Source organism: Apium graveolens, chromosome 1 (assembly GCF_009905375.1).
Source record: "Apium graveolens cultivar Ventura chromosome 1, ASM990537v1, whole genome shotgun sequence".
Taxonomy (NCBI): domain Eukaryota; kingdom Viridiplantae; phylum Streptophyta; class Magnoliopsida; order Apiales; family Apiaceae; genus Apium; species Apium graveolens.
In genome coordinates, this window is record NC_133647.1 from 110,186,142 (window position 1) to 110,258,230 (window position 72,089).

Here is a 72,089-nt window from a genome sequence, read left to right on the forward strand (position 1 = left end):
ATTGGAGTATGACACAATTATGTAAAGTGGATTAGGCAGTTGGTAGAGTACTCGCGAAAGAATCGTCTTAAAATTCTTAATGGTTAATTTATTAAAAATGGTGGAGCCGAGGGTACTCGAATGACTTATGTGATTCGTTAAGCGTATAAGTTACCAGAAGTGAACGTTAGGGTTCAATTGGTTAAAGTCAAGTTTCTTAAGCGACCGGGGTTTAATTCCGACTTATGTTGTTGTTCATAGGTTATCGGACCCACTCTAAGATTAAGTCTACCCCGGAACACTCAGGCATGTTTTCTACCCGTTATACTGTTGTTGTGATGTATACATATGTATATGCATTATCTTGTGATAGATGCATGATGGTTAATTAGCAAATCTTGCGATATATTGGAGCATGTGATATGGTATATATGCATGTCTGTTTCGTAATCTTGATATATATCTGTTGATTCAATTGTTTATAAGCTGCATAATACCTATGCTAGAGATAAGCAGTAGTTGCGTATACCCTTAGTATAGGGGACCCAAAGGTGAACATTTTCTAAAACCGGGAGTCGATGTTCCCGAGTATATTATACATATATATTTATATATATATATATTGATATAGTTTTTAAAACTATTAATCGAATAAGTTTTATTCGATAACTTTATTTTATTTAATGAATATTAGTTGAATTTTCATTCGAGGACTTATGACTCCGTTTATTTTATTTAATGAATATCATTTTGAATATTCATTCGAGGACTTATGACTCTGTTTATTTTATTTAATGAATATTATTTTGAATATTCATTCGAGGACTTAAGACTCTGTTTATTTTAATTAATGAATATTATTTTGAATATTCATTCGAGGACTTGTGACTCCGCTTATTTACTAAATAATATTCTTTATTTTATTAAAGAATAATGTTTCGATAATCAAACTTATTTTCGATTATTCAAATAAAAATCATACTTTCGTATAAGTATATCTTTGGTTATTAATATTCATTTCAAGTATGAGTTTTAAAACTTTTACTTCAATTATTTTTATAAGGATTATTCTTTGTGGGAATATTATTTAAATAATAATATTCAGATATTTTTTAATATATTGGGACTGATTTATTTTATTAAATCAGCATTACTCCAAACATTCTTAAAAATGTTTTCGAGTCTTCAAAATGATTTTAAAAGTTAGAGCGGATCCCAAAACTCATTTTCAGATTTAAGCTTTTCCTTTCAAAGGGGACTTGAATACTCGCTCAAAAATCTAAGGGATCCGGCTCTGTGGTTTATTTTATATTCGCAACATGGTTGCTGTTTTGAGAAAACAATTTGATTACTTGCCCAGTGTTCGGGAAGTAAGTCCATCTGATTGAGTCGGCATAAGCGACAGGTCGGGGTACGGTCTATGAAGGTGTAAGAGGCTGGGTGACAGTCCATCCACGCGTGAGTGGCCGGGTAACGGTCTATGTGGCGCCCTCCAAACCCGGGTCAGAAGTTTGGGGTCCACAACACATACTCAATGTATAAACCTGTATAAATAAAATATTATTTGCAATGACCCTGCTTTACATAACCACGGATCGCAACAGGTTAAAGTATGAGAACAAGCCACAACCTTGATTTCTATTACAACTTACCAAATCTCAACTAATTTAATTTACAACTGATATGAAATTATTCTTACAACCTTACTATCACACTGCTACAATAAGCTCCTGCTAGCTCGATCAATCATAATCTGGAATCCTAGCCCGAGCATTGAACTGGGAAACCTCGCTATCAACCGTATCATTCTTAACTGTAGAATACATAAAAAGATTCGCAAGAGTGAGCTAACTAGCTCAGCAAGTCATATTATCAACAACTGAGGTTAAACAATAATAAATGAGATGATTCAAAGGAATCAAGTTTCTTGCTAAACAACCAATAGAATTGGATATTCATTTTAAGTTTTTAAAACCAATATTAGGCTGCTGATCAGTCACGCACTAACCCCGAGCAGAGCACACAACACTGCTCTAACTACTGGATCTAAGGCACACATTGGCCTAACTTGACCATCGATATGGTCTGACCACGAATCTGGTCCATACAAAGAAAACTATCCAATTCTAAAGTATTTCGATATGATAAACAAGAGAGTTAAATAAACTGGATCATAATCAATAACAATAAAACATTTGTATAAGAGCATAATAAAAATTCATGGTTACTGAAAGGGTATGTCAAAGTACATAAAAGAAGTGGCCTCCAGCCGGTAGGATAATCGGGTATTAGATGAACAGTATTTTTACAAGGTTTTAGTACTTTGATATCACACGGTATGGTTGAGTATAAAAGTTTCTGTATGTGTAAACAATGCTGTTCCAATGTTTGGCATATGATGGATATATATTTGTGGAGTAGTATCGTATTTGTGTGGTTTAGTATCTAGTAAATCAACAAGAAATGGTTTACAAAGAATAAGGCTTATGGCTCAAAGATCAAATGATGTGGCTCAAGTTCAAGGTTGAAGGATTCAAAGTATTTCCAATGTAAAACAGAGCTATTTTGAATATTAACAATAGGTCACAAGAGAATTTAGAAATATTTGCAATAAATCTCGAGAAAGGTTTAGAAGTACTTGCCTTATCATAATCGATTCCAACTTCACTTGTACTCGTCTACGATTCTATTTTAACAACCATTCATTTGTTTCTCCTATGCCTCGCTTCTAATCTCTGATCACTTGCTGTATTTTTTTTCATGTCAACTCTATTTTCTGATCACCTGCTTCCCTTTCTTATGCCTTGCTTATTCTGCTAGGCATTATAAAAATCTATCAATATTTAACTCATACGATTCTATTCGATATACATTTCTATCCACCCTTCGTTTCACCCAAATCCGATTAACGGATCAAAAGTTATGCTATAAACAAGTAATCACCGAATATATAAATCGACAATCAACCAACAAGTCACATATAACACATAACACGTCAAATAATCAATGGTATATCGTTTATAAAGAAGTCTCGGGTCATAAACAGGCTTTCAGGTAATTAAAATGATTTTTAAAACATTTTTCGGAATTAAAACGGGTCGTTGGATCAATTCCGGAGTAATAAACAGGGTTTGGTTGGCCAATTCTGGCTTCAAAACAATTTTATATTAATTATCGAGTCTTGAAAATAATTTAAAATAATATTTTAAAACTCGAAATTATTTTTCAGAATTTTTAAATCATTTATAAATAATTAAATCCAATTAAATAATCAATTAAAATAAATTAATAAATAATTAAACTAATTAATCAATTAATATTTTAATTAATTGATCAGTTAATTAATTAATTATTAATTAAAATTAATTAATTAAGTAATTTAGATTTATTTTTAAATTAAAAACAAATTTTAGAAATAAAAATAAATGATTTTTGGAATTTAACATAATTAAAACTATTTTTAAAATCATTTTATAAAAAGAAATCTTGTTTTTGAAAATAAATAAAACTGAAATCAAATTTTTATAAGCTTTTAAATCACCAGGGACTGAAGTGTAAGTACCACAAACTCAGGGGGGTCAAATGGCAATTTTGTCATCGTCCCCGCCCTGTCGCCGGCGACCTGGACGGACGCCATTAACGGCGATCCAAGCTTTCCGGCCAACTGGGAGGACAACCCAGAAACGTACAAAATTCATAGGAATTATTCTCCTTGAACCCAGAAACACATCTGCAACGTCAAAACTGTCAAACAACCACCGAATCGACCGGAAAATTCACTGGAACTTTCCGCCGCCACCACGGTCGATTTTCTGACCAAGGCTTTTCCGGTATTGTCCACTCATGCCACTAGTACCAATCGACTACCATTTCAACGATCTATCTATTGGTACAAACAATTTATTCTAATAACCCCTGGGGAAAAACCCCCCAAATTATAATCAAGAACAATCAAGAACATTCAAACCCTAATTTCAATAATCCGAGTATCAAACCTAAAATTAAACATGTTATTGAACTCCAAATTTGAAGTATAATATACCAAAATGATCAATATCAAAAAATCTACAACATGCAAGCATCAAATCATCCAAACAATCATCCAAACAAAAATTCCTAATTTAAATCATTAATAATTGGAATTAAAAATAGTTTGTAGAGAATTACCACTTGATTCTGTAGTGGTTTTGATGAAAGATTCTGAAAGTACAAATCAACAACTTCGTTTTGAGTATAAGCATGCCAAAATCCGATATCGATAACGCCTCCGAATTTGTGTTTGATTAAAAAGAACAGTTTATAATTATAGTATTTTCTCTGTAAAACTCCGTAAATACTGTTTGCAAATGATTTCCGGTATAAAATTAAATACGGTAGAGGCTATTTATAATTACGGAAAATTAGTATCCCGTTGGATCATTCCGGATATAAAACGGTACGTTTATTTATAAAAACTGATCCAAACGGTACCGATTTTCGAGATAATTATCCAAATCAGTATAATTTGTACTGCGGTCTTGGTCTCAGCGCCTGGTTACACGTACTACGAGGTGATAATTGTAATAGTTTAATAAAAGCTCTCGTTTATCAAAAATACGAGTTTTATTGATTTACCGAAATAAATATTGTATCGAAAATGTTGCGCCGGGACCCGCGCAGGACAAACCGTACGCCGGATCGAAAAAGTCGAAATATGGAAAATGCTCGGAATATTGCAATTAGGTTAGGAAGGAGTTCTCGGAAGAGTTTCGGGTTCTTAAAACGTAAAAACGAATGACGTCGGTTGGTTCCCGTTTTTATAAAATAGGTTTTAAATACCCGGAAAAAGATTTTATAAAATCCATATCATTCCTATAAATTCATAAATGAGCATAAAAATAATTAGAAAGATATGACAATTATCTATATTTTATTTTGAACATACAAAAATTAAAATACTCAATTAATAATATTTTTAAACATCCAAACACATTTAACACTTAACAAATAATTCACAAAATAGATACTGAACACATATAATAATTATTTATTAGCAAAAAAATAATTACACAATATATCCCGGATATTACATCCTTCCCCCCCTTAAAAGGATTCTGTCCTCAGAATCTTCTAAGAAAATAAATGAGGACACTTTGCTCTCCTATCACTTTCTAACTCCGAGGTTGACTCTTCAACCTTTGGGTTTTCCACAATACTCTTACTAATTTTATCACTTTATTTCTCAATACCTTATTTCTCTTTCTTCTAGAATCTCTATCGGACTCTCTACATATGGCAAATCTTTCTAGAGCTCTATTGGCTCCTATTCTATTACATGCTTGGAGTCTGGATTATACTTCCTAATCATCGATATGTGAAAAACATTGTGAATGTGCTCCATGTGCGGAGGTAACGACAACTCGTAAGCTACTTTGCCAACGTGCTTTAAAATTTCAAAAGGTCCGACATATCTTGGGCTCGGTTTTCCTTTCTTTCCAAACCTCATTAATCCATTCCACGGTGATACTTTTAGTAATACCAAATTTCCTTCTTCGAATTTCATATCTTTCCTTGATTAATCTGCATATTTCCTTTGCCGATCTTGTGCTGCTATCAATCTTTTCTGGATAACTTTAATAGCTTCCTTTATCTGCTACACCAATTTCGGTTCAAGTATTTTGCGTTCTCCTACTTCATCCCAATACACTGGAGATCTGAATTTGCGTCTCTAAAGGGCTTCATAGGGTGGCATCCCAATACTGGCGTGATAACTGTTGCTGTAAGCAAATTCTACCAAAGGTAAATGCTCGTCCCAATTTCCTTTAAAATCAATAGTACACAAGTGTAACATGTCCTCGATTGTCTGGATCGTTCCTTCACTCTGGCCGTCCGTCTGCGGGTGATAAGCCGTACTCATATTTAGTCTCGTTCCCAAACATTCTTGAAAACTCTCCCAAAAGCTTGAATTAAATCGTGGATCTCGATCGGATATAATGGACACGTGAATTCCATGACGAACTACAATTTCTTTTAAGTACATATGAACTGACTTGTCCAGTGAAAATCTTCCATTTATAGACAGAAAATGAGCTGACTTGGTAAATCTATCCATTATAATCCAAATGGTATCATGATTAGCTTTTGTACTTAGTAACCCAACTATAAAATTCATGGCGATATGCTCCCACTTCCACTTCCACTCTGGAACCTCCAATAGTTGTAGCAATCCACTTGGTCTCTGATGTTCTACTTTAACTCTTTGACATATGTAACATCTGCTAATCCTTTCCGCAATTCCCCTCTTCATATTTGGCCACCAATAATTTTCCCTTAAATCTCTATACATCTTGGTACTCCCTGAATGGATTGAATACCTTGAATTATGAGCTTTCTGTAAAATTTCATTCTTCAATTTCATCACTGGTGGAATCCAAATTCTAGAAGAAAACCTAAGAATACCTGGATCGTCCTTTTTGCGTGCACAATTCTTCACCTACTAAATGATTTATATCCTGATCCATTACCTCTTCCTGATACTTCTTTATCTTCTCTAACAATTTCGACTGAAAAGTTATACTTATACATTCTTACTCCTTTTTGGATCATGAACCCCGACTTCCAATTCCAACTTCAAAAATTCCATAGATAATTCTTCTGGTATAGTCTCTATGTTCATTCTCTTTCCTTCATTTCTTACTCATCTCTTGCTACTACATTTGCTTTTTCTCGGGAGTTCATACTTCAAACTCTTATGGTCCGTATATATCTCACATCTTTCTTTAAACTTACAATATTTCCCACTCTTTCAAAACGAATATTATTGTTGCTTTTAATTCCCAGTTATGAGTAGGGTACTTCTGCTCATAAGGTTTTGGTTGTCTGGATGCATATGCAATAACTTTATTGTTTTGCGTCAACGCACATCCTATTCCCTTACGAGAAGTATCACTATAAACTACCAAATCTCCCTGATACTTTCAAAGTGATAAAATAGGTGTTGTAACCATTCTTTCATTTAACTCCGCAAAACTTTCTTCACCCTTCTCCATTTCATATAACCATCTTGCTTTTCCTGGTTAGCTTCATCCAAAATATTGCAACTTTCAAGAAATCTTGCGCAAATTTCCGATAATAACCGGCTAACAATAAAACTTCTTACTTTTGATGGTGCTTTTGGTCTTTCTTCATTCATATTATCCTTAAAAAAAATTCTGCTGAATCCCCTTTTTGTTTCCTCCTTACTGACTGCCTATGCTAAGAATTATACATCCTACCATTAAAGTTTTCACCTGGTAGACTTTTTTTTTATACCGCTTCTTTCTTCTTTGACTCCTCAGCTATCATTGTATAGGTTGCATGGTTCTTTTTAAGTAACACAAGTACATCTTATCCAGATTCCTCCTTCAAGATTCTACTCATCAAATTTAAATATCACTGGTATATCAGTTCATCCAACTAACATTTTCTAGAATTTTATAACAACAGTACTGAGTTCTGAAAATTATCTTTGATATGTCCATAAGTTCAATCTTCACTTGGTAATAGACCCACTCTTAAATGAATCTTATAAAAATACCTTGCTTCGTTCATTTAATTTAACAAATCATTGGTTCGAGGTAACAGATATCTGCTCTTGAGAGTAAACTTATTGAGCTTTCGCTAACACATAATCTCACACTTCCATCTTTCTTATTAACACATCGTGCCGGTGCACTTTAGGGGGTACGCTAGGTCCAGTTGCTTTTTCTCTAATTATCTCCTGCGTTTACTCTGGTAACTCTTTTATTTTATCTGGTGCCATTCTGTGCGGGGCTTTGGACACTGGCTTCATTTCAGGTGCTAAATCAATCATAAACGCATTTTATTTATCTAAAGGAAATATTGGTAACTCATCTGGAAACATATCTTGAGACTGTAAAATCTTCAAGTTCGGTTTTCTCCGCACTCTTAGTTATAATCTCCATAGCACTTATATTTTGGTCACTGTAATCTTAAATCATTCTTAACAAGTTCTTTACTTTCCTTGGTCCTTTAAACTTCTTCATGTTCTCATTTGGCGTCTTCAGAACTATCTTCCATCACGACGGTCTACCTGGGCATCACACTTGAATAGTTAATCCACTCCTTAGAATATTGTCAAATCCTCTTATCTCAAATGATATCAATTCTTCGCAACTTATTGCCAGAAATATCGATTCCACCATTGGTGCTTACTTATTCAATAACTGCACGTTCTTAACTTGCTAGTCCTTTAGTCATAAACTTATTGATTCGACAAGATAATTCATCTTATCAATAAAACCTTGAGAGATATACGATCAAGTTGCTCCCATATCTTTTAATACTTTAACGCATAAGGTATCCGCCATAATCTTCCAAGTCATCACATCCATAATCTAAATAACATATCGCAAATTCTCATTCTCGGAGACGTATCCCTTATTGAAGTAGATTCCCTTGACTGTTAATGCATCCCTGGCTAGGGCCAGTGATTTGCAATTCTCACCATATGCCCTTGTTTCCTTTTCATGCATGCGAGGTAGATGAGACTTTGCCCGCTGAGTGTATAATACATTGACTTTTGTTTGAAAAACTCTCGCAAGGAACAACGGTACAACGAAACAAATAGAAGGATTCATAATTTTAATAAACTTAGAGTTGTAGAGAAAGAAGAAGTAATGATTTGAATATGAATGAGACAACCACATTGGTACTTAAGATGGCCAGTCTTTCATACCGTATGGCATACAGCACATGATTAGGTGGCGTCCCACCCGACTCTTTGTCATTCCGACAAAGTGTCTCATCATAACACTGTTTGTCCCAATCAGAAAGCAAAACCTGAGGGGAACAATTAAATTTGAAAGTAATGCAAAATCCTCCATTTTGATATCATCGGAAAGAATTTATTAAGAAAAGGAGTTCATACATTTTTAGGAATTAAAAAGGAATATACGCTGTAATGTTGAGGACAAGAATGATACCATTGGTCACCATCCATATTTCACTTGTATTCATCTTTCGAGTTTGATCGATCATATCCCAATTGGATCATATAACAACTTTAGAAGTATGCTAGAATGCCTTTGCAACTAAGCATTATGGTAGATTCTTACTTGTTAAGTCTTGCGTCTGTAACGTCGCACCTACACGTATAATACTTTAACAATTCGATTATAATGGCGTTCTTATCAAATAAACTTGAGTTTCCTCTTTTTAATTTGGAATAACCATGAATCATTCAACATATCGATCTTTTTATTAATAATATTCTTCTTTTATAAAAGTCTGGAAATCTTCCCAATCTTCTTCGGTTGTGCTCAGGCCTCCATTAAATACATGAATTCCTTGAACTCTGATAATCCCAGTAATTGGATGAATAGTTATTCCATACGATGGTTTTGTTGTTAATCTTATCAAACAATATTTGTACCTTCTTGTTAGGAATAACCAACTTCCTCATAATCGCGGATTACTTCGTCCTCTGAATTAACAATACTAAATCTAAAACAATATCCTTCCAGCTAATCCGAGTCTTTTGACAAACAAGAAACTCAAGTAGTAACTTGACAACTGATGTTTAAAACTTATTTTATTCGAAAAGGCTTTTAGAATTTTTGTAAGGAAAATCTTTTTCGAAAACTTGTTAAAAATTTTGAAAATTTTAAAAATCACACCTCCGGTTGTCCTTACTGTATGAGTTGGTTGTTGTCCTTCTTATGACCAGATACCAAGTTAAAGAAATGATCACTCAAGGGTCCATTCACTTCCATTTATCTCCTCTCCTTCATTGGGTCTATTACTTTCCTTAATCAATAAAAACTTCCGCTGTCGTTGCACGTTATCTTATTCGTAGCTTCACATTAAGGCTCTCATACTGGTAGTACTCCCGTTAACCACTTTGCAATCATTAAGTGAAACAAACTATCCAATAGTCAACAAGTCAGCTAATGTCACATCATCTTGTTAAAATATATATCACATCATTACAACACCATTTTCTAATTTCAAGAAATCTTCATATCCCTAATCTCCTCTAACTCTCTCTCTTCAATTCTTATCTACTCCATTCCACAAGCTAGTCATGAGTGGCCTAATTACTAATAGCTTCTTGTAACCTGATAACAGCAATCCTCCGGAACACTTGAATCTTCTTTCTAAACTCCTTTACATTCATCATTTACTGCAGCTCCCGAATCCATCCTCATAAATACAATTGTTTCATAGAACAGATTTTAAATTGGGGTATAGAATAGGGTGTAGGGTAAATTGAAAGGACACACTCACATCCAATGTCTAGTAAAACAAAGATAAACATATGGATGTTTCTTAAATAGGTCGTCTCATATTAAGAGGTAATAGAATAGCGTTAAATAACTTGGAGAGGCGCAACTGTCATAATAAAAGGTAATACCATTAATACTGATGGAGGAACAAGGCGCAAATCGAATCTGGGAGAAGATGACGATCCTTAAACGGAAAGCTCCAAATGATCAGTTGATGCAGGGAAATCCGAATCTGCCATTGCCATTGCCTGGATATCACGTCGCTAGTTAAGAATCCCAAATCGCAACACGAACCGTGCCGGAGACCTATTATACAGTTGCACTCAACCTCACGATGACTTATCTTTCTATTTCCTATTCCTAATCCTAACCCTCTACCCAATCCTGATAATCTAGGCTTGTTTCAGTGACTTATAACATGTAGCTCTGATACCAACCTGTGGCGCCCTCCAAACCCGGGTCAGAAGTTTGGGGTCCACAACACATACTCAATGTATAAACCTATATAAATAAAATATTATTTGCAATGACCCTGCTTTACATAACCACGGATCGCAACAGGTTAAAGTATGAGAACAAGCCACAACCTTGATTTCTATTACAACGTACCAAATCCCAACTAATTTAATTTACAACTGATATGAAATTATTCTTACAACCTTACTATATCACTGCTATAATAAGCTCCTGCTAGCTCGATCAATCATAATCTGGAATCCTAGCCCGAGCATTGAACTGGGAAACCTCGCTATCAATCGTATCCTTCTTAACTGTAGAATACATAAAAAGATTCGCAAGAGTGAGCTAACTAGCTCACAAAGTCATATTATCAATAACTGAGATAAAACAATAATAAACGAGATGATTCAAAGGAATCAAGTTTCTTGCAAAACAAACAATAGAATTGGATATTCATTTTAAGTTTTTAAAACCAAGGTTAGGCTGCTGATCAGTCACGCACTAACCCCGAGTAGAGCACACCGCACTGCTCTAACTACTGGATCCAAGGCACACATTGGCCTAACTTGACCATCGATATGGTCTGACCACGAATCTGGTCCATACAAAGAAAACTATCCAATTCTAAACCATTTCAATATGGTAAACAAGAGAGTTAAAAAAAACGGATCATAATCAATAACAATAAAACATTTGTATAAGAGCATAATAAAAATTCATGGTTACTAAAAGGGTATGTCAAAGTACATAAAAGAAGTGACCTCCAGCCAGTAGGATAATCGGGTATTAGATGAACAGTATTTTTACAAGGTTTTAGTACTTTGATATCACAGGGTATGGTTGAATATAAAAGTTTCTGTATCTGTAAACAATTTCGTTCCAATGTTTGGCATATGATGGATATATATTTGTGGAGGAGTATCGTATTTGTGTGGTTTAGTTTCTGGTAAATCAACAAGAAATGTTTTACAAAGAATAAGGCTTATGGTTCAAAGATCAAATGATGTGGCTCAGGTTCAAGGTTGAAGGATTCAAAGTATTTCCAATGTAAAACAGAGCTATTTTGAATATTAACAATAGGTCATAAGAGAATTTAGAAATATTTGCAATAAATCTCGAGAAAGGTTTAGAAGTACTTGCCTTATCATAATCGATTCCAGCTTCACTTGTACTCGTGTACGATTCTATTTCAACAACCATTCATCTGTTTCTCCTATGCCTCGCTTCTAATCTCTGATCACTTGCTGTATTTTTTTACATGTCAACTCTATTTTCTGATCACCTGCTTCCCTTTCTTACGCCTTGCTTATTCTGCTAGGCATTATAAATATCTATCAATATTTAACTCAGGAAATTCTATTCGATATACATTTCTATCTACCCTTCATTTCACCCAAATTCGATTAACGGATCAAAAGTTATGCTATAAACAAGTAATCACCGAATATATAGACCGACAATCAACCAACAAGTCACATATAACACATAACACGTCAAATAATCAATGGTATATCGTTTATAAAGATGTCTCGGGTCATAAACAGGCTTTCAGGTAATTAAAATGATTTTTAAAACCTTTTTCGGAATTAAAACAGGTCGTTGGATCAATTCCGGAGTAATAAACAGGGTTCGGTTTTCCAATTCTGGCTTCAAAACAATTTTATAATAATTATCGTGCCTTGAAAATAATTTAAAATAATATTTTAAAGCTCGAAACTATTTTCCGGATTTTTAAATCATTTATAAATAATTAAATCCAATTAAATAATCAATTAAAATCAATTAATAAATAATTAAACTAACTAATCAATTAATAGTTAAATTAATTGATCAATTAATTAATTAATTATTAATTAAAATTAATTAATTAAGTAATTTAGATTTATTTTTAAATTAAAAACAAATTTTAGAAATAAAAATAAATGATTTTTGGAATTTAACATAATTAAAACTATTTTTAAAATCATTTTATAAAAAGAAATCTTGTTTTTGAAAATAAATAAAACTGAAATCAAATTTTTATAAGCTTTTAAATCACCAGGGACTGAAGTGTAAGTACCACAAACTCAGGGGGGTCAAATGGCGATTTTGCCATCGTCCCCGCCCTGTCGCCAGCGACCTGGACGGACGCCATTAACAGCGATCCAAGCTTTCCGGCCAACTGGGAGGACAACCTAGAAACGTACCAAATTCACAGGAATTATTCTCCTTGAACCCAGAAACATATCTGCAACGTCAAAACTGTCAAACAACCACCGAATCGACCGGAAAATTCACTGGAACTTTCCGCCGCCGCCACGGTCGATTTTCCGACCAAGGCTTTTCAGGTATCGTCCACTCATGCCACTAGTACCAATCGACTACCATTTCAACGATCTATCTATTGGTACAAACAATTTATTCTAATAAACCCTGGGGAAGAAACCCCCAAATTATAATCAAGAACAATCAAGAACATTCAAACCCTAATTTCAATAATCCGAGTATTAAACCTAAAATTAAACATGTTATTGAACTCCAAATTTGAAGTATAATATACCAAAATGATCAGCATCAAAAAGTCTACAAATGCAAGCATCAAATCATCCAAACAATCATCCGAACAAAAATTCCTAATTTAAATCATTAATAATTCGAATTAAAAACAGTTTGTAGAGAATTACCACTTGATTCTGCAGTGGTTTTGATGAAAGATTCTAAAAGTACAAATCAACAGCTTCGTTTTGAGTATAAGCATGCCAAAATCCGATATCGATAACGCCTCCGAATTTGTGTTTGATTACGAAGAACAGTTTATGATTATAGTATTTTCTCTGTAAAACTCCGTAAATACTGTTTGCAAATGATTTTCGGTATAAAATTAAATACGGTAGAGGCTATTTATAATTACGGAAAATTAGTATCCCGTTGGATCATTCCGGATATAAAACGGTACGTTTATTTATAAAAACTGATCCAAACGGTACCGGTTTTCGAGATAATTATCCAAATCAGTACAATTTGTACTACGGTCTTGGTCTCAGCGCCTGGTTACACGTACTACGAGGTGATAATTGTAATAGTTTAATAAAAGCTCTCGTTTATCAAAAATACGAGTTTTATTGATTTACCGAAACAAATATTGTATCGAAAATGTTACGCCGGGACCCGCGCAGGACAAACCGTACGCCGGATCGAAAAAGTCGAAACATGGAAAATGCTCGGAATATTGCAATTTGGTTAGGAAGGAGTTCTCGGAAGAGTTTCGGGTTTTAAAAACGTAAAAACGAATGACGTCGGTTGGTTCCCGTTTTTATAAAATAGGTTTTAAATACCCGAAAAAAGATTTTATAAAATCCATATGATTCCTATAAATTCATAAATCAGCAAAAAATAATTAGAAAGATATGCCAATTATCTATATTTTATTTTGGACATACAAAAATTAAAATACTCAATTAATAATATTTTTAAACATCCAAACACATTTAACACTTAACAAATAATTCACAAAATTTATACTGAACACATATAATAATTATTTATTAGCAAAAAAAATTAATTACACAATATATCCCGGATATTACAGTCTAGCGCGATGTCCTAATGCGGCCAGGGTGATGACCGGCGAGGAATTCATCCATCTACAGTAGAAAAGGTTACTTATTGGTATCTTTGCCTAATCAGCAAGATATCGGGTTTATGCCAAAATTCTGTTCTTCCAAATTCATTGGATATTACAACTCTGTTCATACTTTACATGACAGAGGTTTTCAGGAAATGTATGAGAGATATATATCTAGATATATATATATATATATATATCGGGACTTAATGAAGTATCTCGTAACTTCATTTCATTCAATGATATTTCAAAGATTGAATCTATTCAAGTCTTATCTTGTAGTCTCATCTATGTGATGAACTTTTGAAACTGATTATACCTTGAACGGTGGTAGTTCAAGTAGTATTCGGAAAAGATATAAGTATATTGGAGTATCTCGTAACTTCATCTTTTCAACTTATATCTGGTTAATGATTATCTTATGCATGTCAAAAATTTTCAGAAAAATGTTAAGACAAGGTTAGATATATGAGATCACCTTGTAACGATATTTTTATACAGTTATAAACTGGAACTCTGTGTATATTATACATGTCAGAGGATTTCAAAGATTTTGAAAAGTATATATGTATATATATACTGAATATTTTGCGACTTGGTCGCGTTACGATATCAACTTGGTTCATTTCTTCTTGACCAAGACTTTCATGAGTACTATGAGAATGCTCATATATTGTTAATTATTATACATATTATTTCGGTGGGCTTGTTGCTCACCCTTACTTTCTTCTTTCATCACACAACAACAGATAGACAAGATGAACAGGATCAAGCTCCCAATTCGCGAGCAGATAGGAAACGTTCCGCAGTTTCCTGTAGGCGTTGATGCCGTGTCGCTGAGGTAGGATCTACCAATAGGCTAGGCTTTCAACTTTCGATGTACCAGACTTATGTATATTTATGAATTGTAATAATGGTTAAGAATATGTAAATTATTCAGAAACCCTCTTTAAGGTGTAATGGTTTATAATTGTGGAATAAAATGACTTGTGTTATTTTTGGTATTCATCTCTGAGACTATAACTTGTGGTGTGTGTGTTTATTATAGGGTCACAGTACGGAGTAGTTGATTGTTTATTAAGATTGGGTGTTATTAAGGGAAATGGAACTCGTGACAACCCGGATCCCCGACCCCGGATTTGGGGGTGTTACAACTATCAATCATAAAATATAGCTTACAACCCCAAAATAAAACCAAATATATACATAGTCGATCCCGGCTTGGAACCGACAGATAACCCATTGTATCTTTATAACTCTTTGGCTAAGTGCTTGCTCACTTAAAAACTTTACTACCTGCTCTGGCAACCGGAAGCCCTCAACACGATAGGGACCACCAGGTACGCTGTTACGAGCAGTGCGCCTAAGCCTGGTCATCTTCTTGCTTAACTTCCATGGTTAGATTAAAACAAAACATATGAGTATAAAACTCAGCAAGTAACTAAAAAGCAGTTCTACAATATAAAATCCACAATATACTTTACTGATCTCAGGGCATTCTACTTTATCAATTCTAGGTGGCCGATTTCTATCTTTTTAGGCTATGAAAGGGGTTATGAAGAAAATTTTGGGCTTTCAAGGAACAAGGCTCAAGGCAGGGTAAAAGCCGACATTCATCACAAATCATTAACAGGATCACAAATGATCTTTCGAATGTAAAGCGACAATCTTTTCATTATAAGGAAACAATTATGTGATCAACAGAATACAAAATCAGGGTTCACGAGCTATAAGCTTCACAATATCACAGTCAACTCTTTTCAAAGCAATATAAACCATTTTCATTTTAAAAGAATCAATTACTGAGTAGGAAGTTTCAATTCCTTTTTAAATAATTATGGAACCCTTGATTGGACCACTTTATCTTTCATTTCATAATAATAATACGGGTGATCAGCCCATACCGACCTCCATCCGGTCTTTAAGGTACCAGTGGCATAATTTTAGCCTTAAACTGGACTAGCCCCACTAGCCTCTTACTATGACTGGACTAGTCCCACTAGCCTCTTACGTCCAATGCAATCCATCAGGAATTCGTTTGGAAAACCTTGAGTTGGAAAAAGGTAGGTTTATTAAATTCATTTTATCATTACCAAGAATATGAAATCATTCGGACTCTTTCAAGTCGAAACTCATTCTTAAGTTCAATTTCAAGAATTCAAAGTTAAGGGAATGAATCAGGAATAAGCAAAGGTCAGTTCTAGGGATCTTGATCAATGATAACATGGTACTCAAGTTAGGGAAATCAAAACTGTTTCGAGGATCAATAGAGGATAAGGTAAATAAGGAATGTAGCATCATTACAAGGGGTTCGTAAAGGTACTTATAGGGTTTATAACAGTTCATGGTATAACAAATGAATAAGAAAAAGAAAGTTACCAAGGGTTGGATCAATAAGCTTATCAATAACAAGTTCACAAGATCAATGACAGGGAATCTCAAAATCAATAATAGGGGTTCATTGCTTTAACAGTTCAATACTCTACTTGGCATGAACAATATCCTCTCTATAACCATTTACACAAGTAAATAGAGTTACTTGCATGAATTCGCTTTCGTGAAGGTTGAACTATTGCCACCTAGTATACCTTTCCTAGCCTAAATGCCCTCACGCTTCGAATCTACAATCCAAAACCAAAACCTTAATTAGTTTCTCAACTCTCGTTCTCGGAATGTTTACTCAATACGATAGCTCGATTATACTCTTGACTCGAACTATACAAGTATAGTTTATACACACATGCACATAGCATATAACACATTCTTTTCTCATAGCCTTTATACCTTTATATACTCAATAATCAACTTATACTCGCTTTAATCTTGACTATTCTTCAAATAAAACTAGTATAACTCATACGAGTACACGATTCATTCACAACTAAATCTTTACGACCATAACTATCACATATAGATTTTAAAATCATTCAACTTAGTTCCCTTTTCTTTTATTCCTTAATTCGAACCACATACCACAATCAAACAAACAAATCCATAGTTATTCACATATATACATCCAATCACTCTTTTGATTATCAAAAACCAAGTTTTGACTTTAAGTTCATATGGCCTATTCGGCCTTATTGCAAATACCAACCACAAAATCAATCAAATACTCACTTAGTTCACATAAACACATAACTCATTCAAAAACCTTTAAAGAATCATTTTCCTTTCTTTTAATCATCAAAATTTGAACCATAACCATATATATACAATCAAATTTCTCAAAAATTACACCATGCAACTTTAGTTCTAGCATAATCCAACATTTAAACTAACATCCTTGTTAGTCCCTAATAATGCAACAAGAATTACAGAAGGGGGTTGAATGGAATTCTTGAAACTTTTTCTTGGTTTAAAAGTGTTCTGACTTAAAATATATGTGTGTGAATTGATTTGCAAAGTGCGGAATAATAACATGGAATGAATCAAAACACAAGTAATTAAAAACACAAGTCTTTAAAAACTTTCTGGTGGATTTGAATGTATCCACCAGAGATATATATTAATCAAGAGAACTCTGTGTAGCAAAGTTAGCTCACAGCTGCTTACAAATATGAACAACTAAGTTTACAGAGAAATGCTAAGAATACAACTTATAAATGTTTCTCTGAGAATTTTCTTGCTTAGTGTTCTTGTTGTTCTACTTGCTACTTCTTGGTTTATATATCACCAAGATTATAAAGTAATAAGACAAGATAATAAAACAAAACCTATCAAGTCTAGTACTAAGCTGCTTCATTACTCTATTCCAGCATCTTTGAATATCTTCATAATAGCATGGAAATGGCAATACTTCTTTGTTCTCTAAAACCCAGTTGAATAGGCTTCCACATTACTTTTGCATACACTTGACGCATGTGACTGTGTTGTCACTATCAACAGATATTTGAATTGATTATCCGTCGGGTACATGATCATCCGTCGGGTTGCCTTGTTGATAATCCGTCGAGTGACATTGCTGTTTATCCGTCAGGTAGCAATCTGGCACTTGACTTCATTTCATTTATGCAAAATTACAAGACATCATCTATGTACAATTAATCAACCTATTCTGCATATCTAATTAAAGTCAACATGACTTGAGTGCTACTACAAAATCTAAACAAGGTGTATACTGAAATGTGCTACAGACTCATTATTACACAAGCTACTCACTCGATGGATAATTGATCATCATCCGTCGGGACTATATTAAGTCATCCTTCGGGACTATATTCATTATCCGTCGAGTGCTACATTTTTCACTAAGTAAAATCTACTAAGGTGTTTTGTTAATGAAATCATCAAGTTCACAACATATCCACAACAATCTCCCCCAATTTATGTCTACTGGAATTGTAGCCATAAATTAAGAGAAACTTGATGATAACAAAACACCCTTAAAAAATAAAACTTTAAAAGTAAGTAGATAAAACTGTAAAGTGCTTCAAATAACAAAATGCATAAAGATTAGCTCACAGTCATTTTCAAGGTGCTCCTCTAGCCTGAGCAGATTAATCTAATTCCTTGAAGGTCTGGTCTCTTTCCAAGCTTTCTGTTATTTTCTTCTATATGATTTTGGAGTTGTCTGCAGAATTCTAATTCATCAGATTCTGAGAGATTTAGCTTTTCTTGCATCTCCAAAAGAGTCTCATTGCTAGAGATGCTCAATTGGTCTTCTAATCTGAAAAATCTTCTAACTGCTTTGTCATCCATGAACTCCATCAGCCAGTAGGGCCTTAGATGCACTCTACTTCCTATGTAAGGAATAGTTAGAGTCTTTGGGAGTGCATCTTTAGCTCTAATACTCCTCAGTTCTTCAATCTTCTTTAGAACCAGTCTTCTTTTAGTTACATTGAATCCAAAGTTCTTCTTGAATGATGAATAAACTTTTATCAGCACAGATTGGCTTTCTTGAAGGATCCTGTGAAGTGGCCATTGAATCTCATTTCCTCCCTTGTACTTGAAAACTAACCTTTCAGGTAGATTCCTGTAGGCATCAATCCCTCTAACTTCTTCTAGTTCATCTAGATAGAGGTTTAGATCAGAGAATTTCTTGATGTCACATAAGTACATGTAATCTCCCTTGCTGACTTTGGATTGAGCTTTGATTAGAGATTTGGATTTGAGAGGGGACAACTTCACTTTCTTGACTGCTCTTGACTTTGTTCTCTTTGGCTTGTTAAGGATTGGCAAATTGAAGTCAGGAATTAGTAGACTTTCCCATTCTATTGGTTCATCCTTAGGCACAATAGGTTCACCATGAATGTTCCTATAAGGATCCACCACCTTAATGTCTTCAAATACCACTGAGGGTTTTGATGCTTGAGTTGTAGTTGGAGTGGATTCCTTGGAAAACTGATCCTCCAATTCCTTACCAGCAAAGTTCAATTTCCTTTTGGTTCTTTTGGGCAATTCCTTGTATCTTTGAGATTTCTTCTGTTGTGGTTCAACTTGCTTCTTTGGATCTTGAGATTCAGTGATTTCAGATGGCTGAACAGGAATTTGTTGTGTTGGTTTCACAGCTTGTAGCTTGGCCAAGATAGCAGCTTGCTCTTTCCTTTGTTTAGCCTTTTTAGCATCTAGAGCAGCTTGCTTCTTTTCTTGCTTTAATCTTGCCTTTTCTTCTCTCTTTGCTTCAGAAAATTGAGGATGTCTAACCACCACACAAATTTCTTTACTATTTATGAAAACTTTAGCAATTCTCCTTTTTAAAGCTGAATCAACTGGATCCTTGTAGAAGGCAATGGACCTTGACAATAGTTTCTTCTCATCAGGCTTTGGTGTCTCATACACTGTATCCAAAGGGTTCTTTAGTGATGATTTTGGATAGTTCACCCTTGGCTTCAAAAGTACTTCAGCCTTTGGAGATTTGATGCAAGATGGTTGTCCTCTTTCCAGGTAGTTCATGCTCATTTCAATCACAGAGATTTGCTTGACTTGAGAGTGATGGATGGCTGACTTTTCTGGCTTCTTTGCTAGCCCAAACTTCTTTTGAATGTCCTTATCAATTTTCTCCCAGTTGATTGGAATCAACTGCTCCTTTTCAGCTGCTCTTATATTGGCTGCTGCTTCATTTATCAGATCAATATTATCCTTAGCTGGTGGCTTTGAGATAGTAAATGTAGGCACAATTACCTTGCTAACTTGAATGTTGAGCACTTTTTGCTCCCCCTTACTCCTAGAACTCTTGATCTCCCCCTTTTTGTTATCATCAAGCTGAGTAGAGGAGGAGGTTTGTGCAGCCACCAGTTTCTGAAGCAAGTCAGTTTGTTGAGCTTGGTGTAGATGAATTGCTGTAAGAGATGCTTCCATTATTGTCATTCTTGTATCCAAGGCATCTATCTTTATGGCAAGATCAGAATTTTTCCTGAGCTGTCTCTTAATGTCAAGCATTGTAGCTTTTGGAAGTTTAGAGTCCATCTTGTCAGAAATGGCCTTTTTCGTCTCATCAATATCACCTTTGATGGTGTTGACATCTCGAGCATGTTGAAAACCTTGGATTTGTTATAGTTACATAGAAGCAAGATGTGCTTGAAGGAGCTTTTTGGTGTTGGCATTTGTGGTGGTTTGAAGAGCAGAATTTGTCTGATTTATGAGTTGAATCAGGGTTGTCTTGAAGTAGTGTTCATCACAGTGCTTTGAAAATGCCCAAGATGGCATGCCTGATCTTGAACTAGAGCCTACTTCTCCCCCAATGTCCAATGGCTCTTCTTCACTATCTCCACCTTCACCTCTAAAGAATTCTTCTAAACCACCAGTCTCATAATCAACATCGCCAGCTGTAGTGGGTAAAGCTGTGATGGCATTCTTAGCTCTTAGCATTGACTGTATGGTGTGCACCAAGTTGAGCATCCTTTCTGCATTATCATTGCCCTGTTCATCTAGAAGTTGATATGCTGGAATAGGGTGAGTAAATGTCTCAGCATCAAGGGAGGTAGAATCTATAATAGCTTGAGGTTGCTGAGATAGTCCCTCCCTGTCTACATCCTGGACATTCATTAACTCACTTGTAATGACATCCACCCTTATATCTCCTGTACCTGCATATATCTCATTATCTCTCTTTTGTTGCATCAAGGTCTCACCTTGGCTCCCCACCCTCACACCCTCACCTTCATCATCTAAGGTGGGACTCCACACACTCTCTTTTGCCAATCCTGAAGAACTGGAATGCATATTTGCACTCTTTTCCTCTCATTTTTCCTGGGAGCAACCCAGACTCTCACTCAATTCACTCCCTTCCCTCAATCCTAGGAGTGATTGTACCACCACTAAGTCTTCTGCACTTGAGATAATTGATGAAATTGGAAGCTGTGCAGAGACACTCGACAGATAAGGGATATCCATCGGGTTAGCAGTTTGACTATCTGACGGATAACAGCTTTTAAGCTTATCTGTTGGGATACAATCACTACTCGACGGATGAACAATATCCATCGAGAGAGTAGGAATAAATGAGTTTGGAGTGGAAACTATTGTGGACTCTGTGTAGATTGATGAAAATTTTGGCACAGATGACTCAACAGTTCCTGAAAGAATTGGCAAGTGAGCCAACAAATCATCCAAAAGATGATGCTCACTTGCACTAGATTTTGGCTTCCCCAACAGAGTCAAAGAAGGGGAATCAGGAATTGATGTGTTGATCATATCCACATCCAGAGAGTTTGTGGGAAAATTTGGTATTTGGAGTGCTTCTATAACTAAAGATTTTGGCTGTGACTCCACATTTATTGGAGCCACATCAAACTGACTTTGAAAAGGTGCAGTGATTGTGTCTTTAGCACCAGTTTGCATAGTGTATGAACCCTGTGCATCCCCAAGGGTTTTTGGTTTCTTCTTTCTAGTATAGGTTTGGGGTAAGCTTGTGTCCCTTACCCTTTTGGTCTGTGCTCTTGGCTGAGAGCTTTGTTCAATAGTCACATCCTTTTAGGAGGATGCAACTAGCAATGAGCTTATTTCCTTATTAAGCAATGCAGTTTGTTGGGAAACTGCAGTGTGGCTAGGCTAGGAAACACTCACCTCTCCAACCTTATCCTTAGGGTTTCTTTGATGTTCACCCTGTCCCTCACCTACTTTACCCACCTTCACACTCCCCTCTTTAGGTTTGGTGGATTTTGCAACTGGCATCTTTTGAGAGATGCCAGAGGGGGCTTTCTTTGACTTGGATTTAGAAATTTTAGATTTGGTAGCTTGGGTAGGCAACTGTTGGGTCATTGACACAGTTGACATAGCTACACTAGAGTGCACAGAAATTTGTGAGGTTGGAAGAGTAGAGACAAATGAGATTACCTCACTTACCTGAGGTGCTTTCATTACAGGGAAATAGAAGAGTGGCACTTCTTAGTGATGGGTTGCCCTGTTCAAATCTGCAATAATTCTTCTTTCTTGAACCCAACAATCTAGTTTGTTGGTTGGGTTCTCAAGCATAATTCCCTCAGAGAGGTGGTTAGCTAACATCATGAAAAATCTAGCATAGTAAATATTTTTACCCCTCTTATTTAACTCACCTAACTTAAACCCCAACTCAAATAAAACAAGATCACTAAAGTTAAAGAACTTATCAATTACAAGCATGTAAAGCATGTTAAGCATAGAGATATTGAGAGAATCAAAATTACTGATTTTACCAGAGAATACCTTAGTAACTACATCACAGTGATAACTCTATTCCTTCCTAAGACCCAATTGAAGGGTTTTTAGCACATAAACGCAACGAAAACGTAAATTTAAATCTTAAAAAATATCTGAAACCCTCTGCAGGATCCATGCGAAAAATAATATTTTATTCGTAGTTCAGTATGTTTACCTTAAGAAGCTTTACGTTAATGGAAAAATGGAGGTCTTTAATAGCGATCCAAGAACGATGAACAGAAATCCCTAGTAGCTGCTCCTCAAGTGTGAAGCACTCCACCGATATCCACCAAGAGTACAATATGATGGAGGAGGAAGAGGTTGAGAGAATTAGTTGCCTCCCTCTTGTTGTACTTTAGAATTAGGGTTAATTATTTGGGTTTTAGGAAAATAGGGTTTATAATAGTATATTTATAGGCAAAATTTTCAGCTGAAAATTTTTCATAAAATATTATTATTATTAACCCTTTAATTGATTATTCTTATTAACCAATTAACTAATAATTAAAACACCTTTTAATCATTAATCCCTTTTTTAAACACTTTAGAAAAATAATTCTCTCACTTGATTTAATTTCCAAAATTAAATTCTTAATTAATAATATTAAGAATTAATAAAATCTCATTTAATCAATTATTAAATCTGCTAATTATTTATTTATTTCACAAATAAATAATTACCAGCCATTATTAATTAATTCCTCCACCATTAAATCATTATCTTTTATGGTGTGACCCTATAGGTTCAATATTAAGCCGGTAGTAGAAATAAATAATAATAAAACTATTTTATCATTATTTATATAAATTCTCTAATTCATTAAATATGATTAATTAATAAAATAATCATATTTATTCTACATCGTGAGGGATACTTCGCAGCATATCGCGACTATCCGGATAATACGAATTCACTGCTTAGAATACCAAGAACCTATTCAGTGAGTAGTTATCGTACAATCATTTCCTTCTAACCTGCAATGTCACGATTAAATACAAGGCATGGAACTTGTGTCAAGCCTATCTCATTTAATCATTTGCTTTCCTATTCACTATGCTTAGTTCTATTTAATATAAATTAGAAACTCCTTTCTAATTTCATTCACTCTGGCCAGAGATTCCTGAACTAGCATAAGTGGATCAGCATTGAACATTCTCTTCCTTCACTGGAAGGGGTAGATCCTTTATTGATCATACACTATCTTCGTATACAAATTCCTATACCCAGTAGAGCCCTTATAATTGTCCCTGGAGACTAAGAACTAAACCAAAACATAGTTCGGTGTACACAAGATGACTATGATGACCTCAAGCTAAGGATACTTGTACAACTATCACTATGTGAACAACTGCTGATACGTGAGTGAACTCCATCAGTTGTTCAGCTGTGTGAGTCATGTTCAGTGAACTTATTCTATAATAAGCACCTACATACTAGCTATAGTGTCACCACACAAATGTCTATGAGAACAGACATCCTTCATAATGAAGCAAGCATAGTATGTACCGATCTTTGCGGATTACCAATTACCAGTTAGTAATCCTACGACCAGGAAATATTTAAGTTCAGAGTTATCATCTTTTAGGTCTCATTATTATGATCTCATCATAATCCATAAAAGCTTTACTCTAAACTATGCTATATCTTATTTAAACACTTAAATAGATAAAGCCCGCAATAAAACCAAAACAAGTCTTTTATTAATATCAATGAAATCAAAACAGATTACATAAAAGTTATTCCTAAATCCTCATACATGATTGGACTTAGGACACATCTCTTTCACCAATCTCCTAATTTCTCTTAACTTAGAAGTAGAGAGTGCATAGTTCATGGAATTAAGCATATTAACAATGTCAATGTCTGTGTGTGGTGAAGTTACAGTATTATCAGGAATCTTGAAGCATGCTTTAACAACATCACTATTAATACAGAATTCCTTACCTTTAATAGTGAGTGCGATGGTTTTATCAGTTGAGTTGTACACATCAGTTGACCACATTTCTTCAACAACTTCACAGAAGATGGTGGGTGATTCCAGCATGGCATAGTTGAGTTTGCAGTTCTTCATAAAATCCATCATTTTGTGGAAGTCACCAGACTGTTGAATCCCCTTGTTTACTAGAGCCGTGAAGTTGTTCTTCTCATAGATAAATCCAGTTTGTGACATGATCTTGACGACTGGTGCCATTGTTGGAGAGTGGAAATTACAGAGATAGAGATGATAATTGCTTTTGAGAAAGAGAGAATTTAGAGCAGATGATTTGAGAGTGATAAAAGAAAAGCAATGAAAATGAATTATGCTTTTATACTATCTCAAAAAATAACTGTCAAAAATAATAAATTAAAATAAAGTAACCAATAAGAATTGCCCAAAATAGCCGTTTAAAAAATAAACTGTAAAAATTCCATCAATTATCCGTCGTGTTATACTTGCAAACTGTAAGTATACTCGATGGATAATGTTCAGAGAATTAACGGCTAGGATTCAGACAATTCGACGGATGCGGATAAATCTGTTATCCGTCAAGTCATAAAATATTCCAGAAAAGTAATTGATTTTATTAACAAAATGTATACCGACGGATGATCAAACTTGATGGATAATGATCATCGGTCGAGATGTAAATTTTGACTTAGCCAAAATTTCATCCAAGACTGAAAAATCAATTAAGTTTCTGGCTGCATTACAACTTACAAATTATCTGAAAAGATTTAAGAATAATTTAGCATACATAACTTACTTACCAACCTTGAAAAGGTGGATTCATCCAGTGGCTTGGTAAATATATCTGCAAGCTGCTTTTCACTTGGAACAAAATATAGTTCCACGGTACCATTCATTACATGTTCCCTTATGAAGTGGTACTTGATGTCTATGTGCTTTGTCCTTGAATGCTGTACTGGATTTTCAGTGATGGCAATTGCACTTATGTTATTACAGAAAATGGGAATTCTTTCCACTTGCAAACCATAGTCTAGCAATTGGTTTTTCATCCACAAAATCTGTGCACAGCAACTGCCAACAGCAATATATTCAGCTTCAACTGTAGAAGTAGAAACTGAATTTTGCTTTTTACTGAACCAGGACACAAGCTAGTTTCCTAGAAATTGACAGGTTCCTGTTGTACTTTTTCTATCAATTTTACAACCTGCATAATCTGCATCTGAATAACCAGTTAGATCAAAACCAGAATCTCTAGGGTACCAAATGCCAAGTTTTGGTGTTCCCTTGAGATATCTGAAAATTCTCTTAATAGCTACAAAGTGAGATTCTCTAGGATCAGCCTGAAATCTAGCACACAAATATGAAGCAAACATTATATCTGGCCTACTAGCTGTTAAGTACAGAAGTGAACCAACCATGCCCCTATAACTTGAAATATCCACAGACTTTTGAGTAGTGTTTAATTCAAGCTTAGTTGCAGTGGCCATGGGAGTTTTTGCAGATGTGCAATCCATTAGATCAAACTTCTTCAAAAGATCATAAATGTATTTAGTTTGACTAATGAATATTCCATCACTAACTTGCTTAACTTGCAAGCCAAGAAAGTAAGTTAGTTCTCCCATCATACTCATTTCATACTTACTTTGCATCACTTTGGCAAACTTTTTGCAAAGTTTTTCATCTGTAGAGCCAAAAATAATGTCATCTACATAAATTTGAACAAGTATACTATAGCCATTAACATTTCTAAAGAAAAGAGTTTTGTCTACAGTACCTCTAGTGAAGTGATTCTCTAAAAAAAACTTTGACAGAGTGTCATACCAGGCTCTAGGTGCTTGTTTCAGTCCATAAAGTGCTTTCAAAAGATAGTAAACATATTCTGGAAAATTTGGATCTTCAAAACCAAGAGGTTGACTCACATAGACTTCCTCCTCCAAATCTCCATTCAGAAATGCACTTTTCACATCCATTTGATAGACTTTAAATTGGCATGGGCTGCATAGGCTGCATAGGCTAAGAAGATAATGATGGCTTCAAGTCTTGCAACAGGAGCAAATGTTTTATCAAAATCTATTCCTTCTTGTTGACAATAGCCCTTAGCAACCAATCTTGCTTTGTTCCTGACTACTATGCCATTTTCATCCATCTTGTTTCTGAATACCCATTTGGTGTCTATTGGATTCTTTCCTTTAGGCTTAGGCACCAGCTTCCATACCATATTCCTCTCAAATTGGTTTAGCTCCTCCTGCATAGCTAGAATCCAATCAGGATCCAGCAAAGCTTCTTCTACCTTGTTTGGTTCTTCCTTATAAAGAAAGCTGTTGTATAGACATTCTTCTTGAGTTGCTCTTCTTGTTTGAACTCTAGAAGATACATCACCAATGATGAGCTCAAAGGGGTGATCCTTTGTCCATTTCCTTTGTTGAGGTAGATTAGCTCTAGATCAAGAGGCCTCATTGTTATCTTGATGTGTGATTGAGTTTTGATTGTTAGAAACTCCCCCTGAGTTAATGGATCTTTGATTTGAGTTAGGGGAACTTTCTGTAAGTGATCTATTCTGACTTCCAACTTCTTTTGATGACCCGACGGATGGTGAATTTTGAGTACCGACGGATGAGGCTGGTTGTCTCCCGACGGATAAAGCAGATTATCTCCCGACGGATGAAGCATTTTTCAACTCGACAGATGTTAAATTTTGTGCTTCATTGGTAGTGGATTTTTCTACATTATCCTTAGATACTGTTTCTTGATCACTTTCATCATCACTGTCATCACTAACCATCTCCACATTGTCAAATTTGAGACTCTCATGGTAATCTCCATCTTGCAGTCCTTCAATCTTTTTATCATCAAGTACAACATGTATTGATTCTACAACAATGTTTGTTCTTAGATTATAGACTCTATATGTTTTACTAACAGCATATCCAACAAAAATTCCTTCATATGCTTTAGCATTAAATTTCCCATTCTGATCAGTTTGATTTCTCAAGATATAACATTTGCAGCCAAAGACATGAAGAAAATTTAAAGTTGGCTTCTTGTTCTTGAACAATTGATAGGGAGTCATGCATTTTGCTTGATTAACCAGAGAAATATTCTGAGTATAGCATGCAGTATTTACAGCTTCAGCCCAGAAATATGTTGGTAGTTTAGATTCTTCAAATATTGTCCTGGCAGCTTCAATAAGTGATCTATTCTTCCTTTCTACTACTCCATTTTGTTGTGGAGTTCTTGCTGCTGAAAACTCATGCAAAATCCCATTTTCTTCACAAAATGCTCTCATGACAGAATTCTTGAACTCAGTTCCATTGTCACTCCTGATTCTTCTAACTTTGAAATTAGGATGATTATTGACTTGCCTTATGTGATTGATGATGATTTCACTAGCCTCATCTTTAGACTTTAGAAAATATGTCCAAGAGAACTTTGAAAAATCATCTACAATTACTAGGCAAAATCTTTTCCTTGAAATGGACAACACATTGACTGGTCCAAACAAATCCATATGTAGCAGTTGCAAAGGTTCTTCAATTGTTGAATCAAGCTTCTTTCTGAATGATGCTTTAATTTGCTTTCCCTTCTGGCAAGCATCACACAGTCCATCCTTAGAAAACTCCACTTGAGGAATGCATATGTATAACATGTCATCAGGCTCTATTTCTTGTGATTTTATAGTATATATCTACAAGAATACTACATGTTAACTTCAGAGTTCAAATATTCTTATAGTTACATATTCTCGATGTAATTTTTTTATAGAACTTTTAGTAGTTAAATTACTTTCCTGCTATTATTTAAAAGTCTCTGTTGCCTTGGTTTTTAGTTTTCAGTTTTCACTGCCAGTCAATGATTCACTTCTCTTGCACTCAGGTGAAGAAACTAGTACTAAGACAGGTGGAGCACGCATTCAAAATATAGGGATTGATCTCAACTTTCCTCCTCCCTTAGATAATGATGGTGAAGCACAAGGTGAAGGTGAAGGTGATGGTGGTACTGCTGCTGATGATGAACATGCAACAAGGTTATACTTATAATTATGTTTCTGATTATTGATATATAATGGTTATATGGACTAGTTATTTTAAGTAGATAGTTGAATATTTGCAGCTTCAGTTTTAGCAAAGTGGTTTAACTAGTAAGCTACAGAGCTCTTATCTGCCTCCATTATAATCTTGGTAGTTTAAGTAGTGCTATTTTTTTTAACATTGAAGTGATGTGGAGGAAGATCTGCTCTGTAGTTTCTTGTTAATCACTTGGTCTGCAAGTAGTCAGGTCTTTCATCAGGAACTATCTTGTCTTTTGTGTTTACTTTCTTCAAGGGAAAGTGGAACTTACTTATATACTACTAGTTATATCTGTGAAGAAAATATTAAAGAAGCTACTACAACTTTTCTATGTTTTCTCTTTTTGGGTATATCAGATGATAATGTTGCAAAATTGATGATGTTGCTGCATATATATATGTTGATAAATCAGATTTAAAGTTCTCTTAGTTCTCTTTTGTGGGTTTTCTTATCACATTTACTGAATGCATGCTTTTGTCCTTTCTAGTTTGATGTTTTTGTGGTGTACATGTGAAACGTTTCATATTTGGTTGTTAGATGCTTCTTGAACTATAGTCTTACAGAGCTGAAATATTGTAATATATGCATGTTGACATCATATCATAGTTCATGCTACTGCTATTGGTTAACTTTTCTAAGATATAAAAGAATTTTTGCAAGTGGGGGGCTAATGCCTTGAATTGGAATTGCCAAACTGCCTACTTCACTTTCACTTTTTTGTAAGAAATATAATTTTGTACCATTCTTTACTTCAAGCTTAGGCATATTTTCCATGTATAATCTTGAAAAAGTAGCAGAACGTCCTTTATTCATCTATATAACATTGTCTTCTAGAAGTAATTTACTTCTTATACCTTATAATTCTATAGGAAATCAATTAATATATTATAAAAGTTTTATTTTGTTTTTTAATGATTATATTTAATATAAATGTATATATATTTAATGATTGACCTATCTATTTATGTATATTGGAGATTGGGTAGTTTTATGGTTAGGGGGTGGTTTATCTTAGAGTCTGCTAGGGTTATATTTATCTAATAAGTGTGACCAAATATTTATGTTTGGTAGGGTGATGAAATTATTGTGGTGATTCCATGGGATGAATGGTGGGAATTGTCACTAAAGGATGACTCTAATCCACATATAGCCTTGCTTCCTTACATCCTGATGTACGTAAAAGTTTAACTCAACAACAGCTTAGAAATATGCTCATAGCATGTCTGGGAAGCCTTATGGTTACCACAACATGATATTCAATTGGATTGACACTGTAGCTGACAACTATCCTCCACCTCTCGATGCTCACTTGGTAAATTCTTTTCTACATTGACAAGAGAGCTTCTCCTTACATTGTAATAACTCATAGGAACTGGAACCTAATCGACGTTTCCAACTAGACCACTCCTGTAAAAAAATTTATGTCCCACATTTGTTAATTTCTACATAGACTATGATTCTCATTATGTAAATTGTAAATATTCAGAAAAATAAAGATCAATACGTTTTCTTATTTTGTCGTCGTTGTTGGCGTTGGGATGAGACTATTTATAGTACTTTGGTCGTCGTTAGCGTTGGAGATGGTTTGGAGAATGTATTGTAATATAGTTGTTTGGTTTGCAGAGCTGAGACTCTTATGTACGCAGATTTGATATTTTTGTTGATTATGGATTGTTCTAAAAACAAACCTTATATTTCAAAAATGTTTAGAATAACTGTTACATTTGCTTGTTCTAGTGTAACATTTGTTTACATATAATGTTACATTATATATCTTACTAGTGTTACAATAGATAAAAAACTGTTACAATACACATATTCCAGTGTTTCCTAACTAAAAAAATTGGTGTTACAATAGATAAAATCTACTGTTACAATAGGTTATGTGGGACCCACAAGGTGGGGTCCACGTGGCTCCCATAGGTGGGGCCCATGTCGGGGCCACGTGGACCCCACCTTCTGGGTCCCACTTATGCAATCTTGATCAAGCTATTGTATCACTCATTTTGTGTTATATTTGGGCATGTTAGTGTTATAGTAGGTGCCTATTGTAACGTTTTCCTCTCTGTTACAATAGATCGGCGAAGTGTTACATTAGGGTGTCTATTGTAATGCTCGTATACGTAACGCCCCCTGGTGTTACAATAGACCTATTGTAACGCTTTTGGGGCCTATTGTAACCCCATTTAGGCATTACAATAGCCCACTTATGGCGTAGTGGATATGCTGCGTGTGAGGGAAAATCAGTCACCTGCATAAGTGCGTGGTTTTTCTTCCCAGTATCCTTATTGTGCTTTAATAGGTGTTTAGTTAATTGGTCTGCCAAATCATGCACAAGCATCTAGTTTCTGTCTGAATTTTACAAAGTTTGTAAAGGTCTGGAGCTTGCTAGAAATTTCCAGTTTTCTGTACTGAGAGAGGTAAATACAACACTTTGTCGAACATATATGTTTGAGCTTTTCCAGAAATCATATCTATCTGCCTAAATGAAAAAGGATAATGCTTTAATATTTTCATTCAATGTTATAGTTGGATTTTACGTGATACTATCAGATTAGAAACTCGAAAATTGACTATATGCATGTTTTTTTATCTGTTATTCTTAGAATATACGGTTCAACAAGGTGACCAATTCATTGGTGCAGGGCATAACTTCAATGGACAACAAATTGTTCCACATGAACATACTACAATGCCAGAACTTGACTCTTAGCCATATAACCATAAATACGCCAGCAGAGAGCCTCAACACTGTTATGCAAATTGTGTATTTTATTGACAGAGATATTGGATGGTCAAGCGTGCCGTTGGAACGAAAGCTTGTATGTTGAGGAAAGCAGTAACATGCTAATACCTTAGACATGACAACGTTTTGGAGGTAATAAATAGAAGTATCGTTATTCCTTGTGCTAGACATGTTCTGGTCTTTGATTGCTAGGCATGGTAAATTATGCATAGACACTACTTACCTAGAATATAAAATTTTATAATTACATGACATTTAGTATACACCTGGTTGTTACATACATGTCAAGCACCATAAAATGGGCTTCATTATCTGGAATGTGGTAATGGTAAAATTCAGTATTACACTCTAGTCGTGATTTGTACAGGTATATTGGCTGCTGAAGATTTTGACTATAAAGAACTTGGTTCAGAGAAATCAGGGCGTGACTCTTCTGGAAATGTTTGGTATGAATTCTGGAAAGAGACCATGTACAAGGGAGTATGCATTTTTTATAGGGCTGATGATATTTTGGACCTTACTGGTTTTCATGTTTATTTATATTTTAATACACACACTCTAAACCTCCGAGTCTTGAGTTTTGATATTAGTAATTTAAATCACAAGTGTCACCAAATACTCAACGCAAGGTGCCTCACTAGTGACGCTTAAAAAGTAAAAATCTGTAAGTAGCTAAAGTATAAGGCTTAAAGTGTACGTTTTTCAAGCATTGACATTCACTTGTACAAAATGACATTTATGTGGACATAAAGGTCAATGTCAATAAGCCTTTTGTACATGGAACTGGGCTCAGGAGAAGAGGGTGTTCGTGTTCAAAGGAAGATTTTCTTCCAGAGGAGTCATTTAAGAGCTGGGGAAACTATGTAAGTGCCCTGAAGGCGACTCCCTCTCGGTTCGTGGATCGGGTATTCACTCGATCAGCTGACCAGGCTGAGTTGGAGACCAAAGCTCGGAGCCACAACAAGATGAAGAAGACTCTGTCATGGTGGGATCTAATGTGGTTTGGCATTAGAGCAGTGATTGGAGCTGAAATATTTGTTCTTACCGGGTTGGAAGCGCGTTATCATGCTGATCCTTCTGTTGTTCTCTCCTATATCATCTATGGGATCTCTGCTTTGCTATCTGTATTTTGCTACACTAAGTTTGCTGTGGAAATCCCGGTTGCAGGTATGAAAACATAGGAATGACACGCTATTATGGGTCATAAGTTGACGAAGAATGGTTTATTTATCTTTTTAAAATGTTAATTCAGATTCATGTGATCTCTTATCTTGCTGGAAATTATTTGAAGATAAAAAGAATGAGCTATTTTTTTTACTAGAAAATGTATTAATACGTTCAAATTCATTCAAGAATATATATATCTAGCGAACTATCAATCTTGCGGTATTCATGCACTAGGACTACTATAGTTCAGAAAGCTTGTAAGTTTGTTATCAATTTCAGTTATATTCACTTCAATAATAGTGTTAAATGATAAAATTAGAGAGCACAATTAAAAAATTTGAAGTCGGGGCTCTTTGGTGACATGTTCATAGCCATAAATACATGGTCCTTATGTGTAGACCTTTTTAAAACATCTGGTCCCTAAACTTGTATCCTTTAGATAAAAGCCCCCTTTGGAATTTTTTTTTAACTTTCATCCTTTTTATTTAACTTGTTATCTACATATTTGTGGGCAATACGTATGCAGTTTTGTAGTTGTTTTTATAGTTAAATTCTTTCCATTTCTCCAGGTGGCTCATTTGCCTACCTAAGAGTAGAACTCGGTGAGTTTGTGGCCTTCATTGCTGTTGGAAATATAATTCTTGAGTACATAATTGGCGGTGCAGCGGTAACTCGATCATGGACATCCTACCTAGCCACCCTTTACAACCAAGACCTGGATGATTTTCATATTTATGCTAGTGCGCTTGCAGATGACTACAATCATCTTGACCCTGTAGCTATTGGCATAATCATAATCGTTTGTCTGTTTGCAGTTTTTAGCACCAAAGGGTCATCTCGTTTAAACTACATTGCCTCATGTGTCCACGTAATCATTTAAACTAAAAAGCTGGATAAGCAGTTTGAGAAGTTTTTGGAGGTGTTCAAGAAACTTCATATCAACATACCTTTCGCTGAAGCTCTTGAACAGATGCCTAGCTATGTGAGGTTAATGAAAGGTATTCTCTCTTTGAAAGTGAAGCTCGATGACTTAGAGACCGTTGCTCTAACAGAGGAATGCAGTGCAGTGTTGTAACAGAAGTTTCCTCCGAAGCTTAAAGATCCTGGAAGCTTCACTATTCCTTGCACCATTGGAAACTTGTCGTTCGACAAGTGTTTATGTGATTTAGGAGCTAGCATCAATCTGATGCCCTTTTCTATCTTCAAGAAGCTTGGTCTGCCTGATCCGACACTAACATACATGTCATTGCAACTAGTGACCGTTCCATCGCTTATCCACGAGGTATAGTGGAGGATGTCTTGGTCAAGGTACATAAACTCATCTTTCCTGCTGACTTTGTAATTCTTGATTTCGAGGAAGATAAGAAGATTCCCGTTATCTTGGGAAGACCATTCTTGGCTACAGGCCGAACTATGATCGATGTGCAAAAAGGAGAGCTTTCGATGAAGGTTTATGATCAAAAGGTCACTTTTAATATGTTCAAGGAAATAAAGTTACCCACAACTAAAGAGGAGTGCTTTAAAGTAGAGTGGGTCGACTCTGTAGTAAATTCAGAGCTTGACCAATTGCCAAAGTCAGAGACCTTAGAGAGATCCTTAATAGGGAAATCAGTTATTGATGACAAGGAAGGAGTAGAGCAACTGCAGGTTTTGAATGCACCTTCGTGGATGAGGAAGTTGGATATGCCATTCGATTCTCTTGGGTTAGCAGAGCTAAAAATTTCTCAAGAGCATTTCGAACTATTTATTCAAGAAGCTCTTACACTTGAGCTCAACCGAAACCCAGATCACTTGAGTTATTCATTCTTAGGTGCACCCCATGATGGTAAGGGGTTGGGATATATTTTTGATGATGTAGAGAGTGGCTGGACGGATCTTCCAGTGCCTACATAGGGTTCTTCTCATGCGCCACAAACAGTTGATAGGTTTGGTCTTGGTGATGAGCAGTACAGGAGAGTGACTAGGCGTATGGAGGCCATGCACGACATTCACCATCATTTTGCTGAAGATTTGACACACGCTTTCGCAGCTGTTGTCCGAGACACTGGTGGCGAGGTTGATTGGCCACCTGATCCTCCACCCGACGAGGGTGACTCTCCTACTAATTTGGTATGCCTGAAATTCTTATTATTACCTTCAATGAGGATATTGAAAATTTTAATTTTGGGGGTGATAATGTAAGGATTAGTAGTGTGTGTCCATATAGATTCATATAGATTCATATTGCATGTTTAGTTGTAGTTCATTCATATTTTTGCATTATTGTTCACATAGGACATATTTGTTGTTTTTATGTGATTTCATATAGTTGCGTTTGCATACATATTTAGCATGATCCCTTAAGATGAACTATGATATTTGATAAGTTGATGTTGATTTGAGTATGGTGATGACGAATAGAGGGATGTTTAAGTCTTAATGAATTGATTTGCATGCCAGAAACAAATATTTTCACAAAGTCTTATAGGGTTGCTTTTGATCTAGATCATGATCATACTTGTTTGTTGTTGAGATTTAATCACTTGGTTATATTTAGAATTTGTGATATTCTCGTAATGACGTAAAAACACTGATTTTTTTATCTGGAGAAAAACTTGGATTTCATTACTAGTTGTTGTAAGGCTAGGCGTCAAATGGCTAGTAGCCGGCTCATATTTTTATGAGTAGTCTAGGGTTGATTGAGATGGAGCGAAATGCACTCATTCAGAAAAGAAAAAAAGGAAAAAAAGAAAAAAGAGAAAAAAAAAGAAAAAAAAGTATGTGTTTATGCATAATGGATCAAGAGTGAGCTCTTTAATACCCGAGTTATTAAGTTCTAGGGGACTTTGTGCCCAGTGACCTAAGACTTTTATAGTCTGGGATCCGCTAACCTAACGCTCGCTACATGGGTATTATTGCATAAGTCTTTTGGGACCTCATTCATTGCACGGTCAAATAAGCATCTTTGTTATAATGTGTTCAATAATAGTGTGAATCCTTGTATAACTCTAGTCAAAAGGAGGTGTTGTGAGTCATAGTGCGTTATTGTCTATTCTGTTTATAAACTTTTGATTGTTTCGATGATAGATAAGTTATGGTTATTGATCTAGTATCGAGAGATATCTGTTAAGCATTCCACACATGCACGTTTCTGGTTTGTGAGTTGGTTTGTGGGATTTATTCGAACTCTGTTTAAAGTCATTGCATTCTTAGAGGCATTGACTTATTCATTTGGTTATGGTTATTCTGAGGGGATCGATTCCATTATCATTTAGTTGCATTCACGTAGTTGCATTCGTGCATTAGGTTTTTTTGTAGTTTTGAGTCTGTTTATGCTTGATGACAAGCATCGATTCAAGTTTGGGGTTGTGATAAGTGGATTTTATATCCACTTGGAACGCTTCATTACAAGCTTAAATTGGAGTTTTGGACTCAAGTTGTTGGTATTTTGATGTATTTTTGTGTTATTGTATTTCAGGTATCAGTTAAATGAAGAAAGGAGCTTTTAAAGGAAATATGATGAAAAGTGATCAGATTTGGAAGCCAAGGCCATTATCAGGTTGTAGAGAATCTCGTTAGCTTGGCGTGGGCAGTTGAATCGCCTAATTTTGACGAGTAGAACTCAAGTTATGGCCAAAAAAAGATTCATCAGAATTTTTTCCACACAGGCTCCAGGCGCCCGCCTGGGATGTGGGGCGGCCGCTTGGGAGCTGAGGCGCCCACCTGGAGAGCTGAGGCGGCCTCCTGAGGTGCGGCTGGTCGCTTATTTCGCTGAAAAAGGCTTTTCTGAGTGGAATTTGACGATTTTAAGGGTCCAGGTCCAATATGGGCGTATATATACTTAAAAAAAGGGTTTTCATCATTCGGGAAGATTGGGATACCAAGGAGAAGACATAGAAGCACAAAACAACTCTGAAAAAGAAGATCTTGTTTTCAACTTGTGATTCTTTGAATTAGTTGTAACTTTGGATGCTCGTTTTCGTTCTTGTTGAACCTGGATCTCGTTTATTCGTACTTTAATTATTATTCAGTTTATTAAGACCTTATTTTATACCATGTTTTCATATGAACCCATGGTGACGATGAGTTCAATTATGGGCTAATCATTATCATGGGATTCTAGCGGATTTACTTATGGATTTCAATAATTAATTATTTCGATATCTTGGTGTGTGGTGATTGATTGATATCCTAGTATTGGTTGTGCTTATTCGTCTTATGTGCGTAGCTAACATATAAGATAGTTTGTTAATCTCTTTTAAAGCGACAGTGAATCTTGAGATTTAGAACTTGCCATGCTAGCATAGGTTCATGTATTTGTTATGCATGATTCGTAGGTAATTTTAACCATCTTACTTGCCCTATGTAATCAAGATAGATAACTTATGCTTAAACCGTTATGTTGTCAAATTCTATAAACATATAGGGTCTCAATATAATTGGTGCCTATTCAACTTCTATCACTTTTGTGGATGCTTGGTAGTAGGGTATTCGTACAATGAAAGTTGGCGTTTACTAGTTTCGTGTTATCTGATTAGTGTCATCACCATTATATGCTAAAGTTTAGAACAATAAGGCTATTGAATGAAGTAGTAATGAAGCTAGAATCCCAGGTTTGTCATATATATTAATTCAACCTCAATTCTCTTAGTTAATGTTATTTAGTATAATCTCTTAGTTTAATCAAAACCCAATTTGTTATTTGTCTTAGCATTAGGCGATAACCATACATTGTTGCATAGGTGCATAAATTGAACTTAACCGAAACCAGTCTCTGTGGGAACGAATCTGATTTATATCTTATACTACTTGCGAACGCTTATACTTGTGTGAATATTAGCGCGTGTTTTCTCCCTTACATGTTTTTACCAGATAAAAGATTCAAACCTGAAATTCCTTATATCTCTACCAAAATACAGGAAGCCTATGACTGTCTCTCTTAGAAACTCTCAAGATCATAGGGAATTTATTTTGGAGAGACTTTATGGCATTCTAAAAACTTATGAGCTTGAGTTGGAACAAGATGAGCAGTAAGAGAAAGGAAGGAAGAAGGGAGGATTTATTGCTTTGGTAGCTGAATAAGAGAGAGTGAAAGAGATGAAGGTTGAAGCTTGGGAATCTGCACCAAACTCAAGGGTTTCTGAAGGCAAAGGAAAAGGGCTAATGGCTCAGCATAAAGACCATCTTAGTCAGGATGAAATGGAGGACATAGATGAACATCTGGCTTTCCTATCAAGAAGATTTTCCAAGCTAAAATTCAAAAAGAATTTTGGAGCAACCAAGCTAAATAGAAATATGGTGGATAAATCTAAATTCAAATATTTCAAATGTGACTTGAGTGGTCATTTTTCCAATGAATGCAGAAAGCTTGATTCTGAGAAAAAGAAGTATAAGCCTGTGGATTACAAAAAGAAGTACTTTGAACTACTCAAACAAAAGGAAAGGGCCTTTCTGAATCAAGATAATGTCTGGGCAGCTGATGGGGTAGATGAAGATGAAGAAACTAGCTATATCAATCTAGCTCTAATGGCTAAATCAGATGAAGCAGAAGTCGGTTCTTCAAGAAATCAGGTAATCACTACTAATCTAGTATACATTTCTAAAGATGAGTGTAATGATGATATAAATGACATGTCAACAGGATTATATCACTTGCATGTTACACTTAAATCACTTACTAAAGAAAACACAAAAATTAAATAAAAATATATGTTTTTAACTGAGAGAAATACTCTGTTAGAAACTCAATTCGTTGAGTTTGAGAAACTAAAGATAGAGTTTAAGATTGCAAAAGATGAATTGACTGAATCCTTGAAGATAGAGGAAATTTTTAGAAAGCACCTTGAACGAGTGCAAGTGGTAATCAAGCCTTGGAAATCATCAAGAAATGTAAGTGCCCAAATTGCTAAGGTTCAAGGTATAGAATCATTCTATGAAGATTCCTTGAAAAAGAGCAAGGAGAAACTGGATTCTGAGTTGGTAGAAGGATTATCGACGGACGTGGAATCAACATATGATGAAGTTTATCTGTCAAAAGATAAAAGTAATTATCCATTGAAAAACAAGGATGCTCATTCGTTGAAAGAACAAAAGCCAATTAGACAAGCCAAGTTAGCTATACTCAATGGAAAAAATATGGATCAGTTTCCAAGAACTTTGTTACAGGAGAATCAAGTTAAGTCAAGGAGAATAAAAGAATCAATGTGGGGAATCTATAAATGAAGCAACTGAATGACAGATTGGAGAAAATTGAGGTCAAGGCAGATTTGAAAAGGAAAAACAACAGGAATGGGAAAGTAAGAATTAACAAATATAACAACTACACACCTGATAAATATGCACCTAGAAAAATATGTGTTAAGTGTGGTACTATTAATCACTTATCTGTCAATTGCAAATCCGCAATGCCTGCACCCATTTCTGCACCCCCCTCATTTCTCAACATGCCTACAATTCATATGAATGTTATGCCTGCACAAAATTTGAATGCACAATTTGCTAATATGCCATTTGAACAAAATCCTTACTATGCTACATTCAATATGCCTCAAATGCCATTTAGCATGCCATATCGAAATAACATGTTTGCACATAATATGCCATTTCATGTTAACCAACCTGTGCATGACAATTCTGCAATTATGAATGGTTTTCATAGCCCTACTCTAATGACCAAGGTTGAATCTCAATCACCTAAGACAAGTGAGAAAAAGCCTAGAAAATCTAAAAAGAAGGCTAACAAGGATGGAGCCAAGGAAACTTGGGTACCAAAATCAACTTGATTTGATTTTGATGTGTGCAGGGAAACAGAAAGAATCTTTGGTATCTATATAGTGGTTGCTCAAGACATGTGACTGGAGATTATACCCTGCTCACTGGGTTCAAGGAGAGAGCTGACCCAAGTATTACTTTTAGAGATGACAACAAAGGGTATACTTTGGGATGTGTCTTGATTTCAAAAGACAATGTCATCATTGAAGAAGTTGCTCTAGTGGATGGACTCAAACACAACCTTTTGAATGTCATCCAGCTATGTGATAAGGGCAACTCTGTAACCTTCAATTCAGAAGCCTGTGTTCTTACAAACAATAAGAACAACAAAGTGGTTCTCACAGGAGTGAGAAAAGGAAATATGTATCTAGATGACTTCAACTCATCTAATACAAATTTTATTACTTATCTTTTCAGCAAAGCAAGTCAAGATGAAAGTTGGCTACACTACTCCATAGGTTGCTTCTTGTAACATCTATACATTATCTCTATAGATCCCATTTGATATTGCTGTAGGCCAAAAAAGGCTATAGAAATACAGTTGCTATGTTAAGTCCTAAGTAGTAACTATAGGCATATATAACAACACGTCTCAGGTAACATAACTCCAGATGTTATAATAGATCCATATAGATGTTGCAGTAGTTGTTCTGATTTTTTTAAAGTGGACCCCATATACGTGGGGAAAACCTAAATAGTTTTAAAAATATATAATAAATAGTTTGGTTTTACTTATTTTTCCTTATTTTCACAAATATAATTATAAAAATGATGAATATTTTAATACAAAATATAAATGGAAATATTTCAAAAATAATTAGACCAACTCAAATTAAATTAACAAATATGAAACTCATGGATTATTATAAATACATGAATCAAAATTTGTAAAAACTACATTCTAACATAATCAAGTTCTGTAAATGTAAACAATCAAGTATTGTCAATATATGTTACAAATCTATATATGTGGCTGTCAATAGATGATGCTACAGTCTATATCATGTCCAAACATATAACCAGTTTCGCGTGGTGATATTCCCCACCCACAAGGCCACAACAATCATCTGATCTGACCACAAAAGGTCACACATTGCCTCATCATGATGAACCTACGAACAAAACATTAAAACACTTAATAACAAGAATAAGATATAGGCATTGTTAACTACATTTTCTTTTCACAGGGAAAAGGATAATGATTTGCAATTTTCTATTCACCGGAAAAAGGCAAAGCAGGAAACACAAGCATTAGATCGGTACTTTATACATTTCATGGACAGAGTATACATGATTGACTAAAAAGACAGCACAAAAGATAGAGCATTGGCAATGAAAAGCTATTATGGAAAAAAAAGACTACACACACATATATATATATATGACATCTAAACTATATAAATCAGCTTAGAAATTTTAGTGTACCTCTTGTATACGGTCAAAGGACCGTATATTGTCTAGTGTATCCAGAGATGGTGAAAGTCCTCCATGCAAACAAAATATCTACAATACGAAAACATAATGCCAGATATTGTAAAAATTATAAAACCAAATGATATCTCATCCAGTACAAACCTAACTCTCGATCAGTGACGTAAGGGGAAGATAATAAAACAGGTCAGTGAAGTACTTCCACACATATGCATTTCCATAATTCCTTAAGCATTTTTCATAGAACTCCTAACTGTGGAGTAAAAAATTAGAAGATTATTAACTGTGTTTCAAGTTAATGAAGTATGTCCACAAGTGTAGCTAAGTTTTGGATTCATAGTCAAGTTATGTAATTCACAAGTCCACATATTTCCTCTAATAATTCATAGTCAACTCTAAAATTAACTCACCTATTAACAGGATGTAGTATATTCTGCTCAAAATACTTATCAGGGAACAACCTCCATACACAACTTAGATGTTCTCACAGTAAAATCCCTAAATCTTAACAAGGATTGGAAACATATTCAAGTACACACTCAATAAACAACACTATAGAGTAAAGCTAAAATCAAGTCTGCCTCCCACCACTGCTAAGACTCTTGTCAGAAAAATTCATATTTATTTACCACTTTACCTTGCCAAGAGTAGCTGCTGATTCGGATTGTTTGTACCAGGCCCCATCGAACTCCAAGAGTAGCTGATGAGCATACTTAATTTTACTTCACGTACCTTAGAAGTGCCTTCATGGCTGACTTTGAACGTATCCCAGATATGTTTGGCAATAGTACATGCTGATACTTTTCTTAATTCTCTAGCTACCATGCCATTGAGAAGTTAGTTCATAGCTTTAGCATTCGAGTTCATTGCATTCACTCCTTCAGGAGAGAGATCCTTGAGGGGTTTTGGCTTTCCATCTTTCATTGGAACTGTAAAACCATTTTCTACTGCATCCCACTCGAATTTATCACGTTGGAGAAAGATCTTCATCCGGAATTTCCCGTCATTGTAGTTTTCAGCACCTTGGAGTAGTGGTGGATAACTATTTAAATATCTATCTGGTTGAGCCATGGATCACTAGCAAAATAAACACTAAAAAGGGAAATAAATGCACCCGTTCTGATACAAAATGAAATTCAAAGGCTTGATAGATATGTAATAACTACTAACTATCAAAGCAAATGGGACAGTCTCTTATGCAAATGGGACAGTCCCTTAACAAATGAGACAATGTATGGGACAGTCTCAATAAACAGCAGAATAGAAATAACAGAGATATAAATGCAATATGCTGAAAACTGAAAAAGTAAAAACACCAGAAGTTTTCACTTGGTTCGGCCCCTACACTTAGTCTATGGCCTACATCCAAGTCCATATGCCAACTAGCATAGTGAATGTATTATATCAACTTTAATAAAAGAACTTACAGTCTTTTCCTTGATCACAAATATAGAACTTGAAAGAAACCCTTTCCCAAGCTAAACTTGCTACCTAGCCAACTGCTATTCCTTAGCCCTCTAGCTACTTTGCTATATACTTTGGAATCAAGCTTGCCACAACCCGGCACAAAGTCGCTATGAATACACGAGTACAGATAAGTATAAATACGTTGATTACAACTCAAACTATATCTTGTTCACTGGATGTATATCTCGGGTATAAAGAACAAGAAGTGTGTTCAGATATAAAGAATTGACGTGAAAGTATTAGTCGAAATCTGAAAATGTGAGTTGTATTTATAGGCAAAGTTCTAACAGACTTTATTTTCAAACAAGGATAAGATAGATAAGATTTGAAAACAAGTTTGTTTGAAAATATTTGAATGAAAACTAATATGTTAGTTGTTTGAAAAAGATAAACCAAGTAAAAGATAAGTCTTGAATAATTCAAACTTGGTTTATAAGATAGAGAGTTTGTTTGAGATGAAATTTATCTAGTTGAACAAGATTTATACAAACCCTAACAAACATATTCTGTTGAAGACTGCTTCTGGAAGATATCTTGATTCAAACTGCATAGCTATAATCTCGGATCAGTTGTCTGTTACAATCGGTTGCTAAAACCAATCATCATAAACTCGTACTACAATATTCTCCCCCTTTTATGATGATGACAAAGAGAACATAAATGCTCCCCCTATTAAAAACACTAAAAGGCCTGAAACAAAAGGTTACAATAGAATATATTGAAGTTTATATTATATGTATGCAACAGATATGTGAATGAGATAACTAAGTAAAGAATGGGACAACAATAGATAAATGAGATAATCTCATATAATCAACCAAAACAACTCATTCATAATCCATAATCATAAGCATTAACAACCCATTCATAAACCAGTTGGTCCAGTTGTAATTTACCATAAAATCAATCCAGAAAAAAACAGTTATAACAGTTAAACACATAAGAAACCGAAGTTCAAAACAACCCAAACAACATCTTAAACCAAGTCGTAAAATCAAAAACCAAATAAGACAACGTCTTAAAACATATAAATTTCTCCCCCTTCATCATAAAAGGGGTCTCAGTCGGAGTCATCATCAATATTAATTGGAGCCTTGCCTTTCCCTTTGCCTGAACCAGAAGCCTTATTCTGGGATGAAGGATACACAGGAGCATAACCATATTCTGAGAAAAGCTTGTCAAACGCATCCTGAGCTGGTGCTTTCCCGTCTCGTTCCCGAAGCCAGTCGAAAATCTTCTCTTTGTATTCTTCCCCTGACATGCCAAAAACAGAGGGTGGAGGGATGGCAGGAAGAGGCAAAGGAGCTGTAATCTCTTCCAACGTACAATCGCCTATCCATTCACGCTTCTTATGCCAGTACATTTTGCTCTTGTCCTGTATAGCGGACAGCTACTGTGACACAAACTTTGTTTCGGAGCCCAACTTAAAGAACAACTTTACAAACTCTTTTTCCAAGGCCTTAGCTGAGGAAACCAGACCCTCTTGAAGGGTTCCAAACTCAAAGTCCAGAGTCTTATACAACTTAACATCAGAAGCATGCAAAACAGATAGCTTTGCATTGATTGAATCCAAGGAAGAACAAACAAACTTACGAAACAACTCAAACGAAGCATGCATCATACTAACCTGTGAGGTTAACGAACCCAAAGTCTCAACATACGCAAAGTGCTGATTAAGATTAGCCAAAGCGATAGAATTTTCATTTAATTTAATCAACAAAGAATTAAGCAAAGTGTTTGTAGGCTGATCAAAGGGGTCAGATGCATAGTTCGGGTACTTAGGAATTCCACCAACATTCCTATGAGAATCATCAAAAACTAACTCATTCGACTCAGAAACAATTAAACCATTCAAGGTTAACACTGATAAATCAAAGACAACCGAAATTTTGTCAGACACAGATTCAGGGGTCAACACACGAAAGTATTCAAACACACGAGACAGAAGACCGGGGTATGGTAAATACATAGAACCGTGATTGACACAATGACTCATATTGGTTATACTTAACGAAGCAATATCACACTGAATCTTTTTCACAAAAACAGACATAAGAATAGAATCTTGGAAAGTGACTCTATCACGACAAGATTTGCGAGGGAGTACGTTTGTATGAAATAAACGAAACAACAAAAGAGAAACAGGAGTTAAATCGTTTACCAGCGGTTTGACATATACTGAAACGAAATTTTCACCAACAATGACTTTGAGATGTTCCTCATACTGAAGGCCGGGGATATCTTGAAAAGCTTGATGAGTAGTCGACGAACAAATTCCCTATCAGAAACGCCCGTAAGCCTTGCGAGTAGATCAGCTTTAAAACAAACCGGATTCCCTTGCACCTCCGAGAACACAATATTACCATCAATAATACGAAGCTTGGCATAAAATTATTTCACTAACTCGGGATAAATAACCTCTAGGGGCGACAGCAACGACGAACAACCAATTGACTCAAACAACTCCACAATACCGACTTTCTTCAAAAGATCCAAATCACATAGACATTCCTTCAAAATTAACTTTGACATCACCTTCGAAACGTTTTCTTTTTCATGTCGCTCAAAAGAACTTCAGATGCTCCGCTAGACGCTTCAGATTCCAATTTACTGACTCTTTAACGCTTTGAGCCTGAGGCTGCATCGATTGGGGTTCGTTGAGAGGCGGATCAAGAACGGGTGAACGAAGTCGATTTGTGTGCCATGGATAAAGATTGAGAAGATAGAAGAGAGATGAAAAGGGTTTGAGTGTTTTAGGAGAGTGTAGGTGAATAAGAAAATGAAAAGGTTAAGAAGATGGGTTTAAATAGAGAAGAGAACTGAAGAGTTAGAGATGGAAATGGAAACGAACAAAAGAGAGAAATAAATGATGTACTAAAAAAAGTACATGCACGAAATACGAGGAAGTGATAAATCTAATCAAAAGATATCCTAAATCTAATGGCAATAAACACGCAACAACACAGACTAATAAAAAAATAATACTAATAATTATACAAACAGATAAACACATGTAGTAATTATTGATTAGCATAGAACTAAATTCTCTAATTATCACAAGAATAAAAGAGACAAAAAAAAATATAAATATTATGACAAAATACACATTTAATCACATAAAATTACATGGAACACATACCTAGTTCACGTCGCATTACACAAAATCGATATTCAGCTAAGGGCTTAGTAAAAATATCTGCACGCTGTTTCTCAGTAGATATATATATATATATAAGCTCAATATTACCTTTAGAAACATTATCTCGTAGAAAATGGTGACAAACATCAATATGCTTAGTACGAGAATGCATGATAGGATTTTTAGAGATATTAATTGCAGAGGTATTATCACAATAAATAGGAATATTTGAATAAGAAATACAAAAATCCTGCAATATTTGTTGCATCCATAAAATTTGACCACAGCAACTACCAGCTGCAATGTACTCTCCTTCAGCAGTAGAAAGAGCTGCGGATGTTTGCTTTTTACTATGCCATGTAACCAAACAATCTCCTAAAAATTCACAAGCACCACTTGTGCTTTTTCTATCAACATGTGACCCTGCATAGTTAGCATCTGAAAAACCGATTAAGTCGAAGGAAGAGGAGCTTGGATAAAAAATCCCAAGTTACTCGTACCTTTCAAATATTTAAAAATATGTTTAACGGCATTCAAATGAGATTCTTTAGGTTGAGATTGAAAATGAGCATACAAGCATACACTATACATAATGTCAGGTCGTGAGGCAGTTAAATATAACAATGAACCAATCTTACCTCGAAATTTAGTGACATCTACAGGTGTACCTTGTGAAAGAATTTACGGATGAGCGGAAGCGTGATATAATAATTTATTCCGTAAAAACCATATACCGCATATATAGAAAAACGTATAAAAAGGAAAAACTGTGGAATCGTAACCATACCTTATGAATCGAAGCTTTATAAAAATGGAATGTTAGCAGTTGCTCCTCAGTGTGTGAAGCACTCTACCGGTATCCACCAAGAACGATCCTCTTCGATGAACTTTTTTTTATAAAACCGAGCTTTTATAAAAATGGAGTTTTTGGGAGAGAGAGAGAGAGGAAGAAGATGGAGGCTAGGGTTTTCACAAAACCAAATTTTTTTTCGTGTTTTAGAATGAGCCATCTCATTCTATTTATAGGGCTCTCCTAGGGTTTTTATAATATATCAATATATATATATATATATTAGCCCCACATTTTATCTTTATAAAATGCTCTAATAATTATTAAAACTATTTTAATCATTATTTCTTTTTCTAAACTATTTAGAAAATAATTCTCTCTCTCATTATTTCATCAAAGAAAATATTCTTTTATGGTGTGACCCTGTAGGTTCAATATTATTCCGGTAGTAGAAATAAATAATAATAAACTTTTATTAATTATTTACATGAATAATAAAATTTAATAAATATAACTAACTGATTAATTATATTTATTCTACATCGTGAGTGATGCTTCTCAACATATCGCGACTATCCGGATAATATGAATTCACTGCTTAGAATACCAAGAACATGTCACTGACTAGTTACCGTACAATGAATTCCTTCTACCCTTACAATATCCCGATTGAATACAAGGCATGGATCTCGTGTCAGGCCTATCAAATTTAATCATATGATTTCTTATTCATAATGCAAAGTTCATATTAATGCAAATTAGAAACTCCTTTCTAATTTCATACACTCCGGCCAAAGATTCCAGAACTCGCATACTAAGAATAACATAGGATATTCTCTTCTTATACTGGAAGGGGTAGATCCTCTATTGATGTTAACTATCTCTATACACAAATCCCTATGCCCGGAATAGACCTAATGGATGTACTTGAGACTAAGGACTAAACCAAAGCACAGTTCATTATATATAAGATAACTTTAACGATCTCAAGTCTAAGGACACTTGTACAACTATCACTCAGTGAATAACTATTGACACGTGAGTAATCTCCATTAGTTGTTCAACTTATCGAGTCATGTTCAGTAAACTTATTCCCTAATAAGCACTTACATACTAGCTATAGTGTCACCACACAAATGTTTATTAGAACAGACATCCTCCTGAAGGGAGCAAGCATAGTATATACCAATCTTTGCGGATCTACTAACATCCGATTAGTTATCCTATGATCAGGAACTGTTTAAGTCTAGAGTTATCATCTTTTAGATCTCACTATTATAATCTCATTATAATTCTAGAAGCTTTACTCTAAACTATGGAACATCTTATTTAAAACACTTTAATTAGATAAAGCCCATAATAAAAACATAACAAGTCTTTTATTAATATCAATGAAATCAAATAGGAATACAAGAAAGTTCTTCCTAACTCATCATACATGATTGGATTTAAGACAAACACTTTCACCTTGTTCATCCTTTGTAAGCTTAACTGAAGTACTCATCGGAGTTGATTTAGGTGTGACATGATCAAGTGCAAATCTTTTGAGTAGATCCTTTATGTACTTACCTTGGTGAATAAATATTCCTGCATTAGACTGATTAGTTTGCAAACCTGGGAAGTACTACAATTCACCCATCAAACTCATATCGAATTCCCTATGCATGCTCAGAAAATGACTTACACAATGATTCGTTAGAAGATCCAAATACTATATCATCTACATAAACTTGTACTAATAGAAAGTTATCACATTTATGAAAAATAAATAAAGTTGGATCGAGTGTACCGCGAATGAAACCATTGTACACAAGAAACTGACTGAGACGTTCATACCAACAACGAGGAGACAGTCTCAATCCATAGACAAATTTCTTGAGCCTGTAAACATAGTTAGGGTACTTTTTATGAATAAAACCTGGAGGCTACTTCACGTAAACTTCTTCCTTGAGATAGCCATTTAAAAATGCGCTCCTGACGTCCATCTGATAAAGCTTGAATTTCTTGTGAGCTGCAAAAGCCATTAAAATTCGAATAGCCTCTAATCGAGCTACTGGAGCGTAAGTCTCGTTGTAATCGATTCCTTCCTGCTGGTTGTATCCCTGAGCAACTAAACGAGCTTTATTTCGAATGATATTTCCATCTTCATCTTTCTTATTCTTGAAAACCCAACGAGTACCAATGATCTTGGCATCCTGAGGAGGTGGGACTAGTTCCCAAACGTCACAACGCTCGAACTGGTTTAATTCTTCCTGCATTGCCACATACCAGTGTTCATCTGCAAGTGCTTCTTGAGCATTTTTCAGTTCGAATTCAACAACAAAAGCATAGAATGCACATAGATTATGAAGTCTGCTTCGCGTAGAGATTCCTTGATCCAAATCTGTAAGTAGATTATCTGGTGGATAATTCTTTAATGTTCTGGAAGACTTTGGAAGATGAATATTGCTCATTTCTTCTTTGTTAGAATTGCCTGCCTGGAACTGAATAGGAGTTGTCTCACTTGAATGAGACGGTCTCATTTCAGCTTGAGAAGAGTTATCCAAAGGAGCAACAGACATCACATTTGAAACACTATCAGGAGTCTTTGGAGAACCAAAAAATTCATCTGAAGCTTGAGTGGATCCTGAAGAATTATCAGAAGACTGCGAAGGACCTGGAGAGTCTTGACTGTTAGAATTGTCAGAATGAGACTGACTCTTTTCAGAATGAGACTGTCTCATTTGGGAATGAGACGGTAGATCTGCAGTGTCTTCATCAATTGGAGATATATTCCTTAAGGATTCATTGAAAGCAATATTGATGGATTCTTCTACTTTGTTCTTGACAGAATTATAGACACGATAAGCCTTGCTTGTAGTAGAATATCCCAAGAAAATTCCTTCTGTAGATTTTGCATCGAACTTGCCTCGGTTATTTTGAGTATCTAAAATAAAACACTTGGAACCAAATACTCGAAAATAACTAATGTTAGGAGTCCTTTTCTTAGGCAATTCATAAGGAGTTTTAAGCAAAATAGGACGAATAAGTACTCTATTTAAAACATAACAGGAAGTGTGTACCACTTCAACCCAAAATTTTCTTGGAAGCTTACTCTCATACAATATAGTTCTAGCAGTTTCCTATAAAGTCCTGTTCTTGCGCTCTACTACATCGTTCTGTTGAGGAGTACGAGGAGCTGAGAATTCATGGGTAATTCCTCTCGATTTACAGAAGGTTATAAAATCCTTCTCGAATTCACCTCCATGGTCACTACGAATAGTCTTGAGCTTGTATGAATACTTAGTCTCAAGGTTAGTAATACGATCCTTAAACTCAAAAAAAGCTTCATCCTTAGTACGTAAAAATAGTACCCAAGTAAAACGAGAATAATCATCAATTATAACAAATGCATAATTCTTACCTCCCATACTTACATACCTTTCAGGACCAAAAAGATCTAGGTGAAGAAGCTGTAAAGGATCAGTTGTCGAAACACGATTCTTAGCAACAAAAGATGTTTTTACCTGCTTTCCTAACTGACAAGCTGAGCATGGTTCAATCTTCTTATATTTCAGCTTGGGTAGACCTCGTACCAAATCATGAGAAGATATCTTCGGAAGAAGATCCATGTGAACATGACCTAGACGTCGATACCAAAGATTCTGCTGATCTTGAATAGTAGCAAGACAAATTTCCTCCTGTTGTTCATCAAAATCTAACATGAAAATATTTCCTTTTCTTTTGGCAACTAAAGTAAACTTGTTAGTCTTAGTACCGATATAGCATACATCTTTATCAAACTTAACTTTATGACCAGCATCGGTAAGTTGACTTACACTAATAAGATTGTATTTCAAACCATCAACTAAACAAACGTTAGAAATAGCAAACTTGTCATTACCAATGGTGCCTTATCCAATAATTCTGACGGTGTTTGAATCTCCAAGAGTAACTAAGCCACCTTCCTTGGAAACTAGAGATAGAAACTTGAATTTAACACCTGTCATGTGACGTGAACAACCACTGTCGATGATCCATTTATTTCGTGAAACATGGACCTTCAAGCAAACCTGCAAAAATTGCTTTATCTCTTAGGTACTGTAATAACCCCAATTTTTGGAAAATTTTGAAACCCTTATGAATAGTGTTTTTGCTGAATGAGAAAACTTTTCATGCCACACTATGTAGGGGTTCTGTTATGGATATTCTGGGATATTATTAGTACTCTATGAAGTATATAAGTGTATGTAAAGATCGTCAGAATCCAATTCCGAACACTTTGATTTTTCCCGGAAATACACTAGATACGGAAAGATTTGAGAAAAAGGTAACAGGATAAAAAGGATTTAAATTAAAGGATTATAGGAGAGGATCATAAAAGGAATATAATATATTGAGAAAGGTTAAGGGAACCTAAGTAATAAGATCCCGGGTATGATCCCTCAAACGATAAACGAAAACGAAAGTTAAGCGAACCGTATAACAGATCAGCGGTCATTAGGCAAACGATTAGGAAGTTAATCAAGGGGATTAGTGGGGATGATGTCATCCAGCCAATAGAAAGAGGACAAGGAGGGGAGGATGACATCATGAGGATGACACAAGCATGACAAAAAAGGAAGGAGATGTGGTGACTTTTTAACCACACAAAATCAAGAGCAACTAGGTAATTTACTAAAACAAACATAAAAATCAAACCAACCAAGCCAAGCAAATCATTTTTCATCAAAATCAAAAAGAAACCAAGGCATTGTTCTTCATGCTCTCGGCCAAAACAGAACCAGAACACTAAAACTGCTGTATCTCCTTCATTTCTCACTCAAATATTGTGTTCTATAGCTCATTGGAAAGGTATTGAGATGGCCTACAACTCTTGTTCACAAGTCTCGTCCAAATAATCATGGTAAGACCCTCATTTTGACAGTTCTTTAAATCGGACTTTTAGAAACTTCAAAGCCTAACTTTGTGTTCTTGATTTCTTTGGAAAGATCAAGCTTGTAGGAGGCTCCCTAAGGCTTCCTAGCAACTTAACACCTCCCAAGGAAGGTATAAACTTCAAACCCTAGCCTTTCCTTTATTTTTTAGTAAGTTTAATGGTTGGTGTTGTGAAATGAGAAGTATGGATTGTGATTATTAGTAGTTTGGTTTGATTTGGAAGTGTTTTGGTAATTGAAGCTTGATTATAGTTCATAGGTCTTGATTGTGGTTGTTTGAGTTGAAAACCTTGGAGATTATGGACTGATGTGGTATGGTTTAGGTGAAGTTTTGTTGTATTGATGGTTATGAGTTGGTTGGTGGTTAATTGGAGTAGTTTAAACATTGGTAATCGCGTAAACATAGCCGTCGTAACGTCCGATTTTCTTTCGACTGTTTTTGTGCATAGCATTAGGACCCGAGAACCCCCTGCTAGATTATGACCACTGCCATGATTAGATAGCTCATGTTACGAGCTTCGTTTTGATATGTAGTTCGTTCGATTCCGATGCACGGTTTAGGAGAAACGACCGTTTCAAGTAACGGCATTTCGCGAACGAAACTTTTTCCCTCGCCTTACTTTGAAACATAGGTTAAAGACCAAAAAGGGTTAATTAATGTATGAAACATTTATGGTAAGTGTGTTAGGCAGTTGGTAAGACATTCGCGAAGGAATCGCTTTAAAACTCGTAAAGGTTAAATTATTAAAAATGGTGGAGCCGAGGGTACCCGAGTGACTTAAGCGAATCGGTGAGCGCAAAACAAGCGTTAGAGTCTAAGTTAGTTAAAGTATAGGTTTACAAGTGATTTTGGTTTAATTCCAACTTACTTGTTGTTTATAGGTTATCAGACTCGTCCCGAGCCTTTCTCACCCCCAAGTCGCTCAGGCAAGTATTCTATCCGTTATACTGTTGTTGTGATGTATACATTTGTATATGCATGATCTTGCGATAAATGCATATTGGTTATTTAGCAAATTCTTGCGATATATTGTAGCATGTGATATGGTATATATGCATGCCTGGTTCATATTCTTGAAATATATCTGTTGGTTCAGTTGATAATACCTATGCTAGAGGATAGCGGTAACTTGCATATACCCTTAGTATAGGGACCCAAAGGTGAAAATATTTTCTAAAACCGGGAGTCGAGGATCCCGAGTAGATTTTTGTATATATGGATATGGATATATATATATATATATATATATATATATGGTTATAGTTTTCCAAACTATTAATCGAATAAGGTTTATTCGATAACTTTAACTTTATTTATTTATTTGAATATTATTTCGAATATTATTCGAGGGCTTATGACTCTTTTATATTATTATTGAATATTATTCGAATATTCATTCGAGGGCTTATGACTCAGTTTATATTATTTAATGAATATTATTTGAATATTCATTTGAGGATCTATGACTCCGATTATTTGCTGAAATATATTCTTTATTTTATTAAAGAATAAGGTGTTAATAATCAAACTTATTTTCGATTATTCAAATAAAGATAATACTTTCATATAAGTATATCTTTGGTTATTTAATACTCGTTTCAAGTATAAGTTTTAATACTTCTACTTCAATTATTTTTATAAAGATTATTCTTATGGGAATATTATTTAAATAATAATATTCAGTCATTTTCTAAATATTCTGGGGACTGATTTACTTCATTAAATCAGCTTTACTCCAAACACTCTATAAAGTGTTTTCGAGTCTTCAAAATGATTTTTAAAGGTTAGAGCGGATCCCAAAACTCATTTTTATATTTAAGATCTTCCTTTAAAGGGGATTTAAATACTCGTTCAAAACCTGGGGAATCCGGCTCTGTGGTGTATTTTATATTCGCAACAAGGTTGCAGTTTTGGTAAATGAATTGATTACTTACCCAACGTTCGGGAAGTAAGTCCATCTATTGAGTCGGCATAAGCAACATGGGCTCAGTGGACGTCCATGATAGTGTAAGTGGCTCAGTGGGAGTCCATCAAATGCATAAGTGGCTGAGTGGCAGTCCAGCATAAGGTCCTAATTATGACCAGGGTGATGACCAGTGGGGAATTCGTCCATCTACTAGTAGAAAAGGTTACTTATTGGTATCTTTGCCTGATCAGCAAGATATCTGGTTTATGCCAAAGGTTTTCTTTTCCTTTCCAAAATTCATTGGATGTTTCAAACTCTGTTCATACTTTACATAACAGAGGTTCCAGGAAATGTTTAAGAGATATATATATGTGGATATATATATATCGGGACTAAATAAAGTATCTCGTAACTTTATTTCATTCAATAATATTTCAAAGATTGAATCTATTCAAATCTTGTCTTGTAGTCTCATCTATGTGATGAACTTTTGAAACTGATTATAACTTGAACGGTGGTAGTTCAAGTAGTATTGGGAAAGATATAAGTATATTGGGGTATTTGGTAACCTCATCTTTTAAACTTATATCTAATTAATAATTGTCTTATGAATGACAAAGATTTTCAGAAAAACGTTGAGACAAGGTTAGATATATGAGATCACCTTGCAACGATATTTTTTTATACAGTTATACACTGGGACTTTGTGTATATTATGCATGGAAGAGGACTTCCAATATTTTGAAAAGTATATATGTATATATACTGAATATTTTGCGACTTCATCGCATTAAGATATCAAACTTGGTTCATTTCTTTTGACCAAGACTTTCATGAGTATTATGAGTAGGCTCATATACTATTAATCATTATACATATTATTTTAGTGGGCTTGCTGCTCACCCTTGCTTTATTTCTTCATCACACAACAACAGTTAGGAAAGATGGCCAGACTCCAGCAGACCCAGCGCAAGCGTGTGGGAAGCGTCCCGCGTCTTCCCGTTGATGTTGTAGCTGCTATAGCTGCAGAGGTAGATCTATTGTAGATCAGACCATCTACTTTTGAGAATCAATTATGTATAATTATAACTTGTGGCAGATAATGGCAATTAACTGTAAATTTATCAAGTAATCATTTTGGGTTGTAATAACTTTTAAATTGTGGATTCAAAGACTTGTGGTTATTTTTGGATGTTCATCTCTGAGACTATAACGTGTGGTGTGTGTGTTTATTGTGGGGTCACAATACAGAGTAGTTGAGTAATTATTAAGATTGGGTGTTATTAAGGGAAATGGAACCCGTGACGACCCGGATCCCCGACCCCGGATCTGGGGGTGTTACAGAAATGGTATCAGAGCTAAGCGTTATAAACCTCAGAGATGATGGGACGTTAAGATAATAAGTTCACTAAGATAATAAGAACTCTTGCCAAGTTCATAGTCGTACTACCTAACGTAGTACTGACAGTTAAAACCCTTATGGGAACCCTTATAAATGTAGCGATAGAAGCGTAGTTCGTTATCGTATATGGTAGCGGGACTCCGAACCCTGAAGTTGAGGAACATCAACGCGATGATGTTTTATTACTAATTGGAGATCAGATTGTGGATCCAATAGAGTGTCCTAACGCAGGACCGGATGATGTTGATATTGAGGATGTAGCGGTTGAGGATGTTGTCCTAGAAGGGATAGTTGTTGAGGAGGATCCCATGGAGGATCCTGACGAGATTGGATAAAGGACCACTGATGAATTGATGACCCTGGTTGGGTCGACTACCAGAGGTAGGATTGGCCGGTCACTACCAGAGGTTCGTTCAAGTTTGTAAAGATAGTAGCCCCTTTAACGCGGCTTACTCATAAGACTGAGAAGTTCGAATAGACAGAGAAATGCGAGAACAGCTTTTAAGAACTGAAGCAAAGGTTGGTGACGGCCCCTATGTTGGCGTTGCCGGATGGAAAAAGGAGATTTTGTGATTTGTAAGTGACGCTTCGCATAAGGAATTAGGGTGCTTCTTAGCACAGCAAGATAATTGCGTCTGCGTCAAGACAATTAAGGTAATATGAAATTCGATATCCCCGCCCATGAGCTTAGGCTCGTGGCAATAGTTTTACCCTAAAGATTGGAGGCACTACTTGTATGGAAAGAAGTGCGAGAATTACCTAAGCCATAAGTGCTCTAGTACATTCTTACGTAGAAAGAGCTCAACATACGCCAGAGGAGGCGGTTAGAGCTAATCAAGAATTATGATTGGGAGATTCTTTATCATTCGGGGAAAGCCAATGTGGTGGCTGATGCCATTAGTAAAAAGGAGAAACTCAAGATGATAATGTCTTTGGGAGAGTTGATAAGAGATTTTGAGAAAATGGAAATAGTAGTGAAGGTAACCGGAGCCGGTACCGAAAAGCTGTTTGAGATTGCAATAGAGACCGAATTATTGGAAAAGAGCATATTGTGCCAGAAAAAGGTGATGAATGAAGGCAGAGAGCCAACAAATAAATATGAGATTAATACTGAGAAAGATGATAAGGGAATAATGAGGTATTCCTATAGAATTTGGGTTCCGAAAGTTCAAGAGCTTAAGGATGAGAACTTAGATGAGAGCCATAGTTTGAGGAATAGGATTTAGGGCAAACCCAGAGTGTGATAGTCAGGGAGGTTGCCATCAAGAAAGAAAGAACCCATAACATAATAGAGTGGAAAACAAGGTTTTTAATGTGTAAGATAACCCCGATTATGGGAAAAGGTTGAAACATTTCATACTAAGGAAACAGAAAGTCGAGTAAGGAAAGGAGACCCGAGACGGTACTCCTATATGGCAATTTATGGACCTGTCTAGACAGAACTTAGACTATTATCCCCAACCACCACCCTGAGGGGACAATGTGGCAGGAAATTCTTTCATGACCTTTAAATCGTTAAGCTCTCAGAGTTCCAAGGAACAGGTTGACCTAGTCGAGGCAAGAGCCTGGCTAAAGGAAATATAGGAATCATCTGAGATTCTAAATGATTGACGAATCACAAAAGACTGTTTTTATCACTCACCCTCCTAAGAGAGAGACCACCTGCTGGTGAAAGGCCAAGGAAGGCACGGAGCAAGAGATTATAATAAACTGATTTAAGTCCAGTCAATTGTTTTCGGGAAAGTAATTCCCAAAGATAAGGAGATAGTGTAAAAGCTTTAGAGTCAGAACAAAGGCAGAAGAGTACGATAAATTATGAATCTAAGTTGTAAAAGTTGTCAAGATTCGTTCTGAGGACACGAATCCAGAATGACGGGATGTTTGAAATCAATGCTTATGTTGTGTTAGTTCATGAAATAATGATAAGGAAGTTGGGTATGAGGAAACCCTAAAGACTCGTAGTAATAGAAATAGAAAAGTAAGTAATCGTCAGGATGAGGGTGATTCACCATGAGTTAAAATTGATGGTTGAGGGCATAAGAGATACATATATATTATCCCCTGTAAGTTGGGAGGATTCGAAGAAACCTTGAGATAGTTCGAAGGATAAATAATGAGACGCGGATAGACTGAGGAGACAAGAAAGTAAGAAATTAAGAAAATTGGATGAAGGAAGTGACCTTCAAGAATGTGAAGTGTAAGACCGGTGGCTTGATACCCAGGAAGGGAGACGCCAGGTATGAAAGATATCCCAACATTGAGATGACTGTTGAGATAAACAACAAAAGTAAATAAGGATTTATTAAGAAGAAGTTCACGTTGAACACGACCAATATCTTCCAGATCATCCATGTGATCATTACCAAATCAGGAAAGAAAAGCGGATAACCATTTTTATCTTTTGGAGGCCATGTGGATTGACCTTAACTTGAATAAGGATGCTATTGTGAAATTCGGTATAGACTATCGAGGTGGAAATGATTGAATAAGATACCCTTATCAGGGATATATGACTTTATTTATCCATGGAAGGATGCTTGTACCTTTTTAAAGGTGGAATTAAGGATAGAACATCGGTAACTTAAAACGAATCCTAGGGGAATGCATAAAGGTTGGCATTTCACCCTTAATAGGGATAGTATGAGTTTTGACAGTATGAATTGGAAAGGATTAAGGTAATAATAACCTTTAAGGATCAGTGGAGAAATTTTTTAGAAGTATATAGACAATGGTTCTAGTATCAGTAAATGGTATTTTGATATGCCCTGTATATAGGGAATACAGGAGGAACGATTGAAGGATAACCTTAGAGGTTTTACAAGGAGAAAGGAAATATTCAAAATTCTCAAGAATAAAAATGTTGATAAAGGAAATATGACGTAATTATAATGTTGCCAAGTGGGGCACGTGTTGAACCACGAGAAAGTATGAATCGAACCAGTAAAGGTCGAAATTATTCAGGGCAATTAGGACCTAAGACAAAAGATGTTCTAAGTACGATCGAGAGTCAGTCGCGACAGTGATTAACCTCTAAAGACTGAGGCAATAACTTATGGAAAAATGGTGATTTTTTTTTTTTTACTCATCAGATTTTAAGGAAAGCATTTTCACTCAAGCAGTGATCGGAAATAAGGTAGAAAATTTATTTGGAGGTGGTTAAAATGACATTGACTGTAAGGAAATTTTACTATCAGGAAAGGCCAAAGAGGTGGCCGACACTTTAAAGGTAAGAGGATAATTATAGGCGCGTGTGCCAAAAGAATACAGTGATGATGGTTAAAAATGTGAAAGTTAAATTATGGTTTGGAAGATTGACATTCCTTCTGATGACTGTGCAATATCCAACCGTAATAGTAGTTGGTAAAAGTTTAATTCGTGAAATCGCCATGAACGGGCTATCTATCTTAGGAGGTCCTATCTTGGGATAAGCCAGGACCATGTTTCCAAAAGGACTAGACGAACCTTTGAGTTAAGTCTTCTATTTAAGGAATATGATTAAAAATGGTATTAACCTGCTATCGTTGCTTTGATTGAAACTCTTCTGCACTTTTATCTGCTTCATGTCATGAAGGTACGTCAGAGTTTGGAGTGTTCTTCATGAATTGTGATTGGTGGTTATGTTAACTCCTTAGGAGAATTAGATACGAGATGTATGGACTCCGTATGGTTAGTTATTAAGATTTCATGGAAAATGAATGACTACAGTGGGTCAGTGGTGGACCATAGTAAGGCAGCAATAATTCTGCGAGTAGTGAGCTGATTACAACCATGAGAGTTGTATTGGAATGGGTGTTGAGATTGAGTACCACTAATCGGGTCGTGGTAGTGTACAAGTTATCATTGATAGACTAATTAAGTAGAGTATCTACCTAGTGAATAATTATTCTTTCTTATCAATAGAGAGTCGTATTATTATACGAGGAAGGTTGCGGTGCGAGCATAGAATCCTAGTAACGGTGATATATAGAATGAGATCCCAAATTCGATTTTCGATGTCGAGGGAGTTTCAAAGGTAATTGTGTATAAGCTCGAGGAAGAGCATGGGTCCATAGAATGATGGACGGGATAGCGAAAATATTTAAGCACGTGAAATGCGATGCTATAATACTTGATGTTGATATAAATACATATATGTTTTGTTCTTCTATGACAAACCTCTATAGTTCAGAGGTAGATTCCAAGCCAGATATTTTGTGGCAGTATATATTTTTTTTCATATATACAATTCTCTTCAGTTCATTCTTTTCTCTTCTTTTCATTTCGTGTAAGCTGAGAAGAACAACCCTTCCAGAAGGGGAGGTATTGCCGAATGACTATCTATCTGTGTGATAGAAGCCGAGTAGGATACCAGCTATTGTTTAATTACTTGTCAAGTACTAAAGGCTGGCCACCTTCTGTACTAACTATGCGAGATAACAAGTGTTCATGATCATAGTGATCTCTCAACAAATTCCTTTACTTCTATATGATTAATCAAACTTTGGAAAATAGAAATAACTGAAAAAGGAGTAATAAAGTGGTGGTAGTATGCGGAATGGAAACACATTCGTGATACTAAGGTTGACGTGGTTATTAAAAGGTTATAGAACGCTAACGAGCAAAAGTATAACCCGTATAATATTAGGAACGGAAGGTAGTAGCGATTACGAACTGGAAAAGAATGGGTATTGAGAAGCAAAAGTTCTAATGATAAAAGCTATAATGAGAGTCTGTGCAATAGACTTGAAAGAATTTGGAATGATCACTTAATTCGGATTGAGTTATCTTACGACAATAGATCATATGTCATTATCAAGATGTCGCCTTATGAGATTCTTGAGGGAAGATAATGTCGATCTCCCTTATGTTAGGATGAAGTTGTAGAGCGTAAGATGCTCGGACCCGCAGTAGTCCAAAGGACCAAGGATATGATAGATCTAATCAGAGGACGGCTGGTAGTAGCCCAAGATGGACATGATAAGTATGTTGATTTGACACGAAAGGATAAAGAGTATGAAATAGGGGACCTAGTAATGTTATAGGTATCCCTTGGAAAGGATTGATGAGGTTCGGAAAGAAAGGAAAGCTAAGTCCACAAATTGTTGGACCCTTGGATATATTAAGACGTTTTGGGAAGTTAGCATATGAGCTAGCCCTACCCCCCCGAACATGTAGTAAGTTCATAGCGTGTTTCACGTATCAATGTTAAGGAAGTGTAATTCGGATGCCAGATAAATAGAGGCATATGAGCGCATAGATATGCAACCCGATGTAACCTATATGGAGCAACCAGGGAGGGTTATAGAGTGAAAAGGAACAAGTGCTTAGGAGAAGGATTATCAAACTAGGCAGAGTTTGGTGGTAGAACCACAATGTGGGAAAATTGACTCGAGAGTTAGGAAGTGTAATGCTAAGAAAGTATCCCCATTTGTTCTCTATTTGATTCCGGGACGGAATCCTTTTAAGGAGGGGAGACTGTAATAACCCCAATTTTTGGAAAATTTTGAAACCCTTATGAATAGTGTTTTTGCTGAATGAGAAAACTTTTCATGCCACACTATGTAGGGGTTCTGTTATGGATATTCTGGGATATTATTAGTACTCTATGAAGTATATAAGTGTATGTAAAGATCGTCAGAATCCAATTCCGAACACTTTGATTTTTCCCGGAAATACACTAGATACGGAAAGATTTGAGAAAAAGGTAACAGGATAAAAAGGATTTAAATTAAAGGATTATAGGAGAGGATCATAAAAGGAATATAATATATTGAGAAAGGTTAAGGGAACCTAAGTAATAAGATCCCGGGTATGATCCCTCAAACGATAAACGAAAACGAAAGTTAAGCGAACCGTATAACAGATCAGCGGTCATTAGGCAAACGATTAGGAAGTTAATCAAGGGGATTAGTGGGGATGATGTCATCCAGCCAATAGAAAGAGGACAAGGAGGGGAGGATGACATCATGAGGATGACACAAGCATGACAAAAAAGGAAGGAGATGTGGTGACTTTTTAACCACACAAAATCAAGGGCAACTAGGTAATTTACTAAAACAAACATAAAAATCAAACCAACCAAGCCAAGCAAATCATTTTTCATCAAAATCAAAAAGAAACCAAGGCATTGTTCTTCATGCTCTCGGCCAAAACAGAACCAGAACACTAAAACTGCTGTATCTCCTTCATTTCTCACTCAAATATTGTGTTCTATAGCTCATTGGAAAGGTATTGAGATGGCCTACAACTCTTGTTCACAAGTCTCGTCCAAATAATCATGGTAAGACCCTCATTTTGACAGTTCTTTAAATCGGACTTTTAGAAACTTCAAAGCCTAACTTTGTGTTCTTGATTTCTTTGGAAAGATCAAGCTTGTAGGAGGCTCCCTAAGGCTTCCTAGCAACTTAACACCTCCCAAGGAAGGTATAAACTTCAAACCCTAGCCTTTACTTTATTTTTTAGTAAGTTTAATGGTTGGTGTTGTGAAATGAGAAGTATGGATTGTGATTATTAGTAGTTTGGTTTGATTTGGAAGTGTTTTGGTAATTGAAGCTTGATTATAGTTCATAGGTCTTGATTGTGGTTGTTTGAGTTGAAAACCTTGGAGATTATGGACTGATGTGGTATGGTTTAGGTGAAGTTTTGTTGTATTGATGGTTATGAGTTGGTTGGTGGTTAATTGGAGTAGTTTAAACATTGGTAATCGCGTAAACATAGCCGTCGTAACGTCCGATTTTCTTTGGACTGTTTTTGTGCATAGCATTAGGACCCGAGAACCCCCTGCTAGATTATGACCACTGCCATGATTAGATAGCTCATGTTACGAGCTTCGTTTTGATATGTAGTTCGTTCGATTCCGATGCACGGTTTAGGAGAAACGACCGTTTCAAGTAACGGCGTTTCGCGAACGAAACTTTTTCCCTCGCCTTACTTTGAAACATAGGTTAAAGACCAAAAAGGGTTAATTAATGTATGAAACATTTATGGTAAGTGTGTTAGGCAGTTGGTAAGACATTCGCGAAGGAATCGCTTTAAAACTCGTAAAGGTTAAATTATTAAAAATGGTGGAGTCGAGGGTACCCGAGTGACTTAAGCGAATCGGTGAGCGCAAAACAAGCGTTAGAGTCTAAGTTAGTTAAAGTATAGGTTTACAAGTGATTTTGGTTTAATTACAACTTACTTGTTGTTTATAGGTTATCAGACTCGTCCCGAGCCTTTCTCACCCCCAAGTCGCTCAGGCAAGTATTCTATCCGTTATACTGTTGTTGTGATGTATACATTTGTATATGCATAATCTTGCGATAAATGCATATTGGTTATTTAGCAAATTCTTGCGATATATTGTAGCATGTGATATGGTATATATGCATGCCTGTTTCATATTCTTGAAATATATCTGTTGGTTCAGTTGATAATACCTATGCTAGAGGATAGCGGTAACTTGCATATACCCTTAGTATAGGGACCCAAAGGTGAAAATATTTTCTAAAACCGGGAGTCGAGGATCCCGAGTAGATTTTTGTATATATGGATATGGATATATATATATATATATATATATGGTTATAGTTTTCCAAACTATTAATCGAATAAGGTTTATTCGATAACTTTAACTTTATTTATTTATTTGAATATTATTTCGAATATTATTCGAGGGCTTATGACTCTTTTATATTATTATTGAATATTATTCGAATATTCATTCGAGGGCTTATGACTCAGTTTATATTATTTAATGAATATTATTTGAATATTCATTTGAGGATCTATGACTCCGATTATTTGCTGAAATATATTCTTTATTTTATTAAAGAATAAGGTGTTAATAATCAAACTTATTTTCGATTATTCAAATAAAGATAATACTTTCATATAAGTATATCTTTGGTTATTTAATACTCGTTTCAAGTATAAGTTTTAATACTTCTACTTCAATTATTTTTATAAAGATTATTCTTATGGGAATATTATTTAAATAATAATATTCAGTCATTTTCTAAATATTCTGGGGACTGATTTACTTCATTAAATCAGCTTTACTCCAAACACTCTATAAAGTGTTTTCGAGTCTTCAAAATGATTTTTAAAGGTTAGAGCGGATCCCAAAACTCATTTTTATATTTAAGATCTTCCTTTAAAGGGGATTTAAATACTCGTTCAAAACCTGGGGAATCCGGCTCTGTGGTGTATTTTATATTCGCAACAAGGTTGCAGTTTTGGTAAATGAATTGATTACTTACCCAACGTTCGGGAAGTAAGTCCATCTATTGAGTCGTCATAAGCAACATGGGCTCAGTGGGCGTCCATGATAGTGTAAGTGGCTCAGTGGGAGTCCATCAAATGCATAAGTGGCTGAGTGGCAGTCCAGCATAAGGTCCTAATTATGACCAGGGTGATGACCAGTGGGGAATTCGTCCATCTACTAGTAGAAAAGGTTACTTATGGGTATCTTTGCCTGATCAGCAAGATATCTGGTTTATGCCAAAGGTTTTCTTTTCCTTTCCAAAATTCATTGGATGTTTCAAACTCTGTTCATACTTTACATAACAGAGGTTCCAGGAAATGTTTAAGAGATATATATATGTGGATATATATATATCGGGACTAAATAAAGTATCTCGTAACTTTATTTCATTCAATAATATTTCAAAGATTGAATCTATTCAAATCTTGTCTTGTAGTCTCATCTATGTGATGAACTTTTGAAACTGATTATAACTTGAACGGTGGTAGTTCAAGTAGTATTGGGAAAGATATAAGTATATTGGGGTATTTGGTAACCTCATCTTTTAAACTTATATCTAATTAATAATTGTCTTATGAATGACAAAGATTTTCAGAAAAACGTTGAGACAAGGTTAGATATATGAGATCACCTTGCAACGATATTTTTTTATACAGTTATACACTGGGACTTTGTGTATATTATGCATGGAAGAGGACTTCCAATATTTTGAAAAGTATATATGTATATATACTGAATATTTTGCGACTTCATCGCATTAAGATATCAAACTTGGTTCATTTCTTTTGACCAAGACTTTCATGAGTATTATGAGTAGACTCATATACTATTAATCATTATACATATTATTTTGGTGGGCTTGCTGCTCATCCTTGCTTTATTTCTTCATCACACAACAACAGTTAGGAAAGATGGCCAGACTCCAGCAGACCCAGCGCAAGCGCGTGGGAAGCGTCCCGCGTCTTCCCGTTGATGTTGTAGCTGCTATAGCTGCAGAGGTAGATCTATTGTAGATCAGACCATCTACTTTTGAGAATCAATTATGTATAATTATAACTTGTGGCAGATAATGGCAATTAACTGTAAATTTATCAAGTAATCATTTTGGGTTGTAATAACTTTTAAATTGTGGATTCAAAGACTTGTGGTTATTTTTGGATGTTCATCTCTGAGACTATAACGTGTGGTGTGTGTGTTTATTGTGGGGTCACAATACAGAGTAGTTGAGTAATTATTAAGATTGGGTGTTATTAAGGGAAATGGAACCCGTGACGACCCGGATCCCCGACCCCGGATCTGGGGGTGTTACAGGTACCCACTTAACCTTGGGTCCTGGTTGGTTAGTATCACAAATTTTATATAAATGTCTTTCTGATTTCTTAATCCACATCTGAATGATATTAATAGAGATATTAGCCGATTTATATTTAGCGGACGATTTATAAGATGAGTTAGAAGAGTTGCCCTTTATACTACATTGTGACGCCCTCAATCTCGGGGTTAGGAAATGAGGACCCACACACCTTTAAACTACTAATTTAAATAAGCATAAACCCCGATTAGCTACTAACAGGATCAAACAAGATAAAGTATGAGACAAGATTACAACTATTGTAATAACCCCAATTTTTGGAATTTTTGAAACGCTTATGAATAGTACTTTTGTTGATTATGCTGAATAAGAAAACTTTTCATACCACACTATTTAGGGGTTCTTTTATTGATCTTCTGAGATATTATTAGTACTCTATGTGGTATATAAGTGTATGTAAAGATCGTCAGAATCCAAATCCGAACACTTTGATTTTTCTCGAAAATCCACCAGATACCGAAAGAATTGAGTATAAGGTAACATGATTAAAAGGATTTAAATTCAAGGATTATAAGAGAGGATCATAAAAGGAATATACACTACTAGAAAAACGTCAATAGACATCGGCTAAAAACCGATGTCTATGAATGCAAAAATCCGATGTCTTCGTGGGTGATGTTAAAGACCCCCCCATTTAACATCGGTTTTAAACTGATGTTAAATGCAGCATATAACATCAGTTCTTTGTTTAAAACCGATTTATATATCTTGATATTAAATTTCTCATGCATATCTAATATTCATATATCATCAGAATATGATATTTTTATCAACTTAAATATATATGAGCTAAGCAAAATCTTTCAATTTAACCAATAAACTGATGTTACTCGTACCAGTAACAACAGTTTTCATAAAAAACCGATGTTAACAATACCTTTGACATCAGTTCTTAATTGGTAACCGATGTCTATTTGTAACAAACTGATGTCTATAATACTTAATAACATCAGTTTTTTGTTTTAAGATTTTTGTTGTTGTAGTATTTAACATCAATTTTTACTGATGTTAATGGTCCACTAGAACTGATGTATTAAGCTTTGACAAACATCATTTTCCATTGTAATGATATTTGTACCTGTTTTATTAATGAATATTTAAAAACTATACATTCCAAAAACCAATGAACTACCAAAACCAATTGCTGCATAATACCAGTTATCTATAAATCTAACAATAAATATTCAAACATCTGGTACAACAGATTCATCTAATCCAAATATCAAGTATTACACATATCCATCCATTCATATATTCTACTACTGTCTATACAAAGAATTTGACTTGGTACACTGCTATTGCGAAACCAGAAAGAAGAGGACTACCTCCTTGACTATTTGCTGTAAAATTCTTATTATTTCAGTGAAGTCAGGCCTTAAAACTGGATCTTGCTGCCAGTAATTCTCAAGAAGGTCAACAAGTTTTGGAAGAGTGTGCTTCAGAATAGTTGGCCGTAGCCCCTGTATAACAAAATCAAAGAAGACCAGCACAAGTTTTTAGGAACATTTAAATAAATAGGAGGAACAACACCAAGAAAGAATAGGAGGAACGTGTATAAGCTAGCGAATTCACAGAAGAGGGATAGGCAATACCCATGCATTTACCTTCTGGACAACTCCAACAGCCGCTTGAACTAGTGTTATGTTCTCGTATGGAAGCTGGAAAATCGACATGTAATAACATTGTAAATAAGGCTAACATACATATTTATCTTACTGTAGTACACATAAAAATTATGGCATAACTTTTATATTACCTTTCCAGTTAATAGCTCCCATACTGCTTGCAGATGATATCTTCTTTTCCACACTAAAAGCTAATGATGCAAAGGGATATCTTTTCCACCGTGTACTTCAGTCCCTCATAGGTTTGGATTCTTCCAGCTCTTGTACAAATCATGCCTTATTATGTACAACATGTCCACAAAGTTTTAAAGAATTAATTGTCAACAGGCAATGTTCAACTTGGTGGTACTGAAAAACTTTAAATTGCCAAACAATCAACTAATTTAACCCTATATCAGATATATACTACTTCCAGCTACTAATTGTGGACATGAAAATAAGCCATAGTGTCATCATCATAAGTAATAATAAATATACAAGTATAACCTGCAACATATAAGAAGCTAACCAGCCACATATAATTCCTTAATTATTGAACACACTGCAAAAGTCTCCTCAAGTAAAAAGTCTACAATTATCATCTCTGACAGCTGCATACTTGTAATTCCAGCATTGCAGAATCTTTCCACAAATGGGTGGAGATGATGACTATATTATAATAACCTTTATTATATTCCTCTCAAATTATGCATATCATAAACTATTATTTTAGGTAACGGGAGTACAGGACACACAATTGATATGTAATAAGCCCACTTTAGTAGTTTAAAATTATAAGCAAATAGAAATATGCTCATATGTTCAACCCATTCTATAGAAGGAAATCGATATGTTATGTGGGAGATTTTGTAATTTTCACTTTCATAGAATGAAATGGCAGATTATTCATAGTGAAGCAGATAAAAGCAGCATCTCAAGAGTTGAGCAAAAAATTAGCTACCCGTCTTCTGCAAACTCTCGTTGCTATGCCCCTGGCTACAACATCATATTGTTACTCCAAATTCCTACAGTGTATTTTCAATGATTAAAAATGATATAAGATAATAACTGATTGAACCAAAATTTTGTCAGGAGGCAGAGTCTTAAATATTAGGAATAACTAGCAAAGCAAAAATAATAAGTATTAACTAAATACTTGTGATCTTAAAAATATTACCAGTTCCAAGAACTAGATCCAAGAGCAAGACATGTCGTTCTGAGATATCTTTTGGAAGTTTTTCGTGTATAAGCTGTAAGTATACAAATGAATGTTATTCAGAAACCAAGGAGCAAAAAATTCAACAGCAAAAAGTGTTAAACACACTTAAAGAAATAAATTTAGAAATTAGAACACTATACCTGTTTACCATTATCACCATCACGATGTATTAGAATTTTCCCAATCTTTATTCCTTTGCAACAAGCACGCATAGCGTTCTCCATGCTTTTACCACTGTATAGATAAGCACATAAAATATTTACTTAAACAAATACGATATCATATTACCTGATTTTTGAAATTGCAACTACTAATGGAGAATATCACTGACACCAAGTTCCAGAGCTCTTCTAATTGTTTCAGCACTATCATGACGCGGTGGATCAAAGAGGGGAAGAAGTGCAATGAACTCCCAAGGCCCGCCAGAACTGTCTTTGTTGCCCTCAGGCACTTCCTGTAGAAAGAAACCGAAAAAAAAATTAAGTACACTAACATAAACATTTGCATCAAAAGTACTTAAGCTATTGTCTATGAGATCTTTATCAGTTACCTGACGAGCAACCCCCAGTGATCGAAGTCCATGTTCTGCAAAATTGTCAATTACTGAATGTACCTTCTTTTCAATTTTGGATTTTGTTGTGTGCCAGGTCAAGAATCTACATAACACCAGACCAAACAAACTTATCAAATGCATTCTCTGAAATTTCTCCGATACCTTTAGACTACAAGAACTAGTTTTACCTGCTCTGGTGCACATTTACTAACTCTATGCATTGTACCAGCTTTGTCAATGTATGTCAGTGCTGTTCTTTTGTCAGTTGGATTAAATGGCAAAAAATGGATCTCAGTTATTCCAGCTCGTGCCTTCAGTAAAACATGAATTCAAGTATAATTTAGCTGCTTCGCATCACAAGAGGAACATCTCTATTATCTAAAAACATCTAAAAATACCTGTTTAGGGTCTGCCAACATTGTAACGATAGCAACATCAATTGCATCTTGATTCTCTAACCTCGATGCTCTTGCAGCCATTAGTACTACGTCGTCCTTGTCCACTCCCTTAACAAACACCTGCAATGACAAAGAAGACATCAATAACAGGAAATGGATAAGTAAGTACATATTACAAGTAGTGAAGCCTTCTAATACAAACTCAAACATATATGTGTTCTCACTATCATTATATATGGATACTAAAAATCAACCAGTCGCCATTTTGTATAAGTAAGAAAATCAGAAGCATCGTTATGCTCCAACAGGAAAGAACTCGATTAATTGAAAATAAAATATGAATGTTCGGATCAACTATATAAATTAAACTAATTTCGTGATTCCTCAGTATTGTATAAAGGGTGACAGAATAATACAAATACTTATAAATCAAAAATCAAAACAAAAACATATACCCACATATACATCAGAATTGATACCCACATACATAATTCAAGCAATTACTGAACTAAAAGCATAAAAGATTAACATGCTCAATTCAAACATTTAACCAATCATTTAAAAAATAGGGTTTTAAAATGAAACCTCTAAGAGAAAAATTAGGGTTAATCTTACCCAATTTATGCTCGACCTCCAAGCTTTGATCTCACATCTTTAACCTTTAAACTCAGACTTGACCTTACCCAATTCAAACTCTGTCCAAAAGAGAGAGGTGAGAGAGCACAGAGAGCGAGCACAGAGAGCACACAAAGCACATAAAAATAGTCGGGAGAGATGACTGAGAGCCAGAGGTGATATTTAAGGTTCTTCATAGAGGGGTGAGTTTCAGTGAGTGAGAAAGAGAAACGAGAGGAAGGTGAAATGAGAGCTGATTGAGGGATAAAATGGGAGATGAGAGAGTGATGAACTGAGAGATGAGAGAGTGATGAAATGATGAATACGTTTTTTGTTTTTGTTTTCAGTTTTTGATTTTAATTTTTATTTTCTTTAATAAAAAAGAGGGGGAAGATGTGGGTGAAAAAAGGGGGAAAATTTTACTAAGTCAAAAAATAAGGGGGGAAACACTTGGAGGGAATGAATAATTTGGTTAAGGGGGGAACGGGGAAGGTGCGTTGATTAATTTTTTTAAAACAGACATATAACATCGGTTGGGCTAAAAAACTGATGTTTATACCAACAAAAGACATCGGTTGCCAAAAACCGATGTAGAAAACACCTTTTACATCGGTCAAAAAAGCAACTGATGTCTAAGAGGTGATGTCTATTCTACTTTTTCTAGTAGTGATAATGTATTGAGAAAGGTTAAGGGAACCCAAGTAATAAGATCCCGAGTATGATCCCTCAAACGATAAACGAGAATGAAAGTTAAGCGAACCGTATAACAGATCAGAGGTCATTAGCCAAGTGATTAGGAGTTAATCAAAGAGTTAGTGGAGGGTGATGTCATCTCACCAACAAGAAGAGGACAAGTGTGGGATGATGACATAAGGGGATGACATGAGCATGACAAAAAGGGAAGGAAGTGTTGGTTGATTCTAAACCACACAAAATTCACCATGGTTAAAAGTAATTAATCAAAACAAAAGCAACCAACCAAGGCAAGCAAAACAAATCACAAAAACACAACTTGATTTCTTCTTTTTCTTCTTGAAGCTCTCGGCCTCTTTCTTAAGAAATGGGAAGTCCAAGCTCCTCCACTTGCTAATTTACAAGGTAATTATCCTAGCTTCTCCTAGTTAAGTTACATACTCCCTAGGAATCTTAGCTTCAAAATGCTTTCCTAGAATTTCCTATAAATCATTCAAGAAGATGGTGAATAGTACTTTCTTCAAATTAATTTTTGTTTTCTTGATTTCTTTGAAGATCAAGCTTGTAGGAGGATAGATTAAGGCTTCCATGGGCATTCCAAGGATCTTTCATGGATTAAAAGCTTCAAGGAAGGTATAACTCTTCATGATCTTAGTCTTAAGTTTTGTTGTTTGGATTTCCTAATGTTTAGATGATGGGTTAGTGTAATGGGTGTGTAATCATGTTTAGAGCTTTGTTTAGTAAGTGGTTTTGTTGATTTTGGAGTTAGGAGTGATACTTGTTGGATTTAAAGTTCTTGGTCACATTTTTGACTTGGTTTAGATGAATAAGTTGATATATTGAGTTATGGTTGAATGATATTGTATTTTGGTTTAATGATGGTGGAATGGTGATGATTGGTGGTGGTTTGATATTGATTGGAGTGGTATAAAATTTGGTAATCGCGTAAACATAGCCGTCGTAATGTCCGATTTACCTTAGACTGTTTTTGTTCTTAACATCAGGACCCGTGAACTCACTGTTAGGTGTTGACCATTGCCATGTTTAGATAGTTCATGTTACGAGCTTCATTTTGATATGTGGTTCGCTTGAATCCGATGTACGGTTTAGGAGAAACGACCATTTTAAGTAACGGCGTTTCGCGAACGAACCATTACCCCTCGCCTTACTTTGAAACCTTGGTTAAGGCCCTTAAATGACTAATTGGAGTATGACACAATTATGTAAAGTGGATTAGGCAGTTGGTAGAGTACTCGCGAAAGAATCGCCTTAAAATTCTTAATGGTTAATTTATTAAAAATGGTGGAGCCGAGGGTACTCGAATGACTTATGTGATTCGTTAAGCGTATAAGTTACCATAAGTGAACGTTAGGGTTCAATTGGTTAAAGTCTAGTTTCTTAAGCGACCGGGGTTTAATTCCGACTTATGTTGTTGTTCATAGGTTATCGGACCCACTCTAAGATTAAGTCTACCCCGGAACACTCAGGCAAGTTTTCTACCCGTTATACTGTTGTTGTGATGTATACATATGTATATGCATTATCTTGTGATAGATGCATGATGGTTAATTAGCAAATCTTGCGATATATTGGAGCATGTGATATTGTTAGGAATATGTGTATTAGTTTGATGATAAGTTCAGCAAAACACTTAAGTAGAAATCTAGTGTTTGTAGCCTCAACGGATAAGACCATCTTGGCTATCCGTTGAAGGAGTAGCCTTACTTAGCAATAAGTTTGGTATTGTAGCACATCTCACTCTCTGGTTTCAAGCTGTAATTCTTAGATGTTGTTAGGAGATAATCAGTCATGTTAACTACTAATGGATGTACAAGTAGGAGGGCTAATTGTAAATACTTCATGCCTTGTAATTTTGTATAAGTGAAGAAGTATCAACTGATATTGAAGACCTTCAACGGATAAGAAACTAAGCTTCAACGGATGTCTCTAACGCTTCAACGGATAAGTGCTTCAACGGATAAGTGCTTCAACGGATAAAGCTTCAACTGCTAGAGCATCAACGGATAAAGCCATCAATGGATGAAAGCTTCAATGGATGCACTGCTAGAACATCAACGGATAAAGCCATCAACGGATGAAAGCTTCAACGGATGCTCAGTCTCATAGCAGTTGATAGTGACAGTTAACAAAGCTGACAGAGGCACATGGATTGACAGAGATGTGGTAGCCTATTTTAGGAACAGCAGAAAAAGCAGCCGTTTTTAGTCTGGTTCAAAATGGAAAGTCAACAGATAATTCCATACTACACTGGATAAAAATGGAACAGAAACAAGTTGAGAACTATTGTCTTATTGTACTTTATCTTTGTCTTCACTTGTAAACTTGGGATATATAAACCAAGTAGTAGCTAGTAATTAGATATAAATTTTCCCTGAGCTGTTTAGAAATATCAAGAGAGAAAATCATCTAGTTTGTACTAGGAAGCAGCTGTGATTTAATTTTGAATCACAGATTTTCTGAAATAACACATCTCTGGTGGAACAACAAATCCACCAGAAAAGTTTTTAAGTTCTTTGTGTTCATTTCATTTGTGTTTAAATATATATCTGTCTGCATCAGCTCAAAGCAATTCACACACATTTGATCACTCAAACACTTAGTCTTACAAATTGCTCAAAACTTGAAAAAGTTTTGAGATTTACATTCAACCCCCCTTCTGTAAATCTCATTGTTAGTCCACTGGGAATAACAATTGGTATCAGAGCAAGCTCTTAACATACAGAGAGTTTAAAG

The 72,089-nt window shown here is 35.3% G+C and overlaps 1 protein-coding gene across 1 annotated transcript; it reads left to right on the top strand.

Moving 5' to 3' along the window:
* The first annotated feature begins 31,857 nt into the window (after positions 1 to 31,857).
* Positions 31,858 to 33,735, top strand: LOC141699686 (cationic amino acid transporter 1-like). Its single transcript, XM_074503565.1, has 4 exons — positions 31,858 to 31,885; positions 32,056 to 32,219; positions 32,441 to 32,855; positions 33,425 to 33,735. The coding sequence occupies exons 1-4, from the start codon at positions 31,858 to 31,860 to the stop codon at positions 33,733 to 33,735; spliced, it is 918 nt and encodes a 305-aa protein (XP_074359666.1).
* The last annotated feature ends 38,354 nt before the right edge of the window (positions 33,736 to 72,089 follow it).

Coding starts and splice junctions, on each gene's coding strand:
- LOC141699686 (XM_074503565.1), top strand. CDS start 31,858: ATGTTCTGGTCTTTGATTGCTAGGCATG. Junction 32,220..32,440: donor TGGACCTTACTGGTTTTCAT/GTTTATTTATAT, acceptor GTGGACATAAAG/GTCAATGTCAATAAGCCTTT. Junction 32,856..33,424: donor TGTGGAAATCCCGGTTGCAG/GTATGAAAACAT, acceptor CCATTTCTCCAG/GTGGCTCATTTGCCTACCTA.